At 44.3% G+C, this 71,558-nt stretch overlaps 2 protein-coding genes, 1 non-coding gene and 1 pseudogene across 3 annotated transcripts in view; 1 reads left to right on the top strand and 3 right to left on the bottom strand.

The window, feature by feature from the left end:
• LOC100346856 (transforming protein RhoA) overlaps positions 1-998 on the top strand; it is a 1,934-nt gene extending 936 nt beyond the window's left edge. The window contains exon 2 of the mRNA XM_008252895.5: positions 1-998. This exon is cut by the window's left edge and continues 4 nt beyond it. Coding sequence (XP_008251117.4) covers positions 1-48 — 48 coding nt within the window. The 3' untranslated portion in view covers positions 49-998.
• Positions 999-11,750: 10,752 nt separating this feature from the next.
• LOC149124844 (U6 spliceosomal RNA) lies at positions 11,751-11,857 on the bottom strand. Its single transcript, XR_016212619.1, has one exon. It is a non-coding gene; the product is annotated as a U6 spliceosomal RNA (small nuclear RNA).
• Positions 11,858-18,462: 6,605 nt separating this feature from the next.
• LOC138843351 (interferon-stimulated 20 kDa exonuclease-like 2 pseudogene) lies at positions 18,463-20,187 on the bottom strand (annotated as a pseudogene).
• Positions 20,188-27,580: 7,393 nt separating this feature from the next.
• LOC138843413 (carboxypeptidase E-like) lies at positions 27,581-57,298 on the bottom strand. The gene is made up of 8 exons (XM_089301977.1): positions 56,936-57,298; positions 54,459-54,626; positions 42,442-42,559; positions 40,536-40,718; positions 38,197-38,336; positions 33,148-33,247; positions 29,616-29,734; positions 27,581-28,197 (listed from the first exon to the last, which is right to left on the bottom strand). Exons 1-8 carry the CDS (start codon positions 57,281-57,283, stop codon positions 28,099-28,101), a joined length of 1,275 nt encoding a protein of 424 aa, XP_089158103.1. The 5' UTR covers positions 57,284-57,298; the 3' UTR covers positions 27,581-28,098.
• Between the last annotated feature and the right edge of the window lie 14,260 nt (positions 57,299-71,558).

The following is a 71,558-nucleotide window of genomic DNA, read 5'->3' as shown; positions in this document are numbered from 1 at the left end:
TTACCAAAGACTGCAAACCAGAAGTCACCTTGCTACAACGTTTATTAGTCAACCATGGTCAATGACATCCAACTCGGCGGCCACCACCACCACCACCCCCACTGTCCTGTACCCTAACCCTGCCTGACACAGCAGGTGCTGTGAATTTCATCACTTCTTGCTTCTTTCTTGAAAGGGAAAGCAGGTGTCTCTTGTGAATCAGGTTGGAACTACTTTAAAACCAGCATCCCACCTGGCAGCTGCAGGGTACTCTGATGTGTTACCACTGTGGCGCTTTGCTCCTTAGCAGATCTCATTGGTGTACCTCTGGGTATCCAGTTTGTTTAAAAAAAAAGGGGGGGGGGGAGTGGGGACTCAACCAGCAAGACCCAAGTCCATGCGGCTGTGGCAGTTACAGCTCTGTGGTTTCAGGTTTGTTACCTTATGGTTCCTGTGTAATTAGTGCCACTTAATGTATGTTACCAAAAATAAATATATCTACCCCAGGCTAAATGTGGTTTTGGTATAATTGGATTGCATAATACCGATATTTGCCAACCCTTCAGAATGTGTATTGGCTTGTGAAAAAAAAAAAAAAAGTAGTGTTTGAAAAAAATTGAGATTGAAGTTTCATTTTAGAAATTCCCACTTTATCTCTGGTAAAAGATAACCACATCACTTGTTTTCTACCTATATCAGTACCTGTTTCCAGAGATGAGCTAAGTCAATAGGACTTTGTTTTCACACCTGAGGCAATTAGAAACTGTGGAAGGTGCTATAATCTCTCTCACCTGGCCTGCAGGCTCTGGCTCTAATTCACAGTGCTTTTTCTCTTCACTGGGTCCAGGTTCCCTCACAGAGAAGTTGCCAATCTTAAAGGTGGAGCTTGATTTCCCGCTTCTCTTTAGTGGACTAATTTTTTTCCCCTGTACTTGTTAATTTTTCCAACTACTTATAAAATAAAGGTAGTTTCAGCCCCCAAAACAGTGCTGAAGTTTTTTGAAACCTGAAATGGCAAGAAAGGTGATAATGGAAGACAGATTTCAATGTCACTGTTAGTCTAAATTATTAAGCAACCAGATAGGATTTATAGAGATTTAAAATATATCTTCATGGTGGGAATAAACAAACATTATCTTGGTTTGTAGCTCCACTCCGAATTCTGTAAAACACTGGTAGAAATGGTTTGCAAACTTGTTCAGTACAGGGCCACATCATAAGTATCTTAGGCTTTAGAGACCATTCTTTGTTGTGTATTCTTTTGTTGGTGGTTTATTTTATTAACAACCCTTTAAAGAAACAGAAAGCATTCTTAGCGCTATGCAAAAACAGGCCCCAGGCCAAATTTAGTCCATTGGCTGTAGATTGCTGTCCCCTAGAAATGAGGTTCTGGGTGTCTGGCTCCACCACAGCCTTCTCTGCTATTGTCTACATACATGGGTAGGATATACAAAGTGAACTTTTTCACTGGAAGTTTTGTGACTGGCCGAAACAGAGGTAACTTAAATATTCTGATTATATTTTTTCTTTTAAAAATGCTCATGATGTTACAAAATAAACAGATACAGCGATTTCATGCTACATTAACATAAAGAGATTCTTTGTTTTTCTTTCACTTATAAAAGTTCAAGAAATACTTTTAAATTTTCAAATTGAGTACTTTTTTACAACAGTAAGTGCATAAATGAAGTAAATGTCTAGCAATTCATTGGGCATTGTAGAGTATCACAAATATATCAAAGTAGACTATATATTTTTTTGACAGGCAGAGTTAGACAGTGAGAGAGAGAGACAGAGAGAAGACTTTATATTTTTGGCCAGCACTGTGGCTCACTAGGCTAATCCTCCACCTGCGGCGCCGGCACCCCGGGTTCAGTTGGGGAGCTGGATTCTGTCCCAGTTGCTCCTCTTCCGGTCCAGCTCTCTGCTGTGGCCTGGGAGTGCAGTGGAGGATGGCCCAAGTGCTTGGGCCCTGCACCCGCATGGGAGACCAGGAGGAGGCACCTGGCTCCTGGCTTCGGATCGCTGCGGTGCGCTGGCCATAGCAGCCATTTGGGGGTGGGGGGGGTGAACCAACAGAAAGAAGAACTTTCTGTCTTTCTCTCACTGTCTAACTCTGCCTGCCCCCCCCCAAAAAAAAAAAAAGCAAGAAAAGACTTTTAGAGATAAATGTGTTCACTTATTTTCTGAAATTGCTTTCATAAAAATGTTCCCTATACAATTGCTGGTTTTTGTAGCATCTTTCTAATACATTTTTACTACCCAGACTTTGTGTTTCAACCTGTGTCTTTTTTGGACGACTATAAACTAAAAATAATTTCTTTTTTGTTCAGGTAAGAAGAATAATTTTACAGTGAAAAATGTTTCACTGTAGCTCATGATGAAACAGGGGTTATTCCACTTATTAGTTTACTGTCATAGACTGCCTTTTTTCATATTAATATTGCATAATAACAAGTTATTTTTGTAAGAAAATCAAGTATGTAGATCTAGTAAGGGAGTTCAGTTTCTGAGTTGTTCAGACTCCAAAAAAATCATAAAAGTATTTCCTTACATGTTAACACAATTGTGAGTAAAATATAGTTGCTTAGTTCTAATTCAGAGTATTTGGAATGGTAAAAATTCCAGTTCTTCAAAGGAGGTCAGTGAATAAAAAATGATTTTTCTGAAAATCAATTATATCACTTATATTAAGGCCTTGTGTACTAATTGTGAGCTACATATCAGCAATTACAAGTCGCAAAGCAGATAACATAGGCCTGATACTACTGCCGAGAACAGAGGTCCTCTTTGGAACCAACTCAGCTCTTATGAAACCATTTGATATGAAAACCATCTCTCTGGCTTTAACTTTTTGCAAAACTGAATATCCAGAAGTAGTTTGGCACGCAGATCCCATGATTCCAAATGCACATCTTTGCATGGTTGTAAGATTTCAAAGAAATTTAAGTCTCTAGGACAACTTAATAAACTATCAATTTGTTTATTTGCTCCTAATAAATTGTTGTAGAAAATAAATAAATTATCAATTTGCTTTTTCAAGTATCTGATCTCTAACCTTAAAAATGAAAGAAACTTTTAAAATAACTGTTGGAAAATTTACATAATCAGTGGAACAGATTAAGTGCACATAGGTTTTTTCCCCTACTGAAGTGGTATTAGAATCTCTCTCTTCCTTTAATGAGTTTTGCTGTCAACTTTATCATGTGATCTGATTCTAAATGTTTTTAACTTGAGAATCACTGTCTTGGCTTGCCTAAAAAAGTACAAATTGCAAAGGGAGTGTCATAATATCTTGCTTCTCTTGGGTGAAAATGACCCATGCAGATGTTCAGGTAAAGGAAATTTGGCCTGGCTATCAAATGGTCATGGATGAAACAAACAAGAATTTCAACTGAAGCCTGAGATTTGCAATCTACACCACTGCTTTTTCCACTGAATTGACAATATGATCATCTACTTTCTGTTATCATTAGCTGATTGTATTATTGGTTAAAGCCAGCCTATGAGGATGAACATATAGCTTAATATGCAAATCAAATAAAATGTGAAATACACTTATTTACGATATACTTGCATTATAGAAAGTATGATTAAACTTTAAAGTAATTTAAAAAGTTAAAAGTGATTTTTAAAAAGATTTATTTATTTGAAAGGCAGTTACAGAGAGAGGAGGGACAGAGATTGATCTTCCATCCACTGGTTCACTCCCCAAATGGCTGCAATAGCTGGGGTTGTGTCAAGCCAAAGCCAAAAACTAGGAACTAGTTCTCACTGGGTTCTGCTACTTTGTGCCCCAGCAGACTGACTCCTTCCTATTACCTCCCACTACACCCCACTTTCCAGATGCTCTGGTTACTGTCGTTTCTACTGAAGTTTGTTTCAGCAATTTCTACACTGGTTTGGATATTCCTGGTAGGACGCACTATGGTGATTGATTAACACTATTTTGTAAATAAAAAAAAAAAGTATTGTAGTATTGTATGCGCACGTGTGTGTCACCTGTGTTACAATCATTTGGGTTCCATTTCAGGCTTTGGTTCTGGTTACTAACGTGGAGTTAGCCAAACTATAGTTTGAGTGCATGATCATTTCTGACACCCACCGCAAGGAGTTACAGTCCAGCTACAAAGTAAAAAGGGAAAATTCATACAAGATTTCTCTGACTTCTGCACCAACTTAAAAGTCAGTAGTTTCCCAAAGCTACCCTTGTGCTTGCTAATTCACGAGAAAGGCCCACAGTAATCAGGAAGGCTGTTACACACCTGGTGATGACCAATTGTAATGCAGGGGAACAGAGGATTCCACATGCCCCTAGCACATACTGCCTTCTCGGCACTCGTGGGTGATAACCACACATGCAGTGCTGCCAACCAGAGAAGCTGACCCAGGTCTCCCCGTGTGCAGAGCTGTTATTGTGGTCCTATTAGGTAAGCGTGATGGATTGACTGACTGCCTCTATAGTTGAGATTCAGCCTCCAGGTTAACTGATACCACATGATTCAAAGACCCAATTCTAAAATCACATGGCTGAGCTTTCTGGTGTGGTCTGCTCTCATCATCTGAAGATTATCAGTCATGGCCAGCCACATTCTCAAATAAAAACACTCCAGATAGTTATGATACAAATTTCTCTCCAGAAGCTACAGGCAAAGTCCAGACTCCACTGTGAACTACGTAACATCTCTAAGCCTGTGTTTTTTCATCTGTAAAATAAATGTAATCAACTTTCCCTATGACTTTCAAGCCTTAATTCATGAAGAAATGCTGTAATCCTCTATATTTAGAAAAAAAAATCCCAGCTAGTAAAAATTAAAAAAAAAAAAACCTCTTCATTTCTGCTAGAATGAGGTAGCTCCTCTGTCTGAGAGAATACTGTCAAATGGCCCCCACCACAAATCCCATTTTCCAAAGATAATTCTGATTGCATCATGTCCTCAGACAGGCTCTCCCATTTTCAGGGGAACAGTACCTTATGATGAGACGTCCACTGTACTAACCACTGGCAGAAGAGCCATGTTCTAAGCATTCATTAGCTGTGTGGTGTCATACAGGTAGTCTAACTTCTCTAAGCGTCGGTTTCCTTGTGAAGATAGCATACTTGCTTTGTGTGATATCACAGCTTATTGTTAAATCAATTGAATGTCATTGAGTTTAAAAATCATGACAAATATATATGTATATGAAAATACTCATAAGTCAAAATTTAGTGAATAGTAAAGCCTCCAGGTACCCCCAAGACAGTGGATTTCAGTAATGTACAGAAGAAAGGGGCTAATATGTCAATACAAAGTGTAATTCTGAGTGTTTCTGTCCCCACAAAAACTCATGTATTACAATCCTAAAGCCCAGTGTGGCTGTATTAAGAGGCTGGACTTTGAGGCTGTGATTTGAAGCAGCTCTGTCTTCATGATTGGGATTAGTGTTCTGATAAAAGAGGTCCCAAAGAGACCCATACCCTTTCTACCATATGAGGACAGAGCAAGAAAATTGTGCTAAACCATGCTGAATCAGTTAGCACCTTGATCTTGTACATCCCGGCCTCCAGAATGTGAGAAAAAAAAAAAAAAGTTGTTCTATTGTTCATAAGCCACCCAGTCTATGGTATGTTGTTATTGCAGCTTCTAAGAACTAAGAAGTGGAGTGTTGAATTTTCTGCTTCATCTCTCCACAGTGCTTTCAAATGTTTTCTCCTGTAGTGGTTTAGTAGCGTTAAAACATTTGTTAGGTAATCTCTCTTCAGCACGTACTCAATCATAAATACACCTGCTGGGAGGTACAGACAGAAGATTTTTGAGAATACGCAGTTCCCTGACTGCTGAGTTTGAGATTCCATCCTCCCACGTGCCTACTGGGCCTTCAGGATCTCAGACACAGCCTTGGGTATGAAACCTGATGCTGGCCTCATTTGCTCTTCTTCCCTCCTTGAGAAATAGCCCAGCTGCGGTGGTCAGCAGCACCCTCACGCTCTGCCTCCTTTCCTGCACTGGTAAGCTGGCCAGACAGCCAGGGAGGGTTTTCCTTCGGCGTTAACAGCCAGCTCCTACTTCTTTTCCAACATGCTGGGACCTCACTGCCTCCACAAGCCAAACAGACCAAAGAAGGTGTGGAGGTTTGTTAAGACTCTCCCAGTACTTAGACCACACAATTCAAAAGCCTGCAGCTCTCGGTGCCACAAGAAGCAGCAAATGATTTGGGAAGATTAATGTCAAAAAACACCAGCTCAGGCTTTAACTTGGCCCATCTTCAACATTTAATAATTTAATGTTTAATAGAAATATCAAAATTCACGTCATTTAATAAATTTAGAACAAGGATCCTTTATATATTCTATATTCTGTGGTAATATGTCATATATTATGGGTTGTTTTTGGCCCTATATCTTTTAAAACTAACCATCCAAATCTGACTTATATAGCACAAATGATTTGGGAAGATTAATGCTAAGTAAATACCAATTCAGGCTTTAACTTGATCCATTTCAAAATTTACATCATTTAATAGATTTCTAAATGTTAAAAAAATTGCTTATTCCAAAGTTGAGTATGAATATACTCAAGGATCATGGAAAATGCACAGGAAAATGTTCATGAAAAATGTGTGCTATGGAAAAAGTATGCATGGATTTTGAAAAAGTATATATGAATTTAAACATTTTGCACCAAAATTATCTTTTAATTCATCTCTCCAGGACCTTTTTGAAGTACTGAATACAAAATGTTTATGAATTTAAATCTATTGAAAATAGTGTCCCTGGTGTATGATTTACTCATGATAGATTTGCCTACAGTTATCTCTTCCTGTTTAACCAAGGTCTTGAAAACCAAAACTCTGACATGCTCACAGAATCCTTAAATTAAATCAATCAGAAATAACCTTGGTGGGTAATTTGATCTACTCCACTTCAGACAGGACTACACCAAATCCATTGCAGACAAGTCAAAGTCTATTCTGTTTTAAATTCAATCATCTATGTGATGGCCTAAATGCTGGCCTTCAGAAAGATACGTCCATACCCCAATGCCATGAATGTTACCTAATTTGGAAAAATAAAGTGATCTTTACATAAGTACTTAAATTAATGACCTTGGTATGAGAAGATTATCCTGGATTATCTAGGTGGACCCTCAATCCAGTGCCAAGTGCCTGTGGGGAGCAACAGAGACAACTAGATTACTGGAACTACTAAGACTAATTCTATGCATCTGCTCTCCCACAATATGGCGCTGAGAGACAGCAAACAACTTCTACACAGCTGCCTCGCCAATTTGACTGATAAGCTGCAGGAGCTGATCCTGCTCCTGACTGGAGGAGAGCAGCGTGCTCGGCGTGTGGGCAGCAGAGTTGGGATTGGTGGAAGAGGACTATAAAGGAAGAGAGAGACAACATGCACCAGGAACATCTGAGGAACATCTGAGCAGCCCCTGAGAGAGCCAGCCAGCGGTGTGCCACTCCTCCGCAGAAGCAGGGAAAGCGGTGGGGGTGCCGCCCCTCCGCGGAGGTGGGGGGGGGGGGGCGGCAGCTAACCCGAGACGGCATCATTCCTCCGCGAGTGAGGGGCCAGCAGCAAACCCGGGAAGGGCCGGGCAAAGAGAACAGCGCAGGGTCCGGTGTCATTCCTCCGCGAGTGGGGGAGCGACAAGTGCCCTTGCCAGAGACAAAAAAGGAGGAGGACAGACAACAGAGAAGCCAGGAAGGTAAAACCACACAACTTCCACTTTGTCTCCCAGAACCCCTTAATATTTATGCAGTGTAACAGACAGAACTGTGTCCCCAGATATGTTGAAGTCCTAATCTCTGATCATGTAAATGTTACCTTCTTTGGAAGTAGAGTCTTTGCAAATGTCATCAAGTTATGGATGTACCTGGGCTCCTAGTTTTGGCCTAGCCCAGTCTCCTGTTAACAGGGGAGTGAACCAGTAGATGGAAGATCTCTTTCTCTTTCTGTCTCTTCCTCTCTCCTTCTCTATAATTCTGCCTGTCAAATATGTAAAGATAAATCTTTAAAAAAAATGAGTAGGGGTCTGCATTCTGGCACAGTGGGGTAGGCCGCAGATTATGACACAAGCATCTCATACTGAGGTACAGGTTCAAACCCTGGCTGCTCTGCTTCTGATCCAGCTTCATGCTAATAAGCTCGGGAAGGCAATGGAAGATGGCCTAAGTAGTTGGGCCCCTGTTACTCATGTGGAAGACTTGGATGCAACTTTAGGCTGCTGACTTGTCTGCCTGTCAAATAAATAAATATTTTAAAGATAACCAAAGGGCTATAGATGCACCTAATTTAATTACTGGTGTCTTTTTTGAAGAGGGAAACTCGGTGGACATCCATAGACACAGAAGAATACCATTTTATTACAGAGGTAGCTACTGAAGTGATGTGCTCACAAGCCAAGGAATACCAAGGACTACCAGCAACCACAAGAAACTAGGAAGACACAAGAAAGGGTCCTGGCCTGAAGTCTTCAGAGACCATAGCCCTGCCTATACCTTGGCTTCATATTTTGAGTTTCCAGAACTGTAAGATAAAAAAAAAAAAAACTCTATTGTTTAAGCCATCCAAGTTTGTGGTAATTTGTTGCAGCAATGATGGAAAACTGGTAGACCATGTTTGCAATAGATGATAGTTCCTGACTCAGCATCAACATACATGTGTTAATGAGCTTCAAATGAAATACTGCCAATGGAAAACTACCTTCAGAGGCAAGGAGTTACTTTTCAAGCACGGGAGAGGGCATTGTCATTGGGATTGACTGATGTTCCTGAACGTGATGCTGCTCACAATTTTTAGAGGGTCAGTACCTGAGCAATACGTTTCTATCATTCAACTGTATGTAATTATTTTTGTGACAAAATAAGAAGCTTTTCTAAAGACCCTAAGCAGAGGTTCTCCACCAGGGGCCAATTTGTCCCCCAGCAGACATTTGGCAGTATATAAGGAGAGTTTCCATTGTTACACATAAAGGGTGCTACTGGCCTCTAGTGGGTGAAGGCCAGTGATGCCACTGAACATCCAACAACACACGAGAAAGTCCAAATGTCAATAGTGTCAAGATTGAAAAAAACCTAATCTATAGGAATATTCCAGGAATGTGGGTTGGCAAAATAATTTGTTATTGTAGAAACAATGAGCAAATCCGCATTACCCCAACAGACAACATTCATAGATGGCTTATAATGGCACATCTCACAGACGCTCGATGATGACTTGTTAGTGGAGACCACAGCGCTTTGGTTTCCCTGTCTTTGAAATGGATATTAAAACAGGATGAACATTTGTATTGGCCATAAAGTAGGACATGTACGAAATGTGCTTAACACATTCCCTGTTGAACAGTAACTTCTTCAGTAATGCTGACTATTGTCCTCATCACTGCACGTACATTGTGATTACTACCAGTTGTTCTATCCTATCACTAATTTGTCCCAGAATAACCCTCTCATCTCACTTCTGAGTTTTCTGTTTTAAAATTACCTGATTCTATGAGCTTGCAGGAAAAATGAATTGCTTATCTTTGACAAAAATTCTAAAACCAACCTGAATCCATTTCCACAAAAATATATCAAACTGGAGGTAAAGACAAAATGGACATCTCATTATCCTTGAATTACCAAGTATCATCAAGACAGACAGGATTCTGTCTCCATTTCCTTATTTTGGGAAGAGAAACAAAAAGTCTCTATCCTCTACTTGATTTTCTTTTGGTTTGGCCAGATTTTTCACTACCCAACTATGTGGAAAATGTTTCTAGTTTTTATGTAAATTAAGCTGGTTACATGGTCTTACAAACCTATTTAATTGTGTTTTAGTTTTTCATAGGGCTTGTAAAAAAAGGCAGAAGACTGCTCTCTCCAAATCATGAATTTGCCCAGGGAAAAAAAACCTGGTTTCCATATGTAGAGATTTCGTGTACCTTATCTCAAGTAATTATCATAACAGCTAGGCAAGGGATATATTTTTATTTTTGCTTTGGGGTTATAAAACTAAGCCTCAGGGAGATAAAAAACTTATGAAACATCACATGGTTTATCAGTGGTCAAGCCTGGATTTGAACCCAGGTTCATCTCATTCCAGAGCCTGACCCCTTCCCATGATTCTTCATGATACCCATCAGCATCTGCTCTCTGGCATCTTAATCTCAGCATAGAAAAGAGCAATGAGACAGAATGGCAAATGCCCTAAACAGCACTCTGGCCTCAGAATCAGCCCTTAAGGCATTCAGATCTGGCTAAAAGGCCCATGAGAGTTTCGCAGGAATGGAAAGCCAAGACACTGTGCCAAAAATGACCTGAGGGAAAGATCTCTGTGAGTGAGATCCCAGTGGAAAGAACGGGCCATCAGAGAAGGAGGTACCTTTCTCTGAAGGGAGGAGAGAACTTCCACTTTGATTATGGCCTCGTCTAAATAAGATTAGAGTTTGTGAACTCAAAAGGCTTCCATAGCCTTGGCAGCTCATGACAAGAGCCTCGGGTGATTATTGACATCATAAATAAGAGTGTCAATTGTTAAATCAACTATGGGAGCCACTGTGCACCTGCTCCCCATGTAGGACCTCTGTCCTTAATGTGTTGTACTATGAGAATTAACGATAAAACTACTAGTTGAACAGCACTCTATATCTTGTGTGGTTGTGTGGGTGCAGTCTGTTGAAATCTTTATTTAGTATGTACTAAGCTGATCTTCTGTATATAAAGATAATTGAAAATGAATCCTGATGAAGAATAGGATGAGAGAGGGAGTGGGAGATGAGATGGTTGTGGGTGGGAGGGAGGTTATGGGGGGAAAAGCTGCAAGAATTCAAAACTTATACTTTGTAAATTTATATTTATTAAATAAAAAATGGAATGCTATGTTTAAAAAAAAAGAGCAATGAGAAATCATGTTAGGGCACTTTAACAGGTAATTGTAGGGAACATTGCCCATTGGACTGTGGTGGCCTAGAGGAGGATTCTGCCTAACACTTCTACAGCTAAAACCTGATGAAGAGTGTTCACTTCTCTCACTAAACTCTCCTTCTCCAAGAGCTTTGAAAACAATTGTGAAGGGCAGATATTTGGCCTAACACTCAAGACACAGGTTAAGACACCTGCATCTCACATCAGAGTATCTGGGTCCCATCTTGGCTCAGGTACCTGATCCCAGCTTCCTGCCTGTGCAGATGCTAAGAGGCAGCAGGTGATGGTTTGAGTAGCTGGATTCTTGCCATTGCGTTCTCAGCTCCCAGCTTTAGCCTGGCTCAGTCCTTGCCAGTGCAGGAGTTCGAGGAGTGAATCAGCTGATGGGAGTGCTCTCTCTCTCTGTCTCTAAAACTATATATATATGGGCCACTGCCTGCGGTGCTGGCATCCCAATTGGCGCCAGTTCGGGTCCCGGCAGCTCCACTTCCAATCCAACTCTCTGCTGTGGCCTGGGAGAGCAGTAGAGGTTGGCCCAAGTCCTTGGGCCCCTACGCCCATGTGGGAGACCTGGAGGAGGCTCTGGGCTCCTAGCTTTGGATCAGCCCAGCTCCAGCCATTGTAGCCACTTGGGGAGTGAACAAAATGATGGAAGACCTCTCTCTGCCTCTGCCTCTGCCTCTGCCTCTGCCTCTTTGTGACTCTGCCTTTCAAATAAATAAAGAAACCTTTTTAAAAATTATATATAACAATTTTAATATAAAAATATAAAATAAAGGTAGGTTTTGAAACAGTCCTTGTCCTGCTACTAAATCTGCAACTTTTCCCTTTTTTTAATATGCTTTTTTTTTTTTTTTCCCTGCATTTCTCATTTTAAAAATATGGAACGCTTCACGAATTTGCGTGTCATCCTTGCGCAGGGGCCATGCTAATCTTCTCTGTATCGTTCCAATTTTAGTATATGTGCTGCCGAAGCGAGCACTTAATATGCTTTTTTTAAGGTTTATTTATTTATTTGAAAGGCAGACTTATAGAGAGACAAAGATCTTCCAATATCTGGTTCACTCCCCATATAACCACAACATCCTGGACCAGGCCAAACCAGGAACTTGGAACTCTATCTGAGTCTCCCATGTGGGTGGCAGGGGCCCAAGCACTTGGACCACCTGCTGCTGCTTTCCCAGGTGCATTAACAGGGTGCTGCAGCAGAAGCAGAGCAGCCGGGACTCAATCCAGCACTCTCATATAGTTAAACCCACTATGCCACAACACTGGCCTGTCATTGGCTGCTTGCCCCCACCCTCCCAACTTGGTCTTAGAACTCAAAGGGCAGAAATACCTGACAGCACAGGTACAGGGTGAATGGACTCTGCTTGTCTCGAAAGGAGATTCCACAGAAAACTATGCTGACCCAAACCCAAACAGGCTGGAGAGGGAAGAATGCAGCATTCTTTCCCTGGTGTTCTCAGCAGGCCACAACCTGAGTCCCTTCGCTCCTGTCTAAATTCCTTCAAGGCCTTAGGTTACAGCCAAGGCTTATTCTGACCGATTCGGTAGTATTTACTGTCCCACACATACTGTGCTTCTCTTTTAAAAGTATGCCAAAGGGCCTGGCGCTGTAGCGTAGTGGGTAAAGCCGCTGCCAGCACTACTGGCATCACATATAGGCATTGGTTCCAGTCCCGTATGCTCCACTTCCCATCCAACTCTCTGCTATGGCCTGGGAAAGCAGTAGAAGATGACCCAAATCCTTGGGCCCCTGCACCCTGGCGGGAGACCCAAAGGAAGCTCCTGGCTCCTGGCTTTGGACAGCACAGCGGATGAACCAGTGGATGGAAGACCTCTCTCTCTCTCTCTCTCTCTCTCTCTCTCTCTCTCTGCCTCTCCTCTCTCTGTGTAACTCTGACTTTCAAATAAATAAATAAATCTTAAAAAAAAAAAAGTATGCCAAAGCCTCTAATAAACCAGAGACGGACTTAGCACATGGCACTTGTGTACTTACTATGACCCAGGCACTGTGCTAAGCACTTTCTGTAGATCACAAACATTTGTACATGTGGAAAGGGTGGGAAAAAAAGAAGAGTGGGAGGAATTCCTTCTGGAGTCTGACTTCCAGCAAATGTCAAGAGCCCAAAGCTACCTCCCATCAGTGGACGCCTTGTTGGTTGAGGTTTCCATTGGCATCCTGCAATATTTAGTCACTGGCTGAGCAGCCTCCCATGGCCTTGTTTCCTAAGCACTGGCCTTTACAGGAAAAAAAAAAAAAACCTTGCAAGGCCGGGACAAAACCTGACATTCAAAATTATCAGAAGTACATGTACATGGTAATGCTTTGAAGCTCAAAGATCACATGATCTGAACTCCACAAAGAGTGCTTATACCATGAGGAATGCTTGCGGCTACGAGTCACCATAAACAGCCAGGGAAGAGTGTCGTTTTCTCACTCGGACACTGGTATACACTCACTTTTGTCCTTGAGCAAAACAACTCTGATGAAGTTAATGTCCCTTTTAAAATTCAAGATAACTTTTCTCTGCAGAAATCCTGCACAAATCTCCCCATGGCATCTGAACTATTTTTCTATTACTGGGCACACACAAACGTATGGAAAGATAGATCATCATGATCCCATCCATATCAACAGCATAGAATTCTCATGTAATCCCATCTGTACCTCAGCATTACTGTGATAAACAAGCCAGAAACTATGTCAACATGCTTCCTAAACTATGGAGAGATTTAAGACAGCGTATTTCAGCTTAAAACTCTGGCATTCTTAAAAACAGAAAGTAATTCTAAAAGGACATTTTGAAAAGCTAGAGAAAATGGAATTAAAATTATATTTTGATGCAAAAGATTCAAAATCCATGCATATGCAGGGGGTTCAAAAAGTTCATGGAAATGTGTGTTATGAGAAACAGAGATTTTGAAATATTTTTCACCAAAATAAATTTATCTTTAACTACATTTAGCCACTACCTCTTTGAAGTAAGTTCATATTTAACACAGAGAAGAACTAAAGGGAAAGCAGCAATCCTCTTCCATGTCCTCTGATTTCAGAGATCCCATCAAGGTTCTGGTCTGCCTAGTGGAAGTGACTGGTAATGAGATGCCAATAGCTCCTAGGCTTAGCTGGATACAGAGACACACAGATATGGGTGTAGCTCTTGACAGAGGTCTACCTCCTGATTCAAAGGATATAGCTGGACTCAGAGCATCATCCCATGGTTTAGATTTGATGCCAGCAAGAGCATCCCTGTCTGTTACCTCCTTTGTCCCACTATCCTGCTTTCTCCCTCTTGTCCTTGCTCCTGTCTTCCAATATCAGCACCAGTGTTCACTGATTCCTCCCCAAGGCTCTTATATCTCGTGCTGGAGCTTCTTTATGACCCCAAGATCCATTCTGTGAGGGGTGTGGCAGCAGGAACACATGTCACAAGTCCATGGACTTGATTCTCTGTCTTGCGCAGGGGGCCAACGTCCAGGCTGTAAGGAACAACGGCATTTGTCATGAACAGATTTTTCTGGGCAACAGAAAGATGTTTCTGAGCATACATTTTAACCAAAATATACTCACCAGCACAAGGTAAAGATTTTTTTACTACCTTCCATTTTGACCCTCTTACTTTCCAAAAGAAATTTCCTTTGAAGAGTCAGAAGATTATTAGGAGAAGAACCTTAAAAAATATCATCATGGCAGCTCTATACCTTCAAGCTAAATATAAGTATACTTCAAAATGTTCATGAAAGTGGAATTAGATAAATTGATTTTGACACAAAAAGTTTTGAAATATCTGCAATTTTTTTTTCATGAACTCTTTGAAGACTCCTCATATGCATGGATTTCAAGAGGATTTTTGGACTAAAATAAATTTATATTTTTATTCCACTCTCCACCAACATTTCAATGTACCCTCATACGAGCAGACTGAGGTTCCCAAAGCAGCCAGCCCCTCTATGAGATCAGCTCCACCTACTGCTCATATCTTCTGAGCCCACCCAGGGCCCTTCCTACCTCCCATGCTCTTAATCCAAGTGATTCCTCCGTGACTCCAAGTTAGTCAGCTGCAATTTCAGGTATTTGTCAACAGTGAGGGAAACGATCTAACTCTACTCAATCTCTGTTAATGCAGGAGACCTGATTTCAGGGAGGCCTCCGCCCGGCCCGGAGTCAGGACCTGGCTATTGGTACTGGGGACTGGATTGGGAGAATTGTAAGGTGGTGAACAGGTTGGAGGGGGCGCTCTCTAGAAAGCAAGCTCCCCCGAGAGCTACAGGATCTGAGGAAGATGCTCTACTTTAGAGGGTCCCTTACTGAGGGAGAGCCTGTGGGAAAAAGGAGGATGAGGAGAGTCTGTACTATTTGACCTCAGTCACTTTCCTGGCTAAATGCAGTTATGAGCCAGAGATGTCTAGAGAGTCAGTGTAGAGCATGCAAAGGAGGAAGGAGAGAGAAGGAAGAGAGCCTAAGGAAAAGTGTGGAAGTTTGAATGAATAGAACACACATGGCAGGGGCTGGCGCCATGGCGCAGTAGGTTAATCCTCCACCTGTGGCGCCAGCATCCCATATGTAGACAGTGAGAGAGAGACAGAGAGAAAGGTGTTCCTTCCGTTGGTTCACCCTCCAAATGGCTGCTACAGCCGGCGCGCTGCACTGATCCAAAGCCAGGAGCCAGGTACCTCTTCCCAGTTTCCCATGCGGGTGTAGGGCCCAAGCACTTGAGCCATCCTCCACTGCACTCCCGGGCCACGAGCAGAGAGCTGGACTGGAAGAGGGGCAACCGGGACAGAACCCGAATGGGCGCCAGTTCTAGTCCTGTCTGCTCCTCTTCCAGTCCAGCTCTCTGCTGTGGCCTGGGAAAGCAGTAGAAGATGGCCCAAGTCCTTGGGCCCCTGCACCCAGTGAGGGAGACCTGAAGAAGCTCCTGGCTCCTGGCTTCAGATCAGCATAGCTCCGGCTGTTGCGGTCATTTGGGGAGTGAACCAACGGAAGGAAGAACTTTCTGTCTCTCCCTCTCACTGTCTGTAACTCTACCTCTCAAATAAATAAATAAAATCTTTAAAAAAAAAAAAAAGAACATACATGACAGGTGATTAGAAAACAAAGTAGAAATGCAAGTGAAATGGGGTGCCATATTTTACGTTATAAAAGCTCCTAAATAATAATACTGGGTTTTAAAGTGATTCCTGAATGGGAAAAGAGAAATGACTTTCTTGCTTTTCCATTTTTCGTATGTTTTGATGTCATTCCAGAGAATCTGGGATGGCAGTCCCTGGCATGCCACCCATGTACCTATAAGCCACATACCACCACCAGCCTAGATACATGAGGGCTCGCCACAGCCCATGTGAGAAGCTGGAGTTTGGAGGCTGGGGCTGTGATTATGGGGCCCATATCCTCACTTCTGCATTCATGAATGAAAGAAAGGACCAGCACACTCAGGGTTGTGCAGGCAGGAGCCTGCTGGACCATTCACCTAGCAGAAGATGCAACCAAACATCCAGCCTCCAGCGCTTCTCTTCATATCTGCCCATCAGTCCTACTTGTTGGCACCTGCACCTTGACAAAGAGCACATGTGGCAGCCTGGAGCTTAAGGTACACCCACAGAACTGGTACTTTCTTACCTCAATTTCACACACACTTGGCTTTGAAATGCCTCTGTGTGTTCAATGCGCAAGAAGTGTGCTTTAGGTTTTAAGCAAAGAAAGCTGTACCACCTCCCAGTTTAATCTTCCCTACCCAGGCCCAAATCCTAGAGCAGTGGTTCATGAAGCCAGATAAGCCATCACAAACACATCTATGAAGCTGTGCTTAGACTCAAAGCCGTTTTCTCACCATCCTGCTCTTCAAATCGAAAGTTTAAAATAAACCCAGGGGAAAAGCTGCAGTGACATTTCTGGAGCAGAAGGGAGAGGTAGGCAAACGACTTTTGCCAGCTGCACCATGGCAAGGGTAGGGAATAGAAGTGGGCTCAGCAGTGGTAAAGCTGAATCTTCAGGAATTTCTAGAATAAATATTAGTGTCATTGTAAGAGGGAAGACAGTTTTAGCCAGAGGGTTCATTGAAAATTTTAAGTCCTGTAGTCAGGACAATAAGAAGAGTGTATTATTATAATTTTCAAACTCATAAAAGGACAAACTCGGCCACTGGTTTGGCTCTTCATGTTCTGATTTACACACTCTGCGGGGTGCTGTATTTTGTCTTATGCTCATCAGCCAGTGATTTCTCAGTAATTCAGTAATTATATCCACCAGGCCAGTTTTCTTTCTTAAGTCCATGAATAGGATTTCAGCTTGATCAGTTTGCATCACAGAGCTAATAATGGTTTAATTCTGAAAAGTTACAAAGAAAATAAATGAGAAAATTACCACTTTTCTCCCAGTTTTGTAGCAATTATAGCAGGTAAACTCTGTTTCTAAAATGAAAAAGGAAGAGTAGTGAGTGTTCCATCATGTTGACTTCCCAGTAAGCTTTCTAACCGTGCATACAAAGGATCTTCAAGAAGTTTATGGAAAATGTGAGTTACAACAAAACTAGGCTTGTATCTCAATTTCTGGACAAAATGACCTTATCTTTTAACTCCATTTTCCATGAACTGTTTGAGTTACCCTCTTATCTAAAGGTAGACATTTATCCTAGTTACCCAGAATGTCTGGGCAGAGTCCTTCCACTTTGTGTCACTGTCGTCTGCACATGGATGCTTAGGTGATAACCCTTCAGAAGCACCAACCGATCCAGGCAGATTTTAACAATGCAAGGTAGACTCCAGTCTCACAAGTCTTGAGGTATAAGCCCACTATGCTTTTCTCTCTCTTTTTTCACATTATCATTCTGACCTTAATATTCCGTGGTTGACTGGGTAGTGTTTGGTCTAGAGGCTAAGGTGCTGATTTGGGTGCCGATTTCCACATGGAAGAACTTGAGTTCAATGCTCATCTCTAGCTCACGTTAGTGCATGCCTGGGAGGCAGCGATGACAGCACAAGTAATCGGGTTCCTGTTATTCTCATGCGAGACCTGGGTTGAGTTCCTGGCTTATAGTTTTAACCCGGTCATTTGGGAAGGGAGCTAAGAGATAAGAGATCTCTTTGTCTCTCTGCCTCTTAATAACAATAAAATATATATTCAGCAGTTGCTGATTAAGTAGCATCAATAGAAAAAACACAATCATTTAAAAATAATTTTTAAGGAATACTGCTATAGTTGATACTAAAATTATCATCATGAAGTCTAGGATTGCCTTATCTCTTTGTCACCACTCTCCACTAAATACCACCAGCAAGCTCAAGTCAGCTGCAAGTGCCTGGGCCCATTTTGACCTAACAGAGACTCAGTAATACACCACCCCTCTTCTGATACCTGGGTTTTCATATCATCTACCAGCATTATCTCACCTGAGGGTCTTCTTTTTTTTTTTTCAGGTGAAGTTCCAATGGATATTAAGTCTAGGGTGGTGCCTTTCTCTTCCCAAAAAAATCTAGCTTCCAACGGTGCAGAGCTGGTGGAGCGTCCATCCGTAGCCCACTGCCCTGGCTCTGCCTGGGGGCTTCCTCTGCCTGCTCCCATCACCAGTGTTCCCACCACTGCTAGTCTTTTGGGGGATTCTGGGCCAGCTGCTGTTCCCACTCGACTTCCCCCAACTTTTTTTTTTTTATTTGAAAGGCAGAGTGGACAGTGAGAAAGAGAGACAGAGAGAAAGGTCTTCCTTTGCCGTTGGTTCACCCTCCAATGGCCGCCGCCGCCGGCGCACCGAGCTGATCTGATGGCAGGAGCCAGGAGCCAGGTGTTTCTCCTGGTCTCCCATGGGGTGCAGGGCCCAAGCACTTGGGCCATCCTCCACTGCACTCCCTGGCCACAGCAGAGAGCTGGCCTGGAAGAGGGGCAACAGGGAAAGACTCCGGCGCCCCGACTGGGACTAGAACCCGGTGTGCCAGCGCCGCAATGCAGAAGATTAGCCTAGTGAGCCGTGGCGCTGGCCTCCACCAACTTGTAAAGCTCCATGGTGGCCTGAGCATCTTCCACAGGGGAATGCCGGCTGTTCCCGACCTGTGTGTCCCAGTGCAGCAGCTTCTGGGTGAGATGCCTCAGAGACAAGGTGGCTTTCTCTGGGAAGCTGGCTTTCCAGTTGAAGCGGGCAGGGGATATGGGAGATGTCCCGGGTTAGGGCTGAACGTCCTGGAGGGCTTTGAAGTCATTGGGGACGGCACGCCTCACCACACCTTCCCAGTGGGTAGCTTCAAGATCTGCCTCTGAGCAGTCTTGAAGGTGCGCTGTTTCTGGGTACCACAACACTGCGATGCTGACAATGCTCCGTGGAGCCAAGGAACTGCCGCGCCCTTGGGTCCTGTGCCCACCATCTCACAGTCAACTGCCACCATCTTCCTCTGCAACTTCCGGGAGAACTTGTTCTCTGAGTGAGCCTGCGTGGGCTCTGGGCGGCATTCTTCCGGGAGCCAGTGGGGCGGCTCTTAATCTTCGGAAAGGCGCCCTGGAACTCCCTCCAGCGACAGCACGGGCCTTCTGGGGAGGGGCGGGGGGCAGCCAGGACACAGACACGCAGCTTTCTTCTCCAGGGACTGCTCTGACCCAGTGCTGCAGGCCCCTGTCTCCTTTCTTGAGAGGGAAGGGGTATTCCCAGCGCCATCCACTGCAGGAGCCTCCCGTGTCTCCGGAGAGTCCGAGTGCAACTTGGGAGGAGCCTGGCGAAGGGGGCTGTTCTCTTCCTTCCAGAAAGCCTGTCCGTTCCAAGAGCCGCCGCTTCTTGACAAAACGTCGAGCACTCCATCCCGGCTGACTCCCACTGCGGAGTTACGGATGAGGCTCTCCTAGACCGGCCCCGCTAGGAACAGAAGCGCCCGGCGCGGGAGACCCAAAGGAGGCTCCTGGCTCCTGGTTTCGGACCAGTGCGGCTCCAGCCGTTGCAGCCATTTGGGGAGTGAACCAGCGGTTGGAAGACCTCTCTCTCTCTCTCTCTCTCTCTCTCTCTCTCTCTGCCTCTCTGTAACTCTGCCTTTCGAATAAATAAATAAATCTTAAAAAAAAAAAAAACTATTCAAAAAAATGTTGTTGAATTGATTTGAAAAGGGTTCTTAAATTACCTTTAAATGGCCTTCCTTCAGAATAAGTAATAAATACTACTCCAAAGCCCAAAGTATAGCAACCCACATATTGGAAGTCAAAAAACAATATAAAACAGGATACATTTAATTAAGACTACAGTTCTTTCTAGGTCATACGAAAGACGTGAGGTACAGTGGAGCCAGGATTGGCGCAAGGGCAGGCAGACATGAGTTTTACTCTCGCTCTGCCATTTAGTAGCTGTGTGAAGTGAGCAGTTTAATTAAATTCTGAATATCTTTCTTCATCTGTTACATAGGAAGACTGTAGCACTTCTTTTTTTTAAAGAAAAGATTTATTACTTATTTGAAAGTCAGAGTTACACAGAGAGAAAAGAGGCAGAGAGAGGGAGAGGTCTTCCATATGCTGGTTCACTCCCCAATTCACAGCCAGGAGCCAGGAGCTTCTTCCAGGTCTTCCACACGGGTGCAGGGGCCCAAGGACTTGGGCCATCTTCTACTGCTTTCCCAGGCCATAGCAGAGAGCGGGGGCAGATGTGGAGCAGTGGGGAGTTGAACCGGTGGCCATATGGGATGCCAGCACTGCAGGCGGCGGCTTACCCACTATGCCGCAGCACTGGACCCAGCACTACTAACCTTAAAATATTGTAACTGTAGTTTCAAAATACTGCATTTCAAGTGTCAGGCACAGAGGGTAGCACAAGACACTTCTCAGTAAAGGTAAGGGTGATAGTGACAATGATGACAGCATTGATGGGGAGGACCACAGGCCACCTTCCTGGGGGAAAACATGGGGTGAGTGTTTTGTATTTGCTGAATAAATCTTCAAAAGAAAAGGAGGGAGAAAAGAAAAGGTAAGAGAACATCCTCAAAGAACTAAGACAGCTTTAGATTAAAAGAAGTAGGGGGCTGGCGCCGTGGCTCTCTTGGTTAATCCTCCGCCTGCAGTGTCGGCATCCCCTATGGGCGCCAGTTCTAGTCCCGCCTGCTCCTCTTCCAGTCCAGCTCTCTGCTATGGCCTGGGAAAGCAGTGGAGGATGGCCCAAGTGCTTGGGTCCTGCACCCGCATGGGAGACCAGGAGGAAGCTCCTGGCTCCTGGCTTTGGATCGGCGCAGCTCCAGCTGTTGCGGCCACTTTGGGAGTGAACCAGCAGAAGGAAGACCTTTCTCACTGTCTGTAACTCTACCTGTCCAATAAAAAAAAGAAGTAGGAGAAAGTACAGCACTCTGCAAAGTTACTGCCTTGGGCCCCCTGGCATCATGAGGTGTTCCAGTAAGTTTCATCAAGGTGATGTTTCTTCTCTTGCCTTCTTTTTATTTTTAGACATAGGGACAAAGAGCTTCCATGTACTATTCCACCTTCCAGATGCCCACAACAGCTGGGACTGGGCCAGGCTGAAACCAAGAGTCAGGACCTAATCTGGGTCTCCCACGTGGGTAGCAGGGACACAAGGCCTTGAGCCATCCCTGCTGCTTTTCAGGGTGCACATTAGCAGAGCTGGGACTCAAAGCTGGGTACTCCTTATGAAATATCTGCAACCCAAATGGCGTCTTCACCACTAGGCCAAACACTTGCCCTGATTTCTCTTATAGACCATATACAATTTTCAGCTTGGTCCACATGCATGGCTCCTACCCCAGCAAAGAGAAATCTTAGTCCCATCTTTGAAAAGACTCATTCTCAGGAATTTTGCAGTGATTTAAATTAATCACATAAAACTATCATTATATTCTATCATAGAAACTCAAGTCATGATAAGTGGATTCAATTATCACTGTATAGTAGAAAGAAATAAAGGGTAAGGAATCATAGCATTTGTAAGTATGTTAGATGATGTTTAAGAATAGCAAAGTCAGGATGCAGTTTATTTATAAGGTAAAGCACAAAAAAATCTGGGCATATTGTATCCTGACATTTTTCAGGCAAAAATTTGAAATGTCATCCAGTCCTAACCACAGAAGACAATCCTCGTGAGAATTTTGAAAAAGAGAAGTTGAGTAATATGTTGGAGTGAATGATAGGTTTTTAGCCTCCCACAACACCAAATCATGGAAAGATTTCAGAGGTTGAGTATATAAATAAAATATGAATTTCAAAGCTCATAGTTCCCTTTCTGCAAATACTCTATCTCTGTTTATGCAAAGAGTTGGACATAAAAATATGAATTAAAATGAACTATTCCCTCCGTGGTAATGTGTCTAGTTTCCATCATCAATGAGAAGAAATAGTAATGTTCAAAAAGTATTATTTAATTACAATCAATTATACAGTCCTCTTCCTTGCTGATTTTAATTCCCTAAAACAATCTGACCTTGGGTCCGGCACTGTGGCGTAATGGGTAAAGCTACTGCCTGTAGTGCTGGCATCCCATATGGGTGCCAGTTCGAGTCCCAGCGCTCCACTTCCAATCTAGCTCTCTGCTAATGCACCTGGAAAATGAGCAGAGGATTGCCTAAGTGCTTGGGCCCCTGCACTACGAGGGAGACCCACATGAAGGTCGTGGCTCCTGACTTTGGAACAGCCCACCTCCAACTATTGTGGACATTGTGGAGTGAACCAGCAGATGGAAGATTTCTCTCTCTCTCTCTCTTTCTCTTTCTCTCTTCCTCTCTCTCTAACTCTGCCTTTCAAATAAAGAAATCCTAAATAAAATAAAATAAAATAAATTTGACCCTCTTTTTCACAATTCAGATTTGTTTAATCCTCAACTTACATATCGCCCAAGTCCTTGCTTGCTCTAACCTTCAGTTCTAAACCAAAAGTCTAAATCAGAGTTTTCATCTATGCTAAATTTACATGAATCAACAATTTGATGTCATTTCCAAAAATGTAAGCATCATCTTGAACTGTTTTAAGAGAAAGACAGTATTCCAATAAGACAGGTGCTTTTGCAAAGGCCACATCTAAAATATTACAGAATTATATCTCTTAAGGAAAGTATAGATTCAGCTTCCATTTCTCCTGTTCTTGAGTTCAGAACCAGTAGAAAAGTAAAGACAAGTTAAGCTGTCAACTGTATTCTTGATAATCTATTTTGAGAAAGTGATATCAGATCTGAGGACCAAGAGCCCATTAGTACTCTGTGCCAGTCAACTACCACTTTTGTCCCCAGGCACCCAAAGCTTATGCCAGCACCTAAGAGAGTTTGGAGCTGGCTCTAGGGAGGGGAAGGGGAAGTTTACAGTTTTCTGATAGACTTGTTCTACCCAATTAAGGCACCATGTTCTCCTCATAATTAGGTGACTGACTTCTCTACAGGGAGGAGTGAGAGAGGAGTGGGACTAAGGCCAAGAGTCTTATTCTAGGAGAGGTCCTTCTACACAGACACGAACCCAGGGAAAAGGAGCTTCTCTCCCAAGAGCACTTAACCTGCACTCCCCATTAGACAAAATTGGTACACTGTAAGAACACAAGGCCATAGAGCTCAACAAATGGTTGCAAGAGCAAGACTGCAGGGAATTAATACCTTCCTTCCAACAGCTGTATGGGTAATTCAGCTGGTCTGTATGGCTCATTGGCAGAGAGGCACGTTGTGTGTGCTCCCTCACCTTCCTTGCTTTCTGTTCAGTTAGGCAAGGTCATGTGACTAGTCCTGGCAAAGGAAATAGGAGCAATGCTGGCATGTGAGACTAAGGCAATGTCAATTCTGCTCTTGGTTCCAGTCTTTTCCTCAGTGGATCGGGAAGTCCCACTTTCTAGATGGTACAGCTATGCAGAGTGGGACCTTCATCAACCTAGGATCAACCTAGCTCCTGAATGAATGAGGAAGAGGGCAAAGTCACGCTGAACTGAAGATACTGCTTAGGGTGCCTGCATCCCACGTTGGAGTGCCCGGGTTTGAATCCAGCTGAAAGCTCAGCTTCTGTCGCTCCCCCTCTTCGTGGAGGAACAACAAGGACCCTGCACTGTTCTTTTGTCTGCTCAGCCCTTCCTGGGTTTGCTGCTGGTTCTTCCCGGGTTGGCTGCCGATCCTTCCACCTCCATGGAAGGGCGGCTCCCCCTGCCACTTTCCCCACTTCCGCAGGGGAGCGGCACACCACCGGCCAGCTCTCTTGGGGGCTGCTCAGATGTTATCCGGATGTTCCCCTTAGATGTTCCCGGTGCATGTTGTCTCTCTCCTCCTTTATAGTCCTCTTCCACCAATCCCAACTCTGCTACCCACATGCCGAGTACGCTGCTCTCCTCCAATCAGGAGCAGGATCAGCTCCTGCAGGTTATTGGTCGAACTGGAGGCAGCTGTGTAGAAGTTGTTTACTCCTCTCCCAGCGCCATATTGTGGGAGAGCAGATGCATAGAATAAGTCTTAATTCCAGTAACTTAGTCTAGTCCGAGTTGCTCCCCACAAGCTTCTAGTTCCAGCATCTTGCTAATGTGCAATTGGGAAGCAGCTCAAGTAGCTATGTCCCTGCCACTGACATAGGAGACCCAGATTGGGCTCCCAGCTCCAGACTTTTACATAGCCTGGCCCCAACTGTTGTGGGCAGTTGGGAAATGAACAAATAGATGGGAGATATTTTCTCTCTCCCTCTTCTCTCTCACCATCCCTCCCAAATAAATAAATAAAATTTTTTTAAGAAAAGTGCAAAGTCAAACCATGAAAACCAGTAAGAGAAGGAAGCTGTTCACAGAGTGTAGACTCAATTCTGAGATCAGGAATGTTTTCCATCCCCCAAACAGGAGGCTTATAAAATATCTACTTGGCAAGATTTCAGAGTTGCTGCATACTGATGAGTGCTTGTACCGCTCATTCTTCACCACTTCAAATGGAGTGTTTGCTGACTTTGCTTCAAACACAACCTCTCAACCACTGAACATTGTGTTTGATAGACACACTGACTGGTCTCTCTCTCTCTCTTCAGTTCCTAAGTGTCTGGAGCAGGAGCAGGCACATTCAGAGCTGATGTAGACACTAGTGTGGGATCACTCAGAAATCCCAAAATTGAAACTCAAAACCATGGTTTGATGTGACGTTAAGTTGCCCCCTTGTGGAGTGAACCCTATGTTTGGAAAACCGAGAGCAAAGTTGTGTTAGCGACCAGGAGAGAGGACTGTGGCAGCAATACGGTTGCCCAACAAATGTGGTTAAACAGGGCTGTGTGACTAATTCTGCCCATGGGCACTTCTGCTATGGGCAGCAGTGACTTCAGTTATCTCTGTGTGACCAGAATGAGACTGAGAGAACCTTGGGTTAGCTGTCCGGGTGACAAGGCTGACAGCCTATCGCTGGGTCACTATGTGCGGAACAAGTTTCCTGGAGAGTTGCATGGATGTTACAGACTTCTCATAGGAAACAAATGATTAAGTTAAACCACTGAGGTTTGGGGTTGCTTCTCATTATAGCACAACCTAATATATCCTGTTTTATATAGAACTACAAGGAGCGAACTTTGAAGTTCCTTGGAGTTCAATCCAGATCCTGTTTTTCTTCTCGCTCTGAGTTCCTCCCAGGGGAATTTGTATATTCCTGTGGTCTTAAAGATGACCATTGTAGCAAACTTTGCCCCCAAAATGCTAGATTATACCTAATGCCCTCCCATAATCAGCTATGTCCCTTTCATTCTTTAAAGGGCCACAGATTGGATGATTAAATTAAAAGGAAACATCTGCATGTTGATTTCACCTGACTTTCCACCTCCAATCCCAGGCCTCTTTTTCCAGCATTCCACATGGAAGATCCAACCACACACCTCCATTTGCGTATTCTCAAGTATAGGCACCTCCAACTTAACATTTTCTAGACTGAAATTACTATTTTCTCACCTTTCCCAATCTGCTTCTTCTCCAGTGAGCCAGACTACAGACCCACTTGCTGAAGTTGGAAACACAGTATTATCTCCGATAGCTGCCTCTCCCTTGTCACCACATCCAATCCATTATCAAGACCTGTCAATTCTACCTGTGAAATATTCACATATAAACTCTCTTCTTATCACTACTGCCACCACCTGATCCAAGTCACCTCTCTCTTGGACTCCTGTAATAGCTTCTTATCTGCTCTGTGCTCTTGCTTCTACTCTCTCCACAGCAATGAGAATACTCCTTAGAACCTAAGTTACATCATGTCCCTTTCTAGCTTACAGATACTCAGTAATTCTAAGAACTCAATCCTCAGTCTTCACATCTGGTCTATGAGGTCCGCATGATATTGTCCTGTGCACCTCCCAGGTTTTAGTTCCCATATCTCACATCTCCCTGATCCATTCATTCTGTCCTTAGTCCCCCAGAAACATTCTTTTTTGCTCTGATTCCTTCGCACCTGCTGATCTTTCTAGCCAGCAGACTGCTGGAGGTTCATCAAAGTCCACATTCTCCTCCCCCACCTATATGTACTGTTGGACTATATTTCCCAGACTCCTTTGCAGCTATTGTGGCTGAGGAATGTAATCGCAGGCATGTGACATGAGCAGGTGGAATCTATCCCTCTCCCAGGCCTGGCCAGTGAAACATCCCCTCCATGCTTCACCACACTCTTTCTTCTCTTCCGCTGGGAGCAACAGAGATGACCACTGATGCAATCCTGGTGGGCACATGCAGAAGATGGTAGATTCTTCAAGAAGAATGGGATGGGAGACGCAGTGGGAGATGGGATGGGTTGTGGGTGGGAGGGAGGTTATGGGGGGAAAAACCGCTATAATCCAAGGTTGTATTTTTGAAATTTATATTTATTAAAAAATTTTTGTGAAAGAAAAAAAGATGGTAGATTCAGGATGTGTCCCCAACTGTGTGGTAAAAAGGCACCTTATCTATCTTCTTCCCAGTACAGGTCCCTGGACCAAGAAATATACTATGTTCTAAGCTAACATATAACAGTCTTTTTTTAAAAAGTTCATGGAAAAATAGAATTAAAAGACAAGCTTATTTTGGTACAAAAAATGGAAATCCATGCATAATTTTATCATAATATTTATTTTCCATGAACTTTTGGAAGATCCTTTGACTATCTGAAGATTCACTGCTACAACATTTAGCACTATGCTAACAAAAATGTGTACCTGCGACACTGAGCAATCATACTACCACCAGCATACACACACACACACGCACATGCACACACACACTCAGTCACTCTGCAGGCTCCCATCTACTCATATTTTAACTCTGGGCTCATGTGCATAAAAGGCCTCACTCCTGCACCAGTGGAATTTAATTTTGTCTATTATTCTTTCTCTCCACACTCTATTCCTTCCCATTGATTTACTCACCAGAATGCATTAATTACATATTAATTTTTGTGTGTGTTTAAAGTTTGTATCCACAATTAGTCCATAAGATCCATGGAATCAGAACCTTTTGTCCAGCATGATAATATACACAATGCCAACACCTTGCTTGGCATATAGAAGTCCACGCATTTTAAAATGCAGATGAACAAATAAGAAGTCACTATTAAGGGAATATATTTTTTTCATTACAAGAACTCAGCTCTAAACCAAAAACAATGAAGAATCAAAATACACACCAGGAAGATTTTTTTGTAACCTTTATTCATTCAGAATGCATTTTTGAGTCAATCTACAACCAAAAGAAAATGCTAAATTCTTACGTAGTGTTAACAGGCTGAATGATATAATAGTGCCCCTATGTGTGCAAGCAAGAAGTCGGTCTCTATTCCTTTCATAAAATCTCTTGGTAAACATGTATGGATTTTTTCCATCAAAAATGCATTAACAAGATCATGCTTATGTAGCTAGTCAGCACAATAGACAAATAATAATTTCTACTGAACTACTGAAGTCTTGTGATAGAGTGCTCACAACTCCAAGCAATGTCCATTGATCTTTTCAATGGCATTCATTATGTGACAGGCTCACCAGTTACATTAAAATAAGTCTACTAATTTTAAAAGCTAAAATTACTCAAAAAGTCCTGTATTGTAAATAACACCTGGAATATTGCATTTGCCTAAGATGACTAGATTACATAAATCTTTTCTACAGTCCTTTCCGCAGATGTAGGAAAACAAATGCTATAAGAGAGTGAAATAAAGCTCTTATATTTTTGCCTAAAAGTCTATTTATGTATTTTGCTTAATATTTAAATGATCAAAAATCAATATTAAATAACTGCACAAAACCTAAAATAAAATGGCCACATTACATCATACTACATTATATAGACAGATTAAAAGCTAATTAGAAGCCTTTCTAAAAATTCAAAGTTTCTGACATCATTTTCCACCATTCCATCAACTCTTCCTTCTCCTCTTCTTTCCTTTCTGAAAATGACTCCAGTTCAAAATCAACCTAAGGGAGAAAAATCAAGAACTTATTTTTATCAAATTGCTTTTAAAAATAGACATAAAAATGAACAGTTTCATTGCTTAAATAACAATCTCAACTCAGTCACCCAAATTAAAGTAGATCCTCAAAAAATCTCTTATAATAAACAAGAGATATTCTCAGGGGGAAAATCAAAAGTCATCATGTTTGAAATGTGCTTTGCTCTAATCACTTTAAGGCAGGTATAGTTCAAGAAAACCTCCTGCCCCAGTCTCTTCCCCTCATAAAAAGGTGTCACTTGGGGTTAATATTCTGCCTTTATCTATTGAATGAGCTTTCCCTGCCAGCTTGGACTTTCTCTTACTAGATGGAGACATATGGGAGAATACAGTTCTATGTGCTGTTGTCCCCAGCCATCAAGTTCTGCCTTCCAAAGTCTTGAGTTTGTTGAAGAACTGAATGAAAACACGTATCTCCAAACCACTGCCCTTGTCACGTGGGAGCTTCGTCAGGTCTAGGCGGCCTCCTGCACAGAGCCTATTCAAAATCCGCAGCACTCAGCCCCAACCCTCAGGCCCCGCTCCGCATGAAACCAAGCGTTCTGAATGTGGCCACCTGCACCCCTGGTTGTTCTAGAATGTGATTACACATCCCGGAACCAAGACAGCCAGAAAAGTTAAGGATCAAAATGGTTGAACCTTTACAGACTGTTCCTGGGGCTATTTTTTTTTTTCACTTTTTGAAAATTTGCCTCCTTATTTTAATGTATACACAACCTAACTCACACGCACACACAGCCAAAACCAAAGCATAAGTTAAAAACTCGATATATTTTGTTTGCCGAAAACAAACTTTTATACTCCAAACTTTGGGTGCACAAATAAAACACAATACATTTATTTCAGGTAAGCCTTTGAATTGGAAATACTGTGGTCTCATCACCATCTCCTTTCTAGCAAAATTAATGGTATCTGCTTGAATAAAATATACGTTTCAATAGTACTTAGCATAGGGGCCTTGCTCATGGTGTATGCTTAACAAATGTTTAGTTAAAGCCCCAAATCGTCTAGTTGGCATCATTTTTTTTTAAATATTTGGTGAGTAAAGCATTGTGCTATGTGCCAGAAATAAAGACAGAAAGGAACAAAATTCCATGTAGATTGAAATTCAGGTTAGCAAATAAAATTGTAATTTTTCATGTATCTTTAAGAAACTGAGAAATGGTAACACCGGTGGTAAATCATTCAATGAGATTTGGGGCAGATCATCTAATATTGTTAGGCTTCAGTGTTCTCATCTATTAAATGGGGCTAATACTCCCCACCTCATAGGTTTATTATGAAGATTAAATGTAAGTCACTCGAATATGCCTGACAATGGGTGGTACTTAGTTTTTACTAGGTTCGCTATTATTGCCATGCTAAGTTCTTACGTTTACTCACCCCAACAGCAGGGCTATAAGGAACTGCTACCTTCTTCGTTATTGCCAGATAGCCAGGAGCTGAGGCCGTAAGTTTATAGTTTCCAGGTACGAGCAATCTCCAGTAATCACCATCTTTCGCTGTAGGAAAACAAGATATCAAATCACAAGGCACACATGTGGATCGCATAGTTATGCCATCTAAGAAACACCTACCATTGCTTGGTTAGTCTCCGATCCCTATATTTAAAATAAATATACAGGGAATTTGAAGAAGTTCTCTTGAAAAGGGAAAGACGCTCTCCCAATATGCTCGTTTCTTACAGCTGCTTTACAGACATTACTGTTATCTAGCAGACATCTAAGAGCATGGCTCTTCTGATTGCACCAGGAGAAATACAGGTAAAAAGACGTCTACAGTGGGGCCGACACTATGGTGCAGTAGGTAAGCATCAGGCTGCAGTGCCAGCATCCCATGTGGGCACCAGTTCTACTCCCTGCTGCTCCACTTCTGATCCAGCTCTGCTGTGGCCTGGGAAAGCAGTGGAGGATGGCCCAAGTGCTTGGGCCCTGCACCCACGAAGGAGACCTGGAAGAAGCTCCTATCTTCGGATCAGCCTAGCTGGTGAATCAGCAGATGGAAGACCCGACCTCTCCCTCTCTCTCACTCTCTATAACTCTGCCTCTCAAATAAATAAATCTTAAAAAAAAAAAAAAGACATCTATCAAGTCCTGAGCGGGGAGGTCAGAGCACCTGGCAGCAGGTTTTGATTCATGCTAGGTGAAGACCTGATGGTGCAAGTCCAGGTCGGGGGTTTGCAGAGTGCAGCGGAAGGGCGGCATCCCCACAACTCCCGAGGATCTAGTTAGAAATTCTGATTCCTAAAGATTTCAGAGCAGGTGGGTCTCCTGAGTTCTTCCAACCTCCTGTTTTCCTACATCAAGGCTTCTCAAACTTAGGTGGATATCAGCCTCCTGGAAAACCTGACAAAATGCACAATCCGCTGCACTGGCTCTGGGTGGGCCCGAGACGGGGGCCTTCTGCCTCTGCAGGGTGGTGCTGAGGCTGTGGTAGGAGCTGCACTCTCTGCAGGAGGTCCTCCAGGACAAGCCACACTTCCTCCTTTTCCTGAGTCGGGCCACACATCCTCCTCACCCGCGCTCTCAGGGCATACTTCCCATCTTATCTCACGGTGAAAACAGATCGAACCAGGGCAGGTGAAGCCCCCATCACCACATCGTCCCGTCTGTCTCCAGACCCCCACATCTCCTTTCAGACAGTGCCTCCTGTATCTTGTTGATAACCAAAGTTCTGGAAAGATCTGTCCGCATTCTCTGTTACTGATGATTCTCCTCCTACTCTCTCCTGGACTTTCTCCAATCAGGTTCTGCTTATGCACTCCACAGGAAACAGATCTTGTCACAGCTACCCACACCGGTACAGGGGAACTGGGCAGGGTGTCAAGAAGAGTTGAGCCAGAATATTTCCGCATAGGCATTGTAACTCCTCTCCCTTACCTGTCAATCCAGTATGCTCACTTTCCCATGATGCTCCAGTGTCTCATCTGAGACCAGGAAGGAGGAGATGCCATGATGGGCACATGGAAGTTAAGCTCCAGGTGGAGGAGGTATGGAACTCCCAGGAAGCCTCATACACACTAAACTCCACCTCGCTTGTATATTCTATTAGGGCACTTCACCGTAAAACAGATACATGTGGAGACACCCTTCTTTTGCCCTTGGCCATGTTCATGGGTTGCCCTCTGGCCTCCTTCCCGTCTCTCCTCATAGGCAACCTTCTGGCCCACTCCTGATGGGCATTTCTCCATGTAGGGTCCCCCACACTCTGGCATGAATGTATATTCACCCTCTCCCTTAAATAAATCTCTCACATGTGTACCGTGTTTATGTCTCTGCTTTGAATTCCTATCTCTAGGCAAGCAAGAACCTGGAATAAAATGCATGGTACTTGTGCCCCTAATGACGTGGCTAACTCCAGCGATGCATTCACGAGGCTGCTCTTGCTGGCATTCTTTATCACCCCCTTCTTCCTGAAACACCCCCAGGCTTCCAGGACAACGCATATTGTTTTCCTTCTGCTTTGGAGGCCATTGTTTGTTCTTCCTTCCTCATCACCTTGACTTTGAAAAGCTGGAGGGGCCAGCACTGTGGCACAGCAGGTTAACACCCTGGCCTAAAGCTCCAGCACCCCATATGGGTTCCAATTCTAGTTCCGGCTGTTCCACTTCCAATCCAGCTCTTTGCTGTGGCCTGGGAAAGCAGTAGAAGATGGCCCAAGTGCTTGGGCCCCTACACCCACATGGGAGACCTGGGAGAAACTCCTGGCTCCTGACTTCGGATCAGCACAGCTCTGGCCATTGTGGCCAATCAATTGGGGAGTGAACCATCGGATGGAAGACCTCTCTCTCTCCTCTCTCTGGGTAACTCTATCAAATAAATAAATAAATCTCTAAAAAAAAAAAAAAAAAAAAAAAAAAAAAAAAAAAAACAGGAAAAGCTGGAGTATCCAAGAGTCCAGTCCTCAGAGTTCATTCTCTTTGATTCCCTAGGTCAGAGTTTCCTAAACTTTTCATGTGATGGAGTGAAGAGAAAGTAATATTTGTATGGCAGCCAATGGTTCACAGACAGAAGAGGTGTCCTGGAGCCAGAGGGTCCCAAGCCGGAGTTCTAGCCCTGCTAAGAGGTAAGAGGACCATATCTTGGCCCAGATTCTGGAGGCGTGCTGCCCTCAGTGGGGTGTTGATAAATACTGCTGGGCGTGTGAGTAAATGGCATTTAAGAGGACAGATGTTATAGATTTAAAACAAATCCAAGCAGTGAATGTGAAGATTAAGAAATAGTGATATATACACCAGTTTGGGAAATTAAGGTTAATTATGTGTTAGACCTAGAAAAATTATAAAAACCTTATGACTTAAAAAAAAATGTTGCAATGATCCCAGCAGATGACAGTTAACCTAAAATGAACTTGACAGGAGTTTAATAGCAGGAGTGCAGAGAAGTGCCAGGAAAATAGAACATTTTTCCCAAACTGGGAAACTGGAAGTGGGGCTTTAAACCAAGAAATAAATAACATCCCACTTGAATCCTACAGCCTCCAGTTTCACCTTGAATAACTCTGCATTTATGATACAGAGTAAGTGAAGAAATGAACGCAAATTCCAGACACACTCTATGCCAGCAGTTACCTTCTACCCTACCCTTCTAGACCCCTTCACAGCTCATTGCAGAGACTAGGAAAGACACTAGTATGCTAACTCCCGCCAGCTTTGTTTCCCTTTGCTTTCCTGGGCAGCTCTGGGGAGACACAGCTGAAGAAAGGGCGCCACCTGCTGCACCCCGACTTCCAGGCACAGCAGCCACCCTGCGTTTCACTGTGCCTGACCTGCTCCCACAAATGCAATGGGCCTAGGTCAAAAGTAAGGGAGAGACAGTGGAAAGAGACAAGGAGGCCAGGAGTGTAAGATTATAATTACGATAATGAGCAGTAGGCTTTTTTGTACCTTGGGCTCCAGGTCAGAGCAGACACTCACCAGATGTAACATCGTGATCTATTCCTTCCACGGAGATGGTTGCATTGGCAATCGGGTTACCTTGAAGGTCTCGGACAAATCCTTTAACTCCTCGGTGTATCTATCAAAGTCAAGAACAAACAAAACATTCCTGTAGTAAGTGGCCTTCCAAATGTTCCATGCCAAGCATTCCTTATTTTCTAGCGAAATACCGTCGATCCTGAGTGTTAAAGAATCAAAGCATGAGAAACGTGCCAGGGGATTCCAGTGCAATCCATCAAGGTGGCATGTACCAATGCCATCTCACTAGTCAGTTACAGGGGACTCAGATGATGATTGAGGTCATAAGTAAGAGTGTCAATTGTTAAATCAACAACAGGAGTCACTGCGCACCTACTCCCCATGGAGGATGTCTGTCCTTAATGGGTTGTACTATGCGAATTAACAGTAAAACTACTACTCAAATGGTACTTTATACTTTGTGTATCTGTGTGGGTGCAGTCTGTTGAAATCTTTACTTAGTATATACTAAGTTGATCTTCTTCTGTATATAAAGATAATTGAAAGTGAATCTTGGCTGGTGCCGTGGCTCACGTGGCTAATCCTCCACCTGCAGCACCAGCACCCCGGGTTCTAGTCCCGGTTGGGGCACCAGATTCTGTCCCGGTTGCTCCTCTTCCAGGCCAGCTCTCTGCTGTGGCCCGGGAAGGCAGTGGAGGATGGCTCAAGTGCTTGGGCCCTGCACCTGTATGGGAGACCAGGAGGAAGCACCTGGCTCCTGGCTTTGGATTGGCGCAGCGCGCCGGCTGTAGTGGCCATTTGGGGGGTGATCCAACGGGAAAAGGAAGACCTTTCTCTCTGTCTCTCTCTCTCTCACTGTCCACTCTGCCTGTCAAAAAAAAAAAGAAGAAGAAGAAGAAGAAGAAAATGAATCGTGATGAAGAATGGGATGGGAGAGGCAGTGGGAGATGGGATGGTTGCAGGTGGGAGGGAAGTTATGGGGGGAAGCTGCTATAATCCAAAAGTTGTACTTTGGAAACTTATATTTATTAAATAAAAGTTGCAAAAAAAAAAATCAAAGCATGACCAAAAGGAAATGACAAGTAGCTTCCTGAAAATTTGTATCTTGTTCTAAGTTAAAGAAAGACCTTAAAGACCTTGAAGTACTTTCTGGATTAGAATAAATAAATAAAGTTTTTCATATTTGTAAAGTCACAGGACTTACTACAGTGTACAAATCAACACCCTGGTAAGTAGGTAAGTATCAGGGGCCGCTGGCTAAGTTGCTGCCTGTGGCACCAGCATCCCATGTTGGAGTGCTCTTCTAGGTCCACGCTGTTCTGTTCAGACCTGGCTGCCTGTTAGTGCTCTGGAAAGGCAGCACAGGGTGGCCCAAGTGCCTGGGCCTCTGCCAGTCATAGGGAGTTCAGGCTCCCAGCTTCAGCCTTGCCCAGGCCTGGCAGCTGCAGCCATTCCTCTCGCTCTCTCTCTCTTTCTCTCCCTCTCGCTCTCTGGCTGTCACTCTCTCCAATGCTCTTCCTTTCAAATAAATAAATAAATCTTTTTTGAAAGCATCTTCCTCTACTATGCCAATTGTGGGCAGCATTTTTCTCTCTTTCATCCTTTCAATTTTATTTTTTCTTTATTCTTTTTTCTGATATGCCAACTTTTCTGTTTAAACGATTCCACTGCAGTAATAAATACCAACAGAAGGGTTATGGGCTGTCAGAACCCCACATGAATTCAGGTTGGAAAACACTATCACTGCATGGCTCTTGCGAAGGAAATCACAGAAGTTCAAGTTTCACTCACAACTTGGAGAGGCTGTCCATGACCCCTGCCCCTCTAATCATCTCTACCCAGATTCTAGGGCATTTCAATCTCAACCACAGTTTAAAAGGCATCCAGGAGATTCTCCATTGTTGCTGGGACTATTTGTATCAGTAGCTTTTAACCTCTTATGTACTTAGGTATCACCCAAAGAGTTTTTGAGGGGCCAGTGCTGTGGCGTAGCAGGTAAAGCCACAGCCTGTGGTGCCAGTATCCCATATGGGTGTTGGTTTGAGTCCTGGCTGCTCCACTTCTGATCCAGCTCCCTGCTCCTGCACCTGGGAAAGCAGTGGAAGATGGCCCAAGCCCCTGGGTCCCTGCCACCCACATGGGAGACCTGGACGAAGCTCCTGGCTTTGGATTGGCCCAGCTCCAGCTGTTACAGACATTTGGGGAGTAAACCAGTGAATAGAGTATCTGCCTCTCTCTCTCTCTCGCTTGCCCTCTCTCTCTCTCTCTCTAATTCCGCTTTTCAAATAAATAAACATTAAAAAAAGAAGAGTTTTTGAAAGAGTGTGACTCCACGTGAGACAAGAAATTCATTTTTAAGGACTCAGGTGATTCTGATACAGGTACCCATAAACCAGTCCTGCAAGATCCCCTGAGAATCTTCGTAATAGACTTTTCCAAAGCTGTTGGGTGGGAGACACTGCTCCTCAGCACACCATTTACCTAATTAGCTTCACAGGTCTCAATTCCTGCAAACATTCCTTTAAAACCCTGCAAGAGATTCCTTCCCAACCAACCAGAGTTAGTGCCACTAATCACCTACTTTCCATGAAGTGCAAACTGGTCCCGGCCTAGATTTTAGGCCCAGGTGTTCAATCAGTAATCACCACCACTGTCAAGAACACATCAAGGCAGAGCTCCTGGCAGTCTTCCCTGATCTTTCATCAGCCTCGGATTCCCTAAACGGAGTGTTTATGGTGTCAGCTGTGTGAGCCTGTTCATTACAAAAGACCACTGTATCTGCTGCTACACAGCTCGCACCCCTAACACCAGCACCATGTCAGGGCAGGTCATGGGGATCACAGAGCAAACCTCTGTCCAAGTGACTTCCAACAGAGTACATAACTTCATCCCTCTTTTCAGCTGATTTCTTTTCTTTTCTTTTTTTTTTTTTTGACAGGCAGAGTTAGAGAGTGAGAGAGAGACAGAGAAAGGTCTTCCTTCTGTTGGTTCACCCCCCAAATGGCCACTATGGCTGGCGCACTGCACGGATCCGAAGCCAGGAGCCAGGTACTTCTCCTGGTCTCCCATGGGGTGCAGGGCCCAAGCACTTGGGCCATCCTCCACTGCACTCCCTGGCCACAGCAGAGAGCTGGACTGGAAGAGGAGCAACCGGGACAGAATCCAGCACCCCGACCAGGACTAGAACCTGGTGTGCCAGTGCCGCAAGGTGGATGATTAGCCTAGTGAGCCGCGGCGCCAGCCTCAGTTAACCTTGATCTTAGAAAATCCACCTAAACACAGCTGTCTTCAAAGAAGACCTATAGGGTTCCCACCAAACCTGATCTTGGGTTTGGAACATGGCTACTTATCCTTAGATTTTGTGGTTCAAACATATTTTTATGCTAATTTGCAACAGGAATCCACTGACTGAAAAAATCCTGTGGAATGGGGCCAGCGCCATGGCATAGTAGGTTAATCCTCCACCTGCGGCACCGGCAACCCATTTGGGCGCCGGTTCTAGTCCCAGCTGCTCCTCTTCCAATCCAGCTCTCTGCTGTGGCCTGGGAAAGCAGCAGAAGATGGTCCAAGTCCTTGGGCCCCTGCACCCACGTAGGAGACCAGGAAGAAGCAGCTGGCTCCTGGCTTCGGATCAGCAAAGCTCCAGTCATTGCGGCTATTTGGAGAGTGAACCAATGGATGGAAGACCTCTCCCTCTGTTTCTCCCTCTCACTGTCTGTAACTCTACCTCTCAAATAAATAAATAAAATCTTAAAAAAAAAATCCTGTGGAATGGGCATTCTGTAATCGGGTCCATTCCAGTGGCTCTAGTCCATGATAGTCCTTGTTAGTAGGGCTGTACGGATGTCTGACATGTGTAGAAGAGTTGCTAAGCTGACTTTGATTTTTGGAAAATGAATTGGTTTTTTATATATATATATGTTTATACAAACACATGTATATATGTAAGTGACTAAATATTAACAGCCTTTGTTCATATCAGATTAGCTAATAAATGTGTGTTTCTACTGTCATGGATGTTGACATCACTCTACTGGACTTTAGGTGTAAATGACCACATTCAGAACGGAATTCAAATACTGTCTAGGCACTCAGGCAAGGAATGGCGTCTACGTCCTTCCACTGCCCATGCCCAGTACCAATGTCACAGCCTATACAGGGAGTGAGGCAGCAAGGGGCTGTCCCGGTCTTAAGCAGTGAAGTGCTGGCAGAGGATGAGAACCTCTGCGATTCTACATGGATCTCACCAGAAGGGCTGCATCAGTGACTCTCTGGTGACCATCCCAGCTATGTCATAAGAGGCATAGAGCACAGTGATTCTGGATTCAAATTCCGACTGAAGGACCTCCCTGTGTGACCTCCCTGTGTAGCTGATTCTTCATCTTTAATTCACACACTGAGGAAGGTGATGGTGGTGGTAGTGGTGGTGGAGGTGGTGGTAGTGGTAGTACTGATGTAACTTCCCTCACAGGGTTGTCATGAGGACGAAGTGCCACTATTGTTACATGCCAGTCATTTAGGATAATGACCGGGAAACAGTAAGTGCCCAGCCAGTGTAAGCTGCCGTGATCGTGATTACCCATGACGCAGCTGAGCTAGGCTGAGACAAGCGAGGGATGCAGGACATACGGTCAAGGACAAACTCACTCGCAGTCCTGCTGCTACACTTGCATGAGCTCAAGAGTTAAGTGCACCCTGTGGGCCTCACTTTCCCTATTCAGCCCCTGGCCTCCTGGGATGCCACACACCGAAGGGGCTCAGGGAAGGTGAGAGTCCGGGATTGCTCGTTTCGAATAATACGGATGAAAACAAGGTTCTACCTCACTTCTCCACAACTCTCCAGTGCAGACATTCTCAGTGAATAGTCATGAAGCACAAAAGTTATGACAAGTGAAAGCCTAACTAACCCATGGCCAGCACCTGTCTTCCAAATAAGACAGCCTCATTCTGGGGCAGATGGATGCCTCGGGCTGAACACCTCTTGGAGACTGTTGCACACCAGTGTAAATGCTCCTGAATCTCCCAGGGCATGCTGGGGACTGCATTTACCTGCTCAAGGTAGCTGATGAGGGAGTTCTTATTATCCTTCCAGTAGCTCTTCAGGGTCTCCTCGGGTGGGAACTTCTCACAGCTGAGCTCCACCGTGATCTCAAAACAGTTGCTGCTGAGGTAATTGAAGTCCTGCATCCCTGCCAAAGCACCAAATGGAAAATCAAATACTCTCATGGTGATTAAAACTCTACACAGAGGCCGGCGCCGCGGCTCAATAGGCTAATCCTCCGCCTGGCGGCGCCGGCACACCGGGTTCTAGTCCCGGTTGGGGCGCCGGATTCTGTCCCGGTTGTCCCTCTTCCAGGCCAGCTCTCTGCTGTGGCCAGGGAGTGCAGTGGAGGATGGCCCAGGTGCTTGGGCCCTGCACCCCATGGGAGACCAGGAAAAGCACCTGGCTCCTGGCTCCTGCCATCGGATCAGCGTGGTGCGCCGGCCGCAGCGCGCCGGCCGCGGCGGCCATTGGAGGGTGAACCAATGGCAAAGGAAGACCTTTCTCTCTGTCTCTCTCTCTCTCTCACTGTCCACTCTGCCTGTCAAAAAAAAAAAAAAAAAAAAAAAAAAAAAAAAAACTCTACACAGGCCACTCTGCCACCTTGAGGGCCAAGCAAAAGATACACCAACTGGTGCATTTGAGGAAGTTTGTAGGAAACTTCCTACCATCAGTGATTGAAAAACACACTTAGAAAAGACAGTCACTACCCTTAAAGCACCAACTCTCCTAGGTTCTTAAGCGATCATTTAGCTTAATGCATTGCTGAGGTAGGGTGCTAAGGCAGGTGTTACCCACATTCCCTGCTTCTGGAATGGGCTTCAAGAAAGACAACAAGGTAAAAGACTCAATTCCTACTAAGGTACAATGAAACCTTAAAAAGTTCACGGAGGGGTGGGCACTTGGTGCAGCTATAAAGATGGCACTTGGTTTGCTCACATCGCATTCTGGACTGCCTGAGTTTGAGTCCTGCTTCCACTTCTCATTACAGCTTCCTAGTAATGTACACCCTAGGAGGCAGCAGGTGATGCCTCAAGTGCTTGAGTTCCTGCCACCTGCATGCAAACTGGATTGAGTTTGGAGCTTGGACTGGCCCAGCACCAGCTGTTGCTGGCTTTTGAGGAGTGAACCAGTAGATGGGAAATTCGTATTCTTTCTCTCCCCTCCCCCCCACCTCTCCCGCCTTTCCTCCCTCTCTCTCTCTGCCTCTTTCTCCCTTTCAAATAAATAATAAATAAATCATCTCTATCTAAAAAGAAAAGTTCATGGGAAGATAGAATTTTCAAATTATTATTGTTTTCCATGAACTTCTTATTTTCATTTTTATTATTTTTTTATTTATTTGACAGAGTTATCAACAATGAGAGACAGAGACAGAGAGAAAGGTCTTCCTTCCATTGGTTCACCGCCCAAATGGCCGCTATGGCCGGCGCTGCGCCGATCTGAAGCCGGGAGCCAGGTGCTTCCTCCTGGTCTCCCACACGGGTGCAGGGGCCCAAGCACTTGGGCCATCCTCCACTGCCTTTCTGGGCCGCAGCAGAGAGCTGGCCTGGAAGAGGAGCAACCGGGACTAGAACCCAGCACCCGTATGGGATGCCGGTGTCGCAGGTGGAGGATTAACCAAGTGAGCCACAGTGCCGGCCCCTCCATGAACTTTTTGATGTCTTCTCCTATTGGACACATGAACATTCCTCTAAGCCCACCTTTCTATCAGGGAAGACCTTGGAGAGTCGTGTGCGACGACTGACATATTATCCCTTTCCTGAATCCCCCAGTATCACAGTACATCCCTGATGGAGTGGGAGGCTCGATGCTACATAGGAGGGGTCTGCAAAATGTTCATGGGGGAGTGGGCATTTAGCCTGGCACTTAAGCTGCTCATTTGGACAACCGCATCCCATATTGGAGTTTCTGGATTCAAATCCTGGCACTGCTTCTCGTTACAGCTTCCTGCTAATATGCACCCTACGAGGCAATAGGTGATGGCTCAAGTAGTTGGGTCCCTGCCACCCACATGGACGATATGAATTGAGTTCCTGGCTCCTGGCTGCAGCAACCACCCAACCCTGGCCATTGCAGGCTTTGGGGAATAAACCAGCAGATGGGAGCTCTGTTGTCTGTATCTCTCTCAGTCTCTCAAATGAGAAAAAAAATTCATGGAAAACAGGTATTATGAAAAAGTATGCCTTAGTTACCAAAAAATTTGCACAAAATAGACAGGAAATTTATTGGTAGAACTGTAAATTCAATGTACTCTATAACAATGGAGGAGGATGAATGGCTGACTCTCAGTGGTAACTGTCAATAAGCAACCATCACATAAACAAAGATCAGAACGGAAACTCACCGCCAGGCACACTATACCAGGCACCACCGTTGGTTGTGCCTTCTACAAAGCTGCTGTCATCATCATTCTTGCGACAGGGTGGCCGGTTGGGGTCAGACATGACTGGGTTGAAAGAGGAGTACGCCCGAGCCACGCTTTGGAAAATGGCATCATCTGGGCAGGAGCTGTATTCATGAGCACTTCCTGCAAAAATAATTCTCAAGATGAAAGGACTCGACACTGATCAAAATACCCTGCTTGTTTTTCCAAGGAGCGATTCCGTGTTGAGTTTTTACTGGTACTTTTTTTCCAGCTATGTCACCAGGGGAAGTGGGGTAAAGGGTTAAGTACTAAACTATTACCCATTGTGCTTAGGTTCTGTAACTTCCGCTCCTAGCACTGCCATGGAGAAGTTGGATAGAATGCATATGCCACTTACTAACTGGAGCTTCACAAGAAAAGCTGGTAAGGCCATAAATTTGGCAATCATAGTTTTTTCCTATGCATTTCCCATGAACTCTTACTCAGGTAAGGATAACGGAGACAATCCTGCTGATTAAATGTTATTTAAAAATGCACCTGCACAAACCTCACTGACTCTATGAACCACTCTCACACAAGCTATTCAGTATTCTACTTTAGATTTCGTTTTAAATCTCCTATGTACATTGAAGAAATACATCATATCAATTTTATGCTTTGAATTCTTACTTATGTACTATAAAATATGAGGGGACTTCAAAAGGTTCACAGAAAACTGTATTATGTGAAAACTATGCATGGATTCCAAATTTCCTATAAACTTATCTTTCAATTGCACGTTTTGGAGTTTTTTGAGGTTTTTGGAGCTCCCCTTGTATTCCTAGCCTACAAATTTCCCAGCTCCTGACAAGCTACAAAATTCCTAAGTTTATTTAACAATTTTGTTTTGCTAACCTTTCTTCAACTCCCAAAGCTTCCCGATATCTAAAAGCATCATCGCATGTTTACAAAGTGCTAACTCTTTCAAGGCCCCCAGGAATGGATACGATGCAGGAGCAAGAAAAATTAAGCTGAAATAACTAGCTAAAGCTTGCGCTACCTGAGGTGCAACTGAAACTCATGGAGGAGACCAAGCGACACTTCCCCTTCCTGGCATCCCCAGAAAGAGCGCACACCAAGATACAGAGTCACGGCGCCCTGCCCAGGCACCAGGAGGCTGTCTCTGTATGGAAGTCCTTGGTGCACAAGCCTATGTAATTTCTGTAATCGCTCCCTTTTACCAGTGACCAGGAGCGACCCAACTTTGTGACTTCTGTCTTCTTTTCGTTTCAGAAGTATTCTATCGGCATCATGTTTGGGGGCGGGGGGCAGGAATCTAGCCTAGCCATTGGAACACTGGCCGCCCCATCAGAATGCCCGAGTTCAACTCTGGCTCTGGCTCCAGCTTCCTGCCAATGCAGACACTGGAGGCAGCAGTGCTGCACTGATCTCTCAAGTTATTGGGTTCCTGCTACCCACGTGGGAGACTGAACTTGCACACCTGGCTCCTGGCTCTGCCCCAGCCACTCACTCAGTCCCGCCTGTTGCAAGCATTTGGAACTGATCCAGTGAACAGGAAGGTTCTCTCTCACTCACTCACTCTTCCCCTCCGCCACTTTGCCTCTCCTCTCCTTCTTCCTCTCCCTCTCAAGTTAAACAAATACACCTTTGAAAAAAATCCTGTTTCTATTCACCTAAGCTTTGAAAAAACATTACAGTCTTTTTCTGTCCAACAGATGTGCCACTGCTAAATGAAATTATTAGGGGATGTTCCTGTTAAACAATACGTATGTCTATCACTTAACGACTGGTTATCTAACAGAGTATCACACAAGTCATCCTATATACCCTCACTGAGCATAGTCATTGCAAACCATGAACCAGTTGGACAGGCAAGAATACCTACCACTCCTGGTCTCATCATAGGGATAATTGGCCACAAGGTCTCCTCCATGGAGATTGGCAGAGAGCACAAAAGGAATGTCCATAATCCAGTGAATGACAGCCTTGGTCTCAGGAGCAAGCTATATGAAAGATTGGGGAGGAAAAGGACTATGAATTGGAGTCATTGGTACGCTCTCATGACAGCAAAGACATAGGAAAGGTCAAGAAAAAAAACTGGAACCTGGTCCTATTTCAACCACTTTGCGGTTGTTTTCATTGGAAAAAAGTTTCCTGTAAGAGCAGCAGCCCCCATATCTATCTTTCTCAGATGTGTAATAAAAATATTTCAATAGCACTTAAATTTCTTTACAAGTTCTGTCCGTTTTTCTCTCTTTGGTAAATTGAAAACAAACCTGCAAATCACTTACAAATGTCGGGACAGCTTTAGCTGATCTGTCATAGCTCATGCATCTCAGCTCGTAATAGTTAAGAATAAGATAAGGAGAGAAGATAACAGTTGGGCTGCAGAGCAGAGTTCCTCATCTAAGGTTCTTCAAACACGTGGTAGATTTTTATTTCCAACTTTGGCTTACTGTTTTTCCAGTTTTCTTCTACTACTTCAAACACTGTCCCTATAAAAGAATATTAGTCTGGGTCTATTTTAGAGGTAACTATAAAATCTCAGTTTACTTTGGAATGATCATCTTAAATTTACAAACAAAAGCACACGTTTCAGGAATTCATGTTGAGTTTTTTGAATGATTCACATCCCCTCATATCTTGGAAGCAAAACAAAGGAGAAAAATTTATACCAAAAAATTAATCTGGAGCCAAAAGCTTGATACTTTTATATGATGAGCTTTTAATAGCAGTGGGGGAGATTCTAAAACTCCAAGTATTTCTGTGGTAAAAAGAAAAAAGCTGTCCCTGGAGATGTGATCTGTACTGTTCTTTGGGACAGCAATTCTAAAGGCATTCATATGGGTTGGTGGTCAGGGTGAGATCATGTATTTGTGTATCCCAGTTTGGCTTATGAACAGCTCTCATATATGCTATTTTATTGCACTTTGTAACACCTCACTGGATAACAAAGACAGGGAGCTCCACTTCCCAGGGGAGAATCTGATGCTGGGGGGTGTGAAATCCCATGCACAAGTCCACACAGGTGAGGATTCCAATCCAAAGCAGCCCCAAAAGCGGTGTCCTCTTGTGACGACCCCAGAAACACAGACTCCGGACCAGACGATGCAATAGAACAGGAGGTAATTTATTTCATTTGTACAAATGGGCCCTCTACTGCTGCAAGCAGCAAGCAAGCGAGAGGAGCCCCGAGCAGCTATCTCACACAGCTTTTAAGGGGCAAAACCACAAAATTAACATACCATAGGGTGGCGTAAGTTTATTGGGTAACTACAAGGGGAGGAGGTCGTCGAGGAGGAGGAGAGAACAGAAACGGGGGCTACGTGCCCTACGTGTCTAAGCTTGGACAAGGGGAGGGGGTCCTTGAAGAGCAGAAAGGGGTGGCTACGTGCCCTACGTGCCTCACGGTTTCTTTGTTAAGCTTGAACAAGCACAGGGGAGGGGGCTTAGGTGCATACCAGGATGTTCTGTCGCCCTTATCTCTGGGTAGTAGCCCTTATCTCTGGGTAGTAGCCCTTATCTCTGGGTAGTAGCTATCTGCTTTCTCTGTGAACTTAGTTTACTCCCCATTTCCCAGGACTGTTTTATTAAGGCCATTTTATGGCGGCTCTCGGCCGCTCCTTTCATTCCCCCATTTTCTCTTTGAACTAATTTTAATCCTAAAATTGTGTGCCCATTAATGAGGGGTTTCAATACGGTCACTGGTGGCCAGGGCTTGATACTGTTGCGTGAGGACTAATGCCAATGATCAGCAAGCCAGGCCTTAGCATGTGGGCCCATGGCCAGCCATGGGTCCCCACATCTCCTCCTTTTTTTTTTTTTTTAATTGAGAATGGCCTCTGTCTTAGGTTGCCCTCAGTCATCTCTGTCCTTACCCGTCATCGGTAACTCTGGCAGCTTGGCCTAGAGCCCTGTCTTAGGTTGGTACAGGATGCTGAGCGTCTTACCCGTCTTTGAGTACCATTCCAGCCCAACATTAGGTGAGAGATGAAACATACAGCCAAATATCAATTATTTTGATTACAAAGGAGGCTTGGTACGAAGTTTTAAATGATGAATCTCAGTCCATTCATACTATAGGGAAGTCAGCATAAAATGCAGAACACACGGAAGACATCCCATACAAAGTGGGAAAAGCAGTAGCAGTCCAGCCAACATTAATAACCAATGAATCCATTGAAACCCTTCAAATGAATAGTGGGTTAGTAATAAACATATGTTGCATTTTACTCTTAAGTTTATCAATAACAGACTCTATATATGGCACATTGTTAGTAATGTTAAAATAACATCCCCCAGGTACAGATTTACAACTTATATGATTTTTTTTTTTAACAGCAAGTAATTGTTAGCTGCATGGCTTAAAAGCACTCCTGAGTGAACTTGATCCAATTCTTTGGCTATATTGGATAGCACAGTAGCAGTAAGATTGATTGCTTTGGTCACCAAACATGTAAGCCTTCATAGTCCACGATTATTTCCAAAAGCCAGTCCAGGAACACTTACTACTGATGCAGCCATGGCAAGGGCAGTGTCCTCTCCTATTAGGATGATTGTTATAGTAGTCTTCAGGTAAAGCACACCACTGACGTACTCTATCCGCTGCTGTAAATACGGATGTTAGCATCAGGGCCACACGGCCCAGGGAGCAATTGCAGAAGTTATCAGAGGCTAATGATGTAAAGGCATGTTGGTTACATGGAAAAACCCATCCCTTAGGAGCCCTTGTCCCATACCAGTACTGGATCAGGTCCATTCCATTGATTGGTGATAGGATCCCTCCATTTCACCATTGCTCTTTTTACAGCTGTTTTTAAGCAGTTAGAATTCAACAGAGACATCAAGAGAACATAATAGATTACTTTAACTCATTGCTTTAACAGAGGATCAGATTTTGATTTTATGTCAAAGAAAATAACCAAAGATTTCTTCTTCCCATAACATTTTGCGACTTTCTCACACCTTCTGTAACTTGCTCAAACCTTTCTCTTCTCCCACCCTCTTTTTTTTATTCCAGTATAAACCAGCCATTAAGATAAACAATTTTTACAAATCATATCCTTTTAAAAGTATCTCTTTCTTTTAACTTTCCTTATCAAGAACACGCTTTTATGTTTGTGACCTTTTACATCAAAATGATGGTATCTGGGACTGTAGCAGTCAATGGGAGAGTAACTTTGTTTAATTCCCTGTAATCCACAGTCATTTTTCAGGTTTCATCTGATTTCTTAACATGCCAAATTAGATAATTCCTTTTAGTGATTATGGGAATCATCACTCAGCACTAAGATAATTTTTTTACTGTTTTAGATTTTTTTTTTTTTATGTCCACCTGGAATTTTGTATTGTTTACACTGAATAACCTTAGTTGGCCCTGGCAGCAGTACAGGAGCTTGATATAATTTTTTTACCACTACCTAGCAGTTTGACTCTAAAGGGCAGTATTTTTTTTTTAATTTATATTTATTCTGTACTTATTTTTTAATTGCTTATACATGCATCAGTATGCAGATAACAAAATCCATTCTCACCTCCCCAAAGCCTATAGTTCATCCCCCTTTTCCACCGGCACTGATAGCAAAACCTCAATAACTTGTGGAGGCTGTGCACTCTGTAACTTGCCATCCCAATTCTCACTCGATTCTGAGCAGAGAGCCCATTCCTTCACCAAAGAGGCGATCTGAAGGTCTTTCCAGCCAGGAACATCACAGGTTACACATGCAACTTCAGTTTTTCTTTTAAAGAAAGGCATTGCTTTGCATACTTGCGGATCCTGCCAACTATGCCAATTTGTGACAGTAAATTACTTTTTAGCTGTCTGCTGTGCACAGACTTAGTTACTTTTAATCTGCAAGAAATACGCTGCAAGCCTTGTAGTGCACACTAAAATTATTTAGAGGAAAGATGGTAAAGGAGCATAGATTAACAGAATGTTGCAATAAACATGGCTCCATTGCTTTAATGATACTATAGCAAGATGGTCCACTGACCCCTGTAGGGAGGGCCTGAGGCTGGCCCCGCTTCCAGTTTCCTGAACTCTGTTTTTTAATGAATTACCTTCTTTATCAGTTTTGGAGTGACATTATTGGCCCAATGCCTTTCCCTTTAGCACTGGAAGCAAATCCCAGGAAGAGCCTTATTTTGATTTTTGACTTCTGGACAATTTTTGTACATGTCCCTGTTGCCCACATTTATAGCACCCTCATTTATCAGGCATAGCCCTCCTTGATGATTTTTGTAATGACATACCAAGCAGAGCGTCAGGTCCTGAATGTCCTGTTATTAATCCATTTTGTTAATTTCTCATTAAAGGGACTGTCACAGAACACCTCAATCACAGTAGCCAATTGATCATGTTCACGTTGTACTTAAGTTTTGTAGAATTTACAGTACTGTGGGCATCACTAGGCAATCTTCACACAGCTCCGGAGAAGGATCCATACTGAGAATTAAACATTATTAGTAATCATCACGGGCACATTTAACATTCAGCTTGACTGCATGTTCCCCCCGAAATGAAACAGCAGCAGCAGAGGCTTGCTCTGGCTCCCCCTTAAAGCCCCCAAGGACAAGGGTGGCTCATTGCCAAGATTTTAGGCAAGCAGTGCGTCCCATCTCGGGTCTTGGCCAGAGAGCCGAGACATGAAGCATGCCCACCTGTTTATCAGAAAACATTCCTTTATCCTCCTCCCTGGGAACTGGCCAGGCTCCCAAGGAGCAGGAGAAGGTCATTCGGCAGCAAAGTTTCTTGGTTACCAGAGCCAAATCTAGGTACAAGCCTCTCCATTCCAAAAATTTGTCCTTACATTTGGCCCTAGAGTTGCATTGAGAAGTAGACATAATTAACACATCATAAGAATACAATACACATTTTTCATACAAGTATACATCTAGCAATCAAACACAACAATAAAAACAGATGGGGGAGACAGTAAGAGATAAAGGACAACAAAAACAGTGACACACAGAACACAAATCACAAGCCGCGCGGCAACAGACCGAGACAAAACCGAAACTATCAGAAGGGAGCGGCAGTCTAGCCAGGCTCTCCCCTGGAAGAAAGGAAATTCCCTCTTTCCCTCCTTCCCAGACCACCACTGGAGCGTTCTCCAGGGTTGAACCAGGGGTCTCAGGACACGTCTGAAATCACAAGCCGCGCAGCAACAGACCGAGACAAAACCAAAACCAGAATTTCAGAAGGGAGCGGCCGTTTGGCCAGGCTCTCCCTTTAAGAAGGGAAACACTCTCTTTCCCTCCTTCCCAGACCACCACTGGAGCGTCCTCCAGGGTTGGACCAGGGGCCTCACGACACGTCTGTCTCCCCTTTGGTCCAGTCAGTACTGAGCCTGTACAGGCGCCCCAGGACGGATTCCACGTCGTCCTGGCAGACAAGGACAAACAGTACAAACCACAGTTACAATAATACACAAGTAAGCAAACTTACCTCCGTCTGGCCGATGGAGTGTGGGAGTCTGGGGTCCCCCAAATCCCGGACGAGCCCCCAGATGTAGGACCCCAAAAGCGGTGTCCTCTTGTGACGACCCCAGAAACACAGACTCCGGACCAGACGATGCAATAGAACAGGAGGTAATTTATTTCATTTGTACAAATGGGCCCTCTACTGCTGCAAGCAGCAAGCAAGCGAGAGGAGCCCCGAGCAGCTATCTCACACAGCTTTTAAGGGGCAAAACCACAAAATTAACATACCATAGGGTGGCGTAAGTTTATTGGGTAACTACAAGGGGAGGAGGTCGTCGAGGAGGAGGAGAGAACAGAAACGGGGGCTACGTGCCCTACGTGTCTAAGCTTGGACAAGGGGAGGGGGTCCTTGAAGAGCAGAAAGGGGTGGCTACGTGCCCTACGTGCCTCACGGTTTCTTTGTTAAGCTTGAACAAGCACAGGGGAGGGGGCTTAGGTGCATACCAGGATGTTCTGTCGCCCTTATCTCTGGGTAGTAGCCCTTATCTCTGGGTAGTAGCCCTTATCTCTGGGTAGTAGCTATCTGCTTTCTCTGTGAACTTAGTTTACTCCCCATTTCCCAGGACTGTTTTATTAAGGCCATTTTATGGCGGCTCTCGGCCGCTCCTTTCAATGAACAGCTCTCATATATGCTATTTTATTGCACTTTGTAACACCTCACTGGATAACAAAGACAGGGAGCTCCACTTCCCAGGGGAGAATCTGATGCTGGGGGGTGTGAAATCCCATGCACAAGTCCACACAGGTGAGGATTCCAATCCAAAGCAGGAGCCAGAAGACACACATTACTCTTAGTATGTCAGCGTCACTGCAGAAAACGCTCCTATTCTTCACATGTGCTACTCAGAACTGTGGAAAAGGGTGATTTAGGATATTGTTAAGGGGTAGCAAAACATGGCTAACTGGAAGAATAAGTTGTAATGTTCTACAACATGGCAGGGTGACTACAGCTTACAACAACTTATTGCATGTTGTATAAATAACTAGAAAAAGGAGTCCAGAGGCTCTCAATGCAAAGAAATGGTAAATGTTTAAGGAAAGAGAAACAGTAGATACCTTGATTTGATCACCCCACAATGTGTTTGCTGTATTATCATAGCATACTCCAAAAATTCGTAAACTTATTGTATGTTGGTTACAAAAAGATTAGGGTATTATTTTTGCTATTTGTCTGGTTGGTGGATTTTACCCTCACTATTAACAAATGCTCATTGCACAAACTGTAGAGGAGACAGATAGTCACAAACAAGAAAATTAAAATTACTCATAACTTTGCTACCTAAAGAACTTTTTGAGAACTCCTCACATTTAAGTGGCCCACCGAGAAGACACCAAGACACCCCTAAGATCAAGCCCCTTGTGCAACCTAAAACCAGCTGCGGCCTATCTTTACAGCCTGCACTTGGGGGCAGGCATTTGCTGCGGTGGCCAAGGTATCACTTGAGTGGCCCTCAGCCCACATCAGAGTGCCTGGCTTTAAGTCCCGGCTCTGCTCTCATTTCTAACTTCATGCTAATGTGCACCCTGGGAGGCAGTAGGTGAGGGCTCAAGGACTTGGCTCCCTGCCAGCCATGTAGGAGACTAAGATTAAGTTGCCAGCCCGGCCCCAGCTACTGAGGGCGTTTGAGGAGGAATATCTATGTGCGTCTATCTCTGTCTCTCAAATAAAAATAAATACTTAATTAACTTTAAACTTCCATTTAAAGACTGTAAATGCAGCTCAAATATTAGGCTGCATCATTAGATGATTTTGGCTCCCAAAATAAGTTGAAACTCTAGGAGTGGTATTAAAAATGTATAGAAAATACATATGCATGGATTTCAAAAGTTTTACACCAAATTAAACATATCTGTTAACTCTACTTTTCTATAAACTTTAACTTTCTTTGTTTATTTATTTCAGAGACAGAGAGAGAGAAACCTCCTATCCTCCAGTTCACTCCCCAAATGCCTACAACAACTGAGGCCGGGGCTGGGCCAGAGCTGGAGCCTGGAGCTGGGAATACAGTCTGAGTCTCTCACATGGGTGGCAAGGACCCAATCGCCTGTGCCATCACTGCCACCTTCCAGCATGCTAGCAGGAAGCTGGAGCCAGCAGCAGGAGCCAGAACTCAAACTCGGGCACTTCAACGTGGGACCCAGGCACGGTGCTAGGCCAAACAGCTGCTCCCCGATTTTTCCATGGACTGTTTGAAGTTCCTCATTTGATTTAGGTCTCTTCACAACGGTAACCATTAAAGGTAAGTATAAACTCAACAAATTATGGGATGCATTTTCATCCACTGAGCCTGGATGACAGGGGAGGCAGCTGGACCGACAGTTCAAGAGCAGGTGAGAAATGACCCAGCAGGAAGAAGAGCAAGAGGAAGCTCTATGCAGAGAGGCTCAGAGGGGCCAGGAGAGTGTCGGCCTCGTGGCCCGTCTCGGGGGCTGGGGGGGGGGGGGCGGAGCACCAGGGGCTCGTGGAGAATGTCAACTCCTTCCACCACCAAGGCCACAGCACACACCCCAGACTCCATGAAGCCGTATCAGCTGCAATCTGCATCTCTAACAGGGGAAGGCTGGCCCAGCAAACAGCAGAGCTAACCTTGCGATTCCAAAGCATTCCTAGGTGATATGCACAGACAGAGGTATCAGGGGCGAAGGGAAGGGAGTAGGAGGGGATATATAGTGACGCTTATGAAATCCCTGCCAACTGTCTCTTCCCTGCTGGGTCTTAACACTCCCACATTCTTACTGACAAACTGGGGAAACGGAGACAAGGCACAAGACATGCACAATACCATCCCCCAATTATAAACAGCTTTACTGAAGAATCAGTATACAGTAAACACATCTTGCTTTATGTGTCAGGAAGGGGATTAAACTTTGATTTCCATGTATTTTTCTTTAATTTGCATTTATCTAGAAAAAGTAGTGGCATTGAGTTTTGGGGTTTTTTTTCTTTTCAATAAAAGTTGTTTATTTTTTTATATTTGACAGGTAGAGTTATAGACAGTGAGAGAGAGAGAGAGAGAAAGGTCTTCCCTCCATTGGTTCATTCCCCAGATGGCAGCCACGGCCGGCGCTGCGCTGATCCAAAACCAGGAGCCAGGTGCTTCCTCCTGGTCTCCCATGTGGGTGCAGGGCCCAAGCACTTGGGCCATCCTCCACTGCACTCCCGGGCCATAGCAGAGAGCTGGACTGGAAGAGGAGCAACCAAGACTAGAACCAGCACCCATATAGGATGCCGGCGCCGCAAGCAGAGGATTAACCAAGTGAGCCACTGCGCCGGCCCCTCAATAAAAGTTCTTATTTATAGAATACCATCGGCATAGGCATTGTGGTACAATCAGGTTAAGCCACCACTTAGGAAGCCGGCATCCCGTATTGGAGGGCCTGGATTGAGTTCTGCCCCCCACTCCCGCCCTGTTTCCAATGCAGTTTCCTGCTAACATGTCTGTGAGGCAGCAGGTGATAAGCCAAGTACTTGGGTCCCTGCCACACATAGGGGGAACCTGGATAGAGTTCTAGTCTCTTGGCTTCAACTTGGCTCAGCTCTGGCTATTGCAGGCATTTGGGGAGTAAACCAGCAAATGGAAATCTGTCTCTCTCTTTTTCTTTCTCTCTCTCTTTCTTCATCTGTCATTCTGCCTTTCAAATAAATATTTTTAAAAAATAATAATACCAATAAGCATGCATCATTTAAGCAAATATTACCCAAGCTAGAAATACAAAATTATCTAGAGATTACACAAATATTATCCCGGTTAAAGCTGGGATGGAGAAGGTGGTGCAGGCTGGAAATAATGTCACTTGCACAAAGTTGCCAATCACACATCTGGTCAACATGAGTTTAGTTCACAATTCTTCCATGACAGGTGCCAGAAATTATTTTCCTTGTTTCTCAGATGTAACAAAGGCAGGTTCAACAAAGACAAAGATGGGAAAGTCTGAGGCCAGCGTTTTGTTTCTGCTGAAGTCATACTAACAGGTCTGTACCCTCTTTGCTGGCCATCACCTGTCCAGCTCTCCCTCTCCCTGGAAAAGGTACTTTGGGCGGGGGCGGGGGGGGCTGAGAAGCAGTGAGTGTGTCTGTGACTCCCAGGCAGGGAAGCTCTGGTCACTCACTTAGAAGGTCCTGCCAGAGCCTAGCCCTTGGCAGCCCAGAGGCAGCCCAGCCTCCGCCTGTAGGCTGAGCCCAGGTTTCTGGGAGGACTCCTAAACACAGGCAGCAGAATGTCGAGAATTTAGGTCAACAATCCGGGACCCTCTGCCTGAGGACCCTCTCCCCAGTGTCCCAGCCTGGATTGTTCGTGACTGCACTTTCACATCCTACATTTTTCAGATTTGCTTGTGGGACTGGATTGCACCTGCACTCATAGCAGGCCCTGGGAACAAGGGGGTGAGATGCAGACCCATGGAGAAAGGCAGCCACATAAACAAATCCCGGTGAGAGGAGGAATGCTCCCGCGACAGTGAGCACCGCCCTGGAGAACACAAAGTAAGCTTCTCAGGACGCATCCTCGAGAGCAGAGGGACATTGCCCGAGGGGGACCTGGGAGCAAAGGCAAGGGATCCCAGACCTGGGGATGATTCAGAGCCAGGCACTGAACTGTCAGAAAACAAAATCCCGGGAACAAGGAGAGGGTGTGGTTGTACCAAGCATCCAAGCCAGATTACGGGGTGAGCCAGCTGGCAGCTTCCAGGGGCCAAGGGACTTGTGAATGACCCTGAAGCTATAACGGGTGGGGAAATGGCTCTTTCCCCCTCCCACTTAGAGCAAGAATTGCCTGCGGCAACCAAGCAGGAACTGAGAGCTGCCTCCTGCGCTTCTCCCTTGTGGGCTCAGCTTCTCTGCAGCACTGAAAACAATGTTGGTTTGAAGACACCCAGTGCTGAGTGAGTATGTGTCCATCTAGTCCTGAGTACCTCCCTAACAGGAAGCGCTGAGAAATTACACGGAGATGATAAGAGTTCTGGCTCCCGACCTCACGCCCTACACGTGTTAACTCTTTCAGTCTCTATGAGCATCTGATGAGATGGACACTGCTGCCGTCTCCACATCCCCGATGAAGACACTGAAGCACAGAGATGTCAAGTAACCTTTCAAAGTTCACACAGCAAATCTCAGAGCTAGAACTTGAGTCAGGGTCTCCGAGTTTCACCGTCACACTGTTCTCCCATACTGGCTTTTCACTCTGTCAGCATTCTTCACTTTATGGACCACTGGCAAGGTCTGAAGCAAAAGAGTGACTGGGGGGTGGGGTGGGGTGGAGAGGTTCACTATGCAGGACTCTGAGAAAACTCAATAGAATGGAGAGAGGCTAGACACAAAGAGTGGGAGTCTCACCCAGCAGAGCAGACCGTGGGGACCTGAATTAAAGCTGTGGGATGTCTTTGCAAAGGAAAGGAGACTGCCGAGGTGGGAGCTGTGGGAACTCACTGCTGGTGAGGGCGGGGAGCAGAAAAATCAAAGGTTTTCATGATCAGGATAATGGAAGAATAGTGACTCTAAGAGAAAATCGTTGTTTCCAGAGAAGCTAAGCTTGCGGCCCTGGGTTCCACTGGGCAAAGGGACCCAGCGAGCAGGTGAAACTGAGAATGGAGCTCCACCAAAGGTCTGGAGCTAGAGCGATGGAGCCGGGAGACCTTGAAGAGAACTCACAGGGACACAGATCCAGAGCCGTGGTGACTGAGATGCCCATTCTGGGTTCCTCCCTTCTGTCCCCACCCCTGAACCCAATTCCAGAGAACAGGACTCACGTCCAGCACCAGCCCGCTGGCCATGACTTTCATGTCAGAGTTAACTACTCCACACGTGACAGTCTTTGCCCCTTTTCTGAGACCTGCAGTGAATGCCTGCAGGTACTACTAAGCCCTTTCTATAAGATGCTTTTTGCTAGACATCCCTCCCTCTGATAAAGTTTAATTTGTAAGTCAGGCACAGTCACAGATTAACAATAACTCACAAGAAAATAGAGCTATAATGATATACTGTAATAAAATAGCCAACGTCGCTATTCTCACACATCGGGGTCCCAATCCCGGAAACTGTTCAAGAATGACTTGAACAAAACCCTGTGACAACATGACAGCTGATCTCTTTAACAGAGACACCACTGAATGGTGGGGTGGCAGATACAGTGTGGATGCTCTAGGGACGACTCACAGCCAGGGAGGATGGAGTGGGACAGCCCGAGGTTCCATCACGCTACTCTGAACAGCTCGCAATGTAAAGCTTAGTGAACTGTTTATTTCTGGAATTGCCATTTAATCGTTTTGGACTGAGATGGGTGGTGGGTAACTGAAACCACGGCAGGTGACAGGGCAGACACCCGCTGCATGCCTGCATCCTTCAGGAAGAACAAACACGTGAGGGCCCATCGCCTTAGCTTAGAGGACACAGCCCGGAAAACAACGACGACACGTATGGTCGACCTTTGTGTTCTGATCCACAATCTTCTTCAGGTTTTTCAGCAGATGGTTATTGGGGCCGCCTTCTTTCTCATTGACGTACACAATCCTATCCAAGTCTGGGAAGTTCCGGTTCAAATCTATTCCCTGGGCGTTGCTTCGACCCACAAACCAATCCTTGAGCTCACCAGGCTAAAAAAAAAAAAAAATCACAAAGATGCTCAGTTATTCGGCATTGTGTAACTATAAGGTCTCTATTCATGGTTTTTAAAATAAGTTTAAAATAAGGATTAAGTATTCGTTTCAATGATATCCTCCCATAATGCAATTTTCACTATTTTACTTACAAAAGAATGAAGGTATCGATTTAAGGTACTTGTTTGGATATTTTGAAAATATTTCGATTAATAATATTTTAAGTGTTAATAAGTATTTAAGAGGTATGTGTCATTCAATTTCAAAAATTCAGTATATATTAATTAATAATAGCATACATTCTGTATTTAGATTTAACTAAAATATTCATTGCCTCTAAATCATAGCAAACTATTTTTAAATATTTAAAAGAATCATTAAATAAGATTAGAAGCTTAAAATAAGTCCAACACGAATAATTCATGTTTTAATAACACATCTCCTTCCAGTAGTCCTCAAGAAGAAAAGCAAGCTCTAGAACAAAAGTTCTAGAGTCTTGCGATTTGAGGAATTTCTGTCCAATTTAAATGCTTCCTTTCACTGTGCTACAACCTAGAAACTTAATGAATTTCCAAGATACTCGGTTTAATGTTATAATGTGAATTTTGTTTTATGATCAAATTACTTCAAATCTATGATGGATTTTTAAGTCATGTACTCCTATATACCTTAGACTGTGAGAAATAAAAATCTGTAAGACACCAAACAACAATGATAATCTTTTACTCATCTGTCTTATAAGATCAATATCACATTAAGACATCAAATAACTTAATTTTGTTACTAGAATTTTTCTCCTATAACTTTGGAAAGCATATCAATATTATATTTATTTACAGAAATTCACTCTGTAGTAGATGTCAAACTACTGGGTCCCTGGATTTTCTTAATTGCAGCTACACACAAAAAAAGCTTTACTTGTGTTCCCATACAATAGGAAAATTATTTCAAACTGAAGAAAACCGCAAATATTATATCCCCAATCCTGTCCAATCAAAATGAGAATACACTCTATAGCTTCTCTTTTTTAAAAAAAAAAAAAGTTTTTTGTTTTTTGTTTTTTGACAGGCAGAGTGGACAGTGAGAGAGAGAGAGACAGAGAGAAAGGTCTTCCTTTGCCGTTGGTTCACCCTCCAATGGCTGCTGCGGCCGGCGCGCTGCGCTGATCTGAAGGCAGGAGCCAGGTGCTTCTCCTGGTCTCCCATGGGGTGCAGGACCCAAGCACCTGGGCCATCCTCCACTGCACTCCCGGGCCACAGCAGAGAGCTGGCCTGGAAGAGGGGCAACCAGGACAGAATCTGGCGCCCCGACCGGGACTAGAACCCGGTGTGCCGGCGCCACTAGGTGGAGGATTAGCCTAGTGAGCCGCAGCGCCGGCCCTAGCTTCTCTTAAATACCATTCATTTCTAGCTCTCTAACAGCCAAAGTCTATCACATTATTTTTATTTTATTGGCGAGTTATTTTTTGTTTTATTTGTGTGGTTTTTTTTTTAAGATTTGTATTTATTTATTTGACAGGTAGAATTACAGACGGTGAGAGAGAGAGAGAAAGGTCTTCCTTCCGTTGGTTCACCCCCAAATGGCCGCAACAGAGGGAGCTGCGCCGATCTGAAGCCAGGAGCCTGGAGTTTCTTCCCAGTCTCCTACGTGGGTACAGGGGCCCAAGCACTGGGGCCATCCTCCACTGCCTTCCCAGGCCACAGCAGAGAGCTGGGCTGGAAGAGGAGCAACCGGGACTAGAACTGGTGTCCAAACGGGATGCCAGCGCCGCAGGCGAAGGATTAACCTAGTGTGCTATGGAGCTGGCCTCTGTTTTATTTGTTTTTTTAAATATTTTTCATGATTAACCAAAGATTAGACATCTATTAAAACATTGGTCTGGCCAGAAGCTCTTCCTCCTTGGTTTCGGTAGAGGGCGCTGTGTCCCTGACTCATCCAGACCGAGCCGAGGGATTCCCCTTCAATACAGAGCAGTATTTTTCATACTGGCAAATTTTTAGAAGGAAATTTATCTAGTCACAAACGAGGATGAATTAATCGGAATTATTTAACAACACAAGCAAAACATTATCAAAAAATTAACTGATTAACAAAACTTCTCATTCAGTCTCTGCTGAAGAAGAAATTCTTTAACCCCTCACATTCTGGCTTATTTTCTTACCAGCCAGCTGAATTCTGTACCACTTTTACTCTCCAGTGAGCCTTGTGGAAACTCCAGATGACAGCATTACTTACAGCTGCGTACATACGTACAAGCACATGGATCACGAGGAAGGCCAGCCCCACCTGACCAGCCGGGCACCCACCTGGGATGCTGCCTTCTCAAAGCCGTCGGGGTTCAGCGAAGGCATGATGTGGATTCGGGTGTTGTGGATCAGGTTGACGACTGTCTCATTCCCCTTCTGGTATTCATTGCATAAGTACTGGGCCAGGAAAATGAGCAGTTCCCTTCCAACAGCCTCATTACCGTGCATATTCCCAATGTATTTAAATTCAGGCTCACCTGGCAAGATCAAAAATAGAAAATAGAAAGACGTTTTCCATAATACCAAAGAGAAAGCAAATAGCACACACTGGTGACGATCTCTTCTCCCTACTGCCGGACGACACATAGCCACAGCTTCCTTTCCTCCCTGAGGCGATGCCTGAGACATCTACCTTACACATTAAAACTCTAGAAACATCCTTTCTCTCCTAGCCCTCTCTCCTCAGCTTCCCACCTGCTAGGGACTGAACTGTGTCCACCGACATTCATAGGTTGAAGGCCTAGCGCCCAGTGTGACTGTAATTTGGAGATAAGGCATTTACAGAGGTAATTTAGGTTAAATGAGGTTATAAAGGTGAGGTCATAATCCAACATGACTGATGTCTTTAGAAGAAGAGACAAAAGATAACTCTATTCTCTATTTCTATCTCCCTCCTTCCTTCCCTCCCTCTCTCTCCTCCCTCCCCTCAACACAGGAACGGCCATGTGAGGACATGGCAGGAAGGTGATGGCAAGTCAGGACAAGAGCCCTCAGCACTCAGTGGAAACCCACTCAGCGGCACCTTGATCTTGGACTTGTAGCCTCCAAAACCATGAGAAAATAAACCTGTTGTTCAATCCACCTGGGCTGTGGTATTTCTTTTTTAATGACCGTCTGACCAGGCTACCCCACCACCAAAATCTATTAATAAGCTGCTAACATGACTCCTGTTGGCTAAACACTATATTTGGCATGTTTTCTTATTTGATCCCCACCAAACATCTACAAGTGTTTTCATTGATGAGAGCCAGGCTGCCTAAGAGTCTGACCACACAACACAGCCCATGAAGCCAGGATTCAAATGCTGGTCTTCTAGTGTGGGCAAAAGTTTATGCTTTTGTGGCTTTTTTTTTTCCCCTCTAAACCATAGTGGTTAAAAGGAATCAGCCTGGGTTCAAATCCTAGCACCAGTCCTTCCTGGATGGCTTACTTAGAGTTCCTCCAGGTCTCCGTGGTTCTCATCACCTATCTGAAATATAAACAGACTTTTCCCTCAAAAGGTTACAGTGAGAACTAAGTGAAATCATGAATGTAAACTCAGAACAGTGCCTGGCAGTAAGCAAGAGCTACGTGTTTGCTGCGCTTGTTTTCCATGGTATCATGGTATTATTACTCCCCCATTTTATCTTGTCGTTGCATGGTGCTTTAGCACACATAATCTAGCTTTTCTTTACAACAGCTCACTGAACTATGGAAGGCAGGGACTGTGTTTTCATTATGGCTCCAAGGCTGCCTGAAGAGCACAGGTTGTGTTGAAGGGCTCGGCACCCAAACACAAATCGCAGTCGCCTGTCTCTGCTGCTTTCCGACGCGGTTTTGCAGGAGCAATGAGAACGCAGAGCGAAGTGGCCCAAGGTAACCCTGGGGCTCTGCTCCTTTCACGCTCATCCAGCCCACAGGCCCAGCTTCTGCAGTCCAAGGATTCTCCCATCTGGGACCGCCTGCTCCTGGCACGAGCAAAGAAGCCGGAATTCCTTTTCTCCCGCGAATGCCCCGGTATCTAAAGATTCTTCGCCTGAGATTCTGAGTGTCTGATTTCAGTGGCTACTAACCCAGAACCCAGGTCCTCGTCCTCCTGTTGACCTCTCCGGCTGAGTTTATGCTAATCTTCATCTGCGGGTCAGATGGGGGTAGGAGCAGAGCTATTTATACCCCCTCGGATTTGACTTGGACGGAGAGATTCTTAGTAAAACCAGACTCGCCTAGAAGGTGCGAGAACAAACGAGAAGGCGTGAGAGGAAGCAGTTCCTTGGCTTCTGAGTTCAGAAGTGACAGTAACTCTCTCCTTCCTGTGACTCTCACGCACTTTATACCACCCCCCCCAATGTATTAATTTCACTGAGGCACAGGAGGAGTTGCAGTAGCCCTTTATGTAAAGAAAAGGAGAGCAAGCAGCCAGGGAGGCGGGAGAGGCTGGTGCAGCTCTGAGCTTGGCCCACAACCCGGGAGCGGAGAGGAGCACACTGAACATTGCCTATTACTTCTCTGGGAGCAAGTGTTTGAAAATCATTTCAAGAAGAAATACCAAACTCATAGTCACTTAGCCACGTTGTTTAAAGACGGCATTTTGTAAGACACACAGAGTAGACGCAAATCTTGGCGTCCAGGATGCTACAGAAGCCCCAAGAGCAAATAAGGTGTGTTTCCAAACGCAAGGAATACAGGGTCTGGGGGAGGACCCATAGCACCTGAGCACTGCTCAGAGGGGAGGGAGCACCGAGCAACGTCGGATCCGAAACTAGCCAGTCCCACGGTGTTAAGCTGCAGTGTTCCACCTGCCTCTCAGGACTGTCTCCAGGCCCCTTTTCCCTCAAAGCCAGAGTTATCTTTTTTTTTTCTTAAGATTTATTTATTTATTTGAAAGTCAGAGTTACACACAGAGAGAAGGAAAGGCAGAGAGAGAGAATTCTTCCATCTGATGGTTCACTCTCCAATTGGCCACATCAGCCGGAGCTGCACCCATCCAAAGCCAGGAGCCAGGAGCTTCTTCCGGGTCTTCCACGTGGGTGCAGGAGCCCAAGCACTTGGGCCATCTTCTACTGCTCTCCCAGGCCATAGCAGAGAGCTGGATGGGAAGTGGAGCAGCCGGGTCTTGAACCAGTGCCCATATGGGATGCCGGCGCTTCAGGCCAGGGTGTTAACCCACTGCGTCACTGTGCCACAGCACCGGCCCCGCAAGAGTTATCTTTACAAAACACAGCACTCATCAGGTCACCGGTACATGAAAACCCATCACTAACCTCCCACTTGCCTTCACAATTGACACAAAATTCTCTACAAGATCTCTAACTGCTACATGGTCTTGATATCAGAATTTGGCCCCCTAAAATATGTATCAAAATGTAGTCCCTTAAAGTTCCCTGAAAGTCCCATCTGGGGTGCCACATGTTATTGGAATTTGGGGTGCCATACAATATCACCATATGCTTATTAATAAGTTCCCAATATTAATAAGCCTGTGTAGGTTCTTGCCTAATATTCAGAGAATTCTGAATACTGGCATAAATGAACGAGGCAGCACAGTACATTTTAAGCTTTTATTCAGTGCAAAAGATGCATAGGCGAGGGGCTAGCGCTGTGGCACAGTGGGTTAAAGCCTTGGCCTACAGTGCCGGCATCCCATATGCACGCTGGTTCGAGTCCCAGCTGCTCCTCTTCCAGTCCAGCGCTCTGCTGTGGCCTGGGATAGCAGTAGAAGATGCCCCAAGTCCTTGGGCCCCTGCTCCTGGCTCCTGGCTCCAGATCAGCTCAGCTCCGGCTGTTGCGGCCATCTGGGGAGTGAACCAGTGGATGGAAGACCTCTCTGTGTCTCTGTCTCTACTTCTCTCTGTAACTCTTTCAAATAAATAAAATAAATCTTAAAAAAAAAAAAAAAGATGCATAGGAGAGTGAGGGCTTTATCTATTAGAGAGAGGTAGATCTGGGTTCATACTGAGTACCAGGAATCAGCCACGTGGAAAAGGATCTAGGCCAGGAAGCATGGGGCGGGTGGGGCCTCGCACCCTGGAGGCGCAGGGCTGCAGCCAGCCCCCTACCGGCTAGAGGCCAGTAGGTAAGTGGCTGGACACACCCTGTCCCAGGCTTTTAACCCACTTCCAAAGGGGAGTGGTTAATTAACCTGATTGGCCAGTGGGCGCTCAGGTGTGGCCAGTTATGGGCATGCGGTCACACAGGGGCATGCCGAAGGCGTGGTCTAACAGCTCACAAACCTAATCAATTTTAACCTCTATGCCTGTCTTCTTCAGTCTGGCCTGGGGTATTCCTGTCGCCCTGGAGGTCCCACGCCTTCCCTCCTCTCTTGCCTGGAATGTTCTCTGCTCAGACACACACGCTGCCCTCAGATCCTTCTAATACCGCACACATACAGCTTCCTCAGTGTAACTGTCGCCTGGTTCCAGCCCCTTTGCCAGTTCTCATGCCTCAATCTGTAAACATACATTTAATGATGGGGCCATCTGGCTCCCCTACTGCCCCCCCAGAACTGCAAGGACCCTAAGCACTGGGATGCTGTCAGCTTTAGCTCACTCATGTGTCACCTGTACCCAGCGTAGTCTGGAACATAGTGAGAGCACCACAGACAATGATTCAGTAAATTCACGAGTAAATGAATAAATGAAGAAGTCTGGCTTCCCCCACCCCAACCAGCCACGGCCACAGCCATGGACAGCCTTCCTGGAACAGTGCAAGGGACTTGGGCATCAGGGGGCGACAGCCCAGGACTGGCCGCTCCACGGAACACCCAGGCAGGAAGAGCCATTCTGTGGCGGTGCTGTGAACAGCTGATTTCCCACGAAGAAGATTAATCTCCATGGTCACGGCAAAGCCTCTCTCCTGGCAAGCAGCTCTCGGAGGCTATTTTTGTTGTACATTCTAAACAATGAGCTCCGAACAGACTTTGCCTGCAGCATCCTTAATCCACAAATAGGAATCGAATGGAAGACACTGGGTTTTGAGGGAACCCCTTCTCTGTCCGTGTCCCTTCCGTTTATTTGAAATATTTTTTTTAAAAGGGAGAGCTCTTCATCACCACCTAATGTTCCTTTCTGCGGCTACAAAAGGCGGGTTTACAGCAGGCTGAGAGATGGCTGACGTATGCCTTCCTGTTTACGGTGTTTACAGAAGGACAAACCCCAGGTTTCACAGGGCTGCAGCTGCCAGGTGCGTCACTGCTGGTGGAGGCGCTGGGCAATGCATGCAGTCCAGAGCTAGCGCATCTCTCTCCTGGCAACGGGAGCAAAAGGCAGCAAGAAGCCGGGCTCCCGGGACACTTGGGGACGGCTGTCTGTGCATTCATATGTGGTCTCACTCACTCTTGACCTCACCTCTGCTTCTTGCACAGTAATCCTGAGGTGCTGATCTGGCAATGGAGGAGGAGTCCTATTTGCACAGGGTGCGTGGCTAGGCAGGAAGAGTATTTCCCTGCATCCATCTTCCCACAATGTCATGTCGTGATCTTCCAGCGACTTCCGTGACACAGAGCAATCATCTGACAAACGCAGCCCAGCCTAGCGGGGCCAGATATTATAGTTTTATATGCTGTTCAGAACAGGTAATGGACCTGGTTGGATCTGCCTTCCCATCAGAACAAAATAAGAATAATTTCTGGGCCGGCACAGTGGCTCACTAGGCTAATCCTCTGCCTTGCGGTGCCGGCACACCGGGTTCTAGTCCCGGTTGGGGCGCCGGATTCTGTCCCGGTTGCCCCTCTTCCAGGCCAGCTCTCTGCTGTGGCCAGGGAGTGCAGTGGAGGATGGCCCAGGTGCTTGGGCCCTGCACCCCATGGGAGACCAGGAGAAGAACCTGGCTCCTGCCATCGGATCAGTGCAGTGTGCCGGCCGCAGCGCGCCCGCCACGGCGGCCATTGGAGGGTGAACCAACGGCAAAGGAAAACCTTTCTCTCTGTCTCTCTCTCTCACTGTCCACTCTGCCTGTCAAAAAAAAAAAAAAAAAAGTGAGTTGTGAAATTCTATGCAAGAAGTACAGCATCATCATTTAGGAAAAAAAAAGTAGGTTAAGGATATTTTAAGAAAGAATTTGATTTTAGTAACAGAATTTCCCCATCTTTCTTTCTGAAAATAGAAAGGAGTCTCACACTGAAATGGATATGTTCTTCCTCCAACATCAAGCTTTAGTCAAAATGTAAGTACCCTAACAAATTTGGAAGGTATATATTTAACTCACTGATTACGCAATTTTTAAAAAGATTTATTTCTTTGTATTATTTTGTATTTGAAACTCAGAGTTACAGAGAGGGTGAAGGGGGGAGGGAGGGGGTGAGAGAAGGAGGGGGTGAGGGGGAGAGGAGGAGAGGGAGAGGGAGGTCTTCCACTGCTCATTCACTCCCCAGGTGGCCACAAAGGCCAGCACTGGGCCAGGCTGAAGCTAGAAGCTTCTTTCAGATCTCCCATGTGGGTGCAGAGGCCCAAACACAGGCCAACTTCCACTGCTTTCCTAGGCTACTAGCAGGGAGCGGAATGGAAGTGGAGCAGCCATGGCACAAATCGGTGCCCATATGGGATGCCAATGTCACAGGTGGTGGCTTTACTCACTATGCCATAACGCCAGCCCCCGATTACACAATTCTCAAAGCTGTTGGCACTTTCAAAATACATGTTCCTGCCACAAGTAATATACCAGGGAACTTCAAAAAGCTTTTGCGAAATAAAATATAGGTTTATCTTTGGTGCAAAAATTTATGAAATCTATAAAGGCGTTTTTCATGATACACTTACTTTTAAATGGACTTTTGAAGACCCCTCATATGTATGGATTTCATGTTTTTGGCAAAAAAAAAAAAACCCTTTTCTTCTAATTCCATTTTTCGGTACTTTTTGAAATCCACTCATGCTAAACATAGTACTAGGTAGCAATAGGATCCCAAATAAAACTCCATTTCTCAATAACGTCATGATAAGCACATGAGCAATGAAACTGAGCAATAAACAGTGAACGGCTATCCAAAGAAGCTTACTGCTGAATTGATCTGAATTACGCACCACTAAATGCAAGCAAATCGGAAACAACTCTGAAACAGACGGGCCTGTTACTCAATGATCTTCCTCCCTCACTGGTAAACCTGGGGTTAAGACATTAATGCAACTAATTGTTTCCATCTGTTTGACATTCTAATCTATTATAGCCGGTGAACCAGCCCCACAGAAAACTGAACTCTGCAAGCTTCCTAGAACTTGTCAATAAGCACGTCATTAACTGGCTCATGTTTTAGCACATCCGAGCAGCCTAAAACGCTGAGCGTATTCCTCAAGGAACTGCCACTCTCCAGGGGTCAAATAAACAATGGAAGAGGCTGGGTATGGTTATAAAAATAGATTCCTTTTCTCCAGAAGAAATGAGAAAAAAATAGAGAAGGAGGGAAAAGAAACCAAGAAACAGCCAAGAAAAACAAAAAATCGTTGCAAAAGAAATTACAATGTATAAAAGCATCATATTCTCTCCTCTCCTTCCTTCAGAATCATATCTTAAAACAACTAAATTAACATTTTAAAAATGAAGTCTTCATATTATTTTTAAGACTTTTATTTACTTGAAAGAGCTATAGAAAAAGAGTTCCCATCTGCTGGTTCATTTCCCAAACGCCAAAGCCAGGAGCTGAGACTCAATCCAGATCTCCCAGGTGTACGTCGGGGGTCCACCTACTCGAGCCATCACCTGCTGCCTCCTGGTATCTACATGAGCAGGAAGCTGAAAGTAACAGCAGAGCCCGGTGTTTAACCCAGACGCACTGCGTGGGACTCAGGCACCTTAACCACTAGGCCAGAGGCCACCTGCATCTGATTTTTTTTTTTAATGGGCAGTCAAAATGGCATGCATCACACAACGATTCTGCAGAGACATATTTCAGAATTATTTTTGGAAATTTTAATTTTAAATTAGCCACTTCTCTAAGTTGAATGTTCTCTTATATATGACAATAAGATTATGATTGAAGAGATATCAAAAAAAAAAAAAGAACAAGAGTTCCAGCCTCACGAGTTTGTAAACAATTTGTCACAGTTCCACTATTCACAGAAACAGCTTCAATTTTTTTTAAACAAACTATTTGGAGCCTTTACAAAAAGTATGCTGGGAACTGACTACAAATACCCACACAGTGTGGTGTACACTGGCAAATGTTTAATAATCAGTTCTGATTCGCAGCACTGCCTGCTCCCATGGTGTGAATACTCGCACCATAGCCAATTTGGAACTGCCAACGTGAGGTCACTTGGCTCACACATTTCCTGAAAGTCAAGGACAGGTTCTGAAGTAAGCACTTGGCCTAGCAGTTAAGATGCTCACATTCCACACTGGAGGGCCTGGGTTCGAGTGCCTGCTCAGCTCCAGCGCTAATGCACGTCTTGGGAGGCAGCAGGTGTTGCCTGAAGTACTTGGGTGCTTGCCATCCATCCATGCTGGAGATCTGGAGTGAGCTCCCCGCGCCTGGCTTCGGCCTGGCTCAGCCCAGGCTGTTGTGGGCATCTGGGGAGTGAACCAGTGAATGGCAGCTTGCTCTCCCTGTCTCTTTCTCTCTCTGTGTGTGTCTCTGCCTTTCTAATTTAATGAACAAACAAAAATAATTTAAAAGAAAAAATAGATTCTCACAAGCCAGCGCAAGTCTACTCCAACACACCACTGCACATGGAAACAATCTCTTGGGATAAATAGCTTTCAGTTTCACCACAGAGTCTCCAAAGGGGGAAACTAAGTTCTCAAAAATCTGGGGAATTCTCAAACACAGAAATAGAGTTATACTGGCCTTTATAATACCACTTTCTAAAAAATATTTCACTTGATGCTGAAAGAATTAAAAGAGGTTGGCTTGGTTGCGCTTTTACTTTTTTCTTGTGTAGTTATAAAGCTGTTTTGTAAAGCATTGCACCATGATCGATTCTACTGGGGGAAGCAAAGGTCAAAAGGACTTCAGAGATTTTTTTTGTTTTAGCTAATTATTCTGGCAATTACTGATTTGCCAGATCATATCACCCTTTGCTCTAAAATCGGCTATAAAAATTCAATGAAGAAATTTTACTTGAACCTATTAAGTCCTTTTTTCTGGAATGTTTATCAGCAATACTATCAGGTTTTCGAAATTTCTTATTTTCTCCACAATGTTGACCCAAAAGATCATCTTTGAGATGGAAAAGGCAATGTCATTTCTATGTCTATACACAAATTCATACTTAAAAATTCAAAGAAATTAGTTACTTAAGATTAGTAATGTGAATGCATTGTTTTTACTATCCCAGGAGAAGCTGCCTATGAACACCTTTATGCAAAAGAAAAATAAGATAAACTTTGACTTATTTAAGAAAATCTCAAGTGATAAGTTTTAATATATATATATATTAGCTAATATAGAGATTGTTTTAATGATAGTTTCATGACTTGAAATCTTTCTGTAGCTATTAGCCATCCAGAAAAACCAAGCATTATTTTTTTAAAAGTACTATAATAGCTACTGTCTACTTCAAATGCTTATCGGAATGCTTATGGTATCAGAATATTTGTTTCTAGTTATTTTAGGTAATTCTCTCAGCAGATTCTGCTGTCTTTAATTAATATTCTTATTGAGCAAAATAAGACAAAATGTAAAGATAGACTTATCTAAGGGGTGAAGAATAAGCAGAGCTAAATGAGCTGCCACTGGAAGGGGAGAAGGCAGCATGAATGGACCCGGTTCATACACAGTGATTCCGGCTCGGGTCTCAGCTGATTCCGACATTAGCATATTTGGTTGTGAGTTGTGTTTCAGAGCCATTTCCATGAAGAGTTCATTGCATAGCTTGGGAAGGTTTGTGGGCAGCATCAAGCTCCTTAAGGTGGAAGGTTCTTCAGGTTGCTGAAGGTGGCTGTGTGGAAAAGGATTTGATTCATCCTGCAAAGCTCCAGAGGGCAAAACCAGCATCAAGAACTGGAAGGTCCAGAGAGGGAGCATGCAGGAGAGCCGAAGCACAGACTCTTTCATTCAGAGCTATTGAAAGACGGAGAGGCGGTGAGGGGGGCCAGCGCTGTGGCCTAGCAGCTAAAGCTGCCACATGCAGCAACGGCATCCCATATGGGCCCTGGTTCGAGGCCCGGCTGCTCCACTTCCAATCCAGCTCACAGCTACGGCCTGGGAAAGCAGTAGAAGATGGCCCTAGTCCTTGGGCCCCTGCACCCACGTGGGAGACCCAGAAGAAGATCCTGGCTCCTGGCTTTGGATCAGCCCAAGTCCAGCCACTGCAGCCATCTAGGGAGTGAACCAGTGGATGGAAGATCTCTCTTTCTCTCTGCTTCTGTCTCTCTGTAACTCTGCCTTTCAAATAAATAAATAAATCCTTTAAAAAAAAAAAAAAAGAAGGAAAGAAAGACGGCTGCTGGGAAGCCTTTAGTTTCCCCACAAGCAGAAAGCTAAGAGGCACGCCCTAAAGTTGACAGGACAACCTCTGAAACATCTCGTTAACTCTATCAGAGAAGGGCCTACAACTCCTGTTTGACTGACTGTTGGGACTGAAGTTTCTAAGGTGGTCCTATATGTAACAGTTCTCAATAAAGGTCAGCTGACATTTTTTCCTTTTCTCTGAAACAGTGAGAAAACAGTTCATCAGTCACCTAAGACGTGATTACAAAAGCAGTGGAAAAACACTCGTCTATTGCTACCAACCAACTCTGTGCCCACGAATGAACAGCTCATCCATGCAAAACTAAGTACATAAGAGGATGAGTAAAAGTGATGTCATCAGAACCTGTGTGGGTGGAAAACGTCAGTTAGAGCGTGGACAGATGCATTATAACAAGCAGATAAAGAGGTCACAGTGTTAACCACCTGCGACAAAACCAACAATGTAAACACTGTGAACCATCTCTTCCCAGCAGATCCTTGGAGCATTGTGTTTAAAGGGTTATTTGTTGGTTTGAAAGGTAGAGTTACAGAGAAGCAGAGAGAGAGAGAGAGAGAGAGAGAGAGAGAGAGAGAGAATATTACTCTTAAATAGATAGTAAAAAAAAAAAACACAAAGCCTTGAGTTCTTCTCCTGTGGTTGGTTATTCCAACCAATTTAAGCACTCAAGTGACATGGGATCATTTTCAGGGCAGTTAAATGGCCTCAGATCTGAGACTCATTCTGTGTGCCAAACTGCATGACCAAAACCAGTATCTGCTAATGCATATAAAATCCGAGGCAGGGAGAATATTATAGAGTTTCCTGAAATATAACCCTAAAATGCTCCAGACTATTCAGAATGCAGTGTTTTGCTCATCTCATTTCTAAATTCTATATTTAAATTTTAAATATACATTAAATAATTATGCATGGCTTTATATTTTTAATGCACTTATGAATAAATTATGAGTAATCATGGATCCTCATAGAGTATCAGTATCATATTTTGTTTGTGGCTTCCTCATTAAAGTACTTTCAAGATTTTTTACTGACTGCAATTATTCTAATTTTATCTGCCACTCAGTCTCATCCATTTTCTGCTACTCTTATTTATTTCTCTGGAGACTAAGATGAGACCTTTAGAGAAATTTGTTTCTATGAAGAGAAGAAAGTAGTAACGTGAAAGGCAAAATCTCCCATAAGGTCAAGTAGATAACTAAACAGATAAACTTAGCCCCTAACAAAGACCTGAGATTTCTGAACATACAATACTTTTTATTAGTTTCTACTGTGTTCCAACTGTCCCTCCCCTTAGGGGTCCACTAATGGATCTCTATTACTTAAACATTCTACAGCCATTCAAAATTTAAAATATTGAAATATTTTGCTAAATAAAATATAAGGCACCTGACTTCAATGAAGAAATAGAGAATTACTATATTACTAAATATTAACTAATATTTAATTTCATGTGCTTCCAAAGTAAACATTAACACCACCATAAAATTTTATGCTGAACATTGTCATTGTTTTTGCTAATAAGTTTGTGATTGTTTTTTAGAAAACTTTTATTTATTTATTTATTTTTGACAGGCAGAGTTAGACAGTGAGAGAGAGAGAGAGAGAAAGAAAGGTCTTCCTTTTTCCGTTGGTTCACCCCCCAAATGGCTGCCATGGCTGGCACACTGTGCTGATCGGAAGCCAAGAGCCAGGTGCTTCTCCTGGTCTCCCATGTGGGTGCAGGGCCCAAGCACTTGGGCCATCCTCCACTGCACTCCAGGGCAACAACAGAGAGCTAGACTGGAAGAGGAGCAACTGGGACAGAATCCAGCGCCCCAACCGGGACTAGAACCTGGGGTGCTGGCGCCGCAGGCAGAGGATTAGCCTAGTGAGCCTCGGTGCCAGCCTAGAAAACTTTTATTTAATGAATATAAATTTCATAGGTGCAGCTTTTGGATTATGGCGGTTGAGATTCTGTTAAAACCATATAAGATTCCAACCTGGATGGCTTAAGATACCTTGTCAAAAAGATCCTTACTGAAACATTTCTTTGTGAAAAACAAACAAACAAAAAAAAAAACAACAAAAAAAACAAACAAACAAACAAACAAAGAACTGTCTGCTTTCAAACTTGATGATAAAAATCATTGAAAATATCAGTCTTATTTTAAAAGATTTTCTAATGGCTTAACAACTCAGAAAAAGATAAATAACCATACCCAAAGCTTAGCAAGAGAAAAGAATTTATTTTCTGGGGAGGCCATTTGGTGCAGCAGGTAAGTCATCTCTTGGGACAGTCACAACTCATATCAGAGTACCAGGTTCACGTCCCACCCCTCTGCTGTCAATCTAACTTCCAGTTAATGTGAATTCTAGGAGGCAGTAGATGATGGTTTCGTTGGGTCCCTACTACCAACATAGGAAACCTGGATTGAGTTTTTGGCTCCTGGTTTCAGCCTGGCCCTGGCTGTTGCAGGCATTTGAGGAATGAACCAGCAGATGGAAGATCTCTCTCTCTCTCTGTTTATCTCTTTCTTTCAAATAAAATGGAGATAAATAAAACCTTTAAAAACAATGTATTTAAAATTATCAGAAAAATTCCACGTGAACTTGCATAAAGCCAAGCCAAACAAACATAAACAAAAGCCTATATAGTTCTATCTGTATAGATACTTTCACCATGTATTTCAATTTCAAATTAAGAAATGCTGTATTTTCTTCCAACAATGTCTCTTCAAGAATTTCATGGAAAACACGTTATGAAAAAATTATACAAGGATTTCAAAAATTTTTGCACCAAAATAATCTTTTTTTTTTTTTTTTTTTTGACAGGCAGAGTTAGACAGTGAGAGAGAGACAGAGAGAAAGGTCTTCCTTTTTCCGTTGGTTCACCCCCCAAATGGCTGCCACGGCCGGCGCTGCGCCGATCCGAAGCCAGGAGCCAGGTGCTTCTCCTGGTCTCACATAGGGTGCAGGGCCCAAGCACTTGGGCCATCCTCCACTGCACTCCCTGGCCACAGCAGAGAGCTGGCCTGGAAGAGGGGCAACCGGGACAGAATCCGGAGCCCCAACCGGGACTAGAACCCAGGGTGCTGGCACCACAAGGCGGAGGATTAGCCTAGTGAGCCGCAGCGCCGGCCTGACCCCTATCTCTTTCTATGTATAGTATATCCCATACTATAATCAACTCAAAATGAATCAAAGACTTAAATATCAGACCTGAAACTATGGAAATACTAGAAGAAAACAAGAGAAACACTTCAAAATGCCAAGCAATTTACTGAATGAGACCCCTAAAAGCAAAGGCAACAAAAGCGAAAAGTAGACAAACGTGATTATATAAAACTAAGAAGTTTCACAGCAAGGTAAAAACAGACTGGGAGCCAGCGATGTGGCATAGCCAACAAAGCCTTTGCTTGCAATGCCGGCATCGCATATGGGTACCAGTTCCTATCCCGGCTGCCTCCCTTCCAGTCCAGTTCCCTGCTAATGGCCTGGGAAAAGTAACAGAAGATGGCCCAAGTATTTGTGTTCCTGCCACCCAGGTGGGAGACCCTAAAGAGACTCCTGGCTCCTGAATTTGGTCTGGCTCAGTCCTGGCTGTTGCAGCTACCTGGGGAGTAAACCAGTGGATGGAAGATTTCTCTCTCTCTCTCTCTCTCTCTCTCTCTCTCTCTCCTCCCTTTCTATAATTCTTTCAAATAAATAAATAAATATTTTTTAAAAATCAACAAAGAGACAACTGACAGAAAGAAAACAGTTGCATATTAGTCATCTGACAAAGGATTGATATCCAGAATATATAATAAACTCAAATAACAACAAAAATAAAAAATCCAGTTCAGAAATGAGCAAAAGGAGACGGGCATTGAGAGCAGCAGGTTAAGCCATGGCTTGGGCCCTCTGAATCCCATGTTGAGTGCCTGGGATGAAGTCCCACCTCTGCTTCCAATCCAGCTGCCTGACAATACTGTGCACCGTGGGAGGCAGCAGGTAACGGTTCAGTCCCTGCCACCCATGTGGGAGACCTGGATGGAGTTCCTGGATCCTGGCTGTACCCTGCCCAGCCCTGGCTGTTGAAGACCATTGGGGAGGAGATTGAAGATCTATTTCCCTTCCTCTCTGTCCGCCATTCTGCCTTTCAAATACATTTTAAAATAAGTAAATAAAATAAAAGAAGAAAGATATAAATATTTCCCAAAAGAAGAAATATCAGTGGCCCACAAATATATGCAAAAATGCTTAATACCACTAGCCACAAGGAAATGCAAAACAAAGCTAGGTGTAATTTCGTTCCTGCTGGAATAGCTAATATCAGAAAAAGACAAAAACTAACAAGTGCTGGTGAGTGTGTGAGAAAAGTGGGCCTTTGTACACTGTGGGTAGGAATGTAAATTAGTAAATCATTATAGAAAACAGCATGGCATTCCCTAAAACAGCTTTACCTCTTCTGGTTATATATCTGAAGGAAATGAAGTTCGTGTAAGAAACAGGTACCAGCTGCAAACTGATGAAATCTTTACTTAATATATACTGAATCG

Source organism: Oryctolagus cuniculus, chromosome 8, assembly GCF_051225735.1.
Source record: "Oryctolagus cuniculus isolate XC-2025 breed Fujian yellow rabbit chromosome 8, ASM5122573v1, whole genome shotgun sequence".
NCBI lineage: Eukaryota > Metazoa > Chordata > Mammalia > Lagomorpha > Leporidae > Oryctolagus > Oryctolagus cuniculus.
This window is presented reverse-complemented; position numbering and strand designations above follow the sequence as displayed.

Bases quoted from the DNA above. Each gene is read 5' to 3' on its own strand.
- LOC138843413 (XM_089301977.1), bottom strand. From the start codon at position 57,283: ATGTCTCAGGCATCGCCTCAGGGAGGAAAGGAAGCTGTGGCTATGTGT. The intron at 42,560-54,458 runs GTCGACCATACG...TCTTTCATATAG, and splicing joins TTGTGGATCAGAACACAAAG to CTTGCTCCTGAGACCAAGGC. The intron at 40,719-42,441 runs GTAGGTATTCTT...TTATTTTTGCAG, and splicing joins CTATGATGAGACCAGGAGTG to GAAGTGCTCATGAATACAGC.